This window comes from Diceros bicornis, chromosome 39 (genome assembly GCF_020826845.1).
Source record: "Diceros bicornis minor isolate mBicDic1 chromosome 39, mDicBic1.mat.cur, whole genome shotgun sequence".
NCBI classification, from domain to species: Eukaryota; Metazoa; Chordata; class Mammalia; order Perissodactyla; family Rhinocerotidae; genus Diceros; species Diceros bicornis.
The window spans coordinates 2,564,200-2,636,023 of record NC_080778.1 but is presented as its reverse complement, the minus strand read 5'-3'; the positions used below and the strand labels follow the sequence as shown (position 1 = coordinate 2,636,023).

The window sequence follows — 71,824 nt, the reverse complement described above, 5'->3', positions numbered from 1 at the left end:
GCCTGGGGGTGGACATTTCAATGAGAGCTAACCTTTTTCACCTTTCCACGAGGACCTGCAGTGTGACGCTACAGCGGTCACCGTGGTGTGTGGATGAGGCGCGAGGGGACCCCTTCCATGGCTCCTAGTGAAGACATCTAGAAAGGACAGTATTGATCTTATCTGATATCCCATCAGAATAAAATTCACAAATACTAAATGTAACGCAGATGGGTAATCAGTAACTTCCTACAAAACAATCATATAATTGACTTGAAAGAACCCATCTTGGGAAACGCTGTTGATGACATTTTCTTTCATTTAAACCAATTTTTAATTTCTCCTAATGCTAAACCTTTTAAATCATGGTATAGTCACCTTGCAATGAACAAAGCCTAGAATTTATGATCTCCTGTATTCATTATCTTTTACCTTAGCCTCCCTACTAACTCTAGGCAAATCAATTTAGGTTCTGGAAGGTCTTCCTTAATTAAATAAAGATCATTTGTTGAAAATGGAGCCTGTCTTTCCTTCCACCTTGATGCCTTTCTTTTTGTTTCACACCATGTTTCTGAAGCACGTGCCTGGGGCAATAAGCTTCTCTCTAGGCTTCATGAATATCTACTTATGGATTAATTTATGCATATATCTTATGTATTAATTTTATTTTCCCAGGAAAGTTTACAGATTCACAGCAAAATTTTGAGGGAAAATTTCATACAGAATCACAGAAAAGTTGAAATATCCCATTGATTCCGTTCTCTGTCCTTCCTCTTGCAAGCTATAAAATGTGATTTTGGGGCCGGCCCCGTGGCTTAGCAGTTAAGTGCACGCACTCCGCTACGGGCAGCCCGAGTTCCGATCCCGGGCGCGCACCGACGCACCGTTTCTCCGCCCATGCTGAGGCCACGTCCCACATACAGCAACTAGAAGGATGTGCAACTGTGACATACAACTATCTACTGGGGCTTTGGGGAAAAAAAAAAAAGGAGGAGGTTTGGCAATAGATTTAGCTCAGAGCCTGTCTTCCTCAGCAAAAAGAGGAGGATTAGCATGGATGTTAGCTCAGGGCTGATCTTCCTCACAAAAAAAAAAAAATGTGATTTTGATACCGAACCAAGTGGGCTTGCCTCCTGGTGAATTAAATAAGACTCTACACCAGTGGAAGTTGTCTCACAAAGTAAAGTGTATTTGCAGCAAATAGGAGGCCATGAGGAATCATTTCCAAAGTCATGGCATCCTTGAATAAAGGAAAGCAGGAACTTTTATTTGGTTGGGGAATGAATATTCAAAAGAGAGAGGCGGGTATTTGCTTGCACAGGCTCAGTTGGAGAACATGCTTCCACATAATGAGGCGTAAGCTCCTCCTGGAGAGATCTTTGCATTACAGATAAGGCAAAGGTCATGGGCATAGCTCTTGTGGTGAGGCTTGGACAGTTTCAAGATGGCTGCTGGTTACATCTCCTTAACACACAAAATGAAAAGAAACAACCTGGAAAAACAGTTAATTGCTTCCAAACCCACCTTTGAGTTTCTCAAGGCACCTAGTCGGTGACAATTTCTTCTCAGCAAATACCACCTAAAACGCAAATACTCCTTGGTAACAGGGTGGAATCACGTGTAAATGTGGCCCAGATTCTTCCTGTGGATATAAGCCCTTAATATTATTCTGAAGACATTCCTTAAGTGGTTTTCAAGCTCTCAGAATTAATAGTTCTGGGATATCATTCAACAGAAACAGCTTCTTATGGAGGATCAGGATACCAAGCTCCTGCCAAGAACTGGAGCCTTGCAAGTAGAGTCTTTCCAACTTTCTTCAGGGAAATGAGAGATGGAAAATCCAACCCTCACAGATCACTCAGCCAATCGCCTGACCACTTTTAATTTCCCTTTGTTCCCTTTGTCAAATATCAGGGTAAATATTCCATTAACAATGGTCAACAAGTGTTTGTAAGGGTCAACCCCTTTCTAATTATCTTCTGCTGCACGTTGTTCTCACTAATTCTCCGCTCTGTTATCAGAACAAATAGTTCCCTGATGCTATCCACGGTGGTTCTCCCGTCTGTTACTCTGGACACCTCTCAAGCACTCCTTAGTCATTTTGTCCTGCCAGATCAATCAGAAAAACTCACCGCTCTCCTTGCTATTGTTTTCTCTTTTCCCAAACTCTTACTAATTGGCTCGCATCTGACCACCTGCCCTGTGGATGGTGGTGAGGGGCTCCGGGAGGGAGTGAGAGCTGTTCAAAGTGCAGTCAAGGATGCGCTCAGGGGGACAGGAGGTGACCACCTGGTGGAGACCCACGGCAGACAGGACAAACAGGACTCTACCGCTGGTCCTGTGGGCCCAGGTGGGCCGGGTCATTCCAGTGTGGCTCCTGTTCTCTCCATTGCAGATGCCAGAGACTGCTTCAATGTATAGGAAAGTAGGGAGGGGACAATTTGAGATGAAGAGGGTACGGAGGGTTGTCACTTCAGCAGGACAGAGACATGGCCACTCCCAACCAGAATCTCAGCGTCCATCACTACGTGGAGTGGCAATTTCAGAACGGCTTCCATTGCAGAGCTTCATAACTGGCGAGTGGCCCCAGCACTTGATTCCCATTTCAACTAGGCCAACTCTTGGCTGATTTAGATGTCGTGATTTTGGTACCGGGACTGTAGGAAACACGTTCTGCTTCGCCAGCTGGAGCCCTGTTGGGCCTGGCCTGAGGGGCTCTAGAGGGAGACCCAGGCTCGAGGGAGAGGGACCCTGTTTCTCCCTGGTTCTCTGGCGGGCTTCTCTCCCATGAGTGGATCTCACCCCAACACCCCAAGAGCAGCAGCTCCTTTTGCAGATCCAGTTCCATCACATGTCCCTCTGGGACACCAGTTAAACAAAGCCCCCACCCCTCCCACCCGGCCAGAGGTGCCAGTGTTAATGGATCTGTCCTTCCTTTTCAAGGAGGTTGTAGCAACTCCAACCTCCTCCTGCTTCTTCGGCACTTCCTCCCACTCTTGTGACTACAATGATACCTTCAAGTTCTCCCCTTCTGGTGATCTACTTAGAACTTGACACATAGCTGCTCATTCTTGATGTTACATTCTCTCTTTTCCAACAACTAGTGATGGTTCTGTCTCTTGCCTGGACTCCCGGTGGCCTAGCCGCTGCCGATTAGATTTTCTCTGGATTTAGGATACCACACTCTGTTTCTGGATATGGTCACATAAATGTGAGACCTCTGGGTGCTGTGGCCACATTACAGTAATACAGGAAGTCAGCCCACAGTGATGGCTGCAAGACGGAGGGACAAGTAATGACACTGGGGAGCTAGTAATCCTCCTCCTTCCAGTGACAAGATCAGCTACATCCCCAGTGTCATGGAAGCCAGTTTGATTCAGATACTCTTTGACAAGCACCAGGAAAGGTCCCAAGTACTGTGATCTTCCACCTGTGCTGTGTCCCTCAGAGCTCCCAGCCCTTGCCCTCCTCCCCTCTGAGCTCTGACACCACGTGGAGTCTGGAGCGCACACTGACATCCTATCCTGATTGGTATGTGCTGCTTCCTGTGTTTATCTCGGTCTGTCCAGCTAGACATCAAGCTTATTAGAGCAGAGATTCAGCTTTTTCTTCTTATACACCAGTAACGTCTGGCATAAAACTAAAATTATGTGGTACTCAACAAACAATGATGGATTAAATGAGCATCTTCCCTTCACCCTGGGTGCAGTAATTTCCTGTACCATGTTCTTTTGATATTTCTTTGTATATTGCAATATAATCAGAAAAGATATTTAATAATTGTTACCCAAAAGTCTTAGGAGAAAACTGTGTTTAGGAAGACACCTGTATAAGCAGCTCAAGGATGAAGGTGACCCACAAGGCAAGAACTGGCCAGGGATGAGGAAGCAAAGAGACAGCCAAGCTGTTCAGAATTGAAGTAGAAGGAACAGGAAGAAGAACAAGTGAGAGAGGAGAGGAAAGACAGGCTGGGACGTCTGATGGATGGTCAGAGGGCTCAGGAACAGGAACCTCTGATGCTGAACTTGAGTTTGCTCTTTATCACCATATATGTCCCTCATCCCACATCTCCAGTGTGGCCTGCTACTTTCAGGAAAGTGTCCTTGCTGATTTCGTGTTTGTTTGTTTCTGTGTGTGTGTCTGATGATTGACTGTTCTCCAGTGGGGTGGGGCTGGGTTGGACGGGGTGTGGAGATTATGGGACAAGGCAATTCCTTACCTGGATCAGCATGCACAGAACATGACAAGGTGGGAGCATCAGATGACACAAACTCTGAGCTAAGTCAGACAAGGACGAATTGTGGAGAAGCCTGAGATGGTGAGAACTTGCAGATATCAACTGCCCAGGATAGAATTTATAGCCTCTGCCAAAGATAGACAAACAAACTCCATCATCTCTCTATCTATATCTATCTATGTCTATCTATCTATCTTTCATCTATTTATAATTTATTGTGCCACCTTTTGAAGGTAAATAAAGGCATTTGTCTTAGTCCATTTGCTATAACAAAATACCACAGACTATGAGCAACAGACATTTATTTCTCAATAAAGACTGGAAGTTCTGATATCAGGGTGCCAGCATGGTCAGCTTCTGATGACAGCCTGGATTGCAGGCTGCTGTCTTCTCACTGTGTCCTCACATGGTAGAAGGGACGAGGGAGCTCTCTGGGGTCTCTTTCATAAGGGCACTAATCTCATTCATGGGGGCTCCACCCTCACAACCTAATCCCCTCCCACAGGCCCCACCTCCCACTATCATCACACTGGGTGGTAGAATTTCAACATAGGAATTTGGGAAGTACAAACATTTAGTCCATAATAGCAATGGAAGCAAAGACACGAGGCCCCCAGCACCATTGGATGTAAAGAGAACACTCAGCACTCTCCAGGTAGAAGGTTATACCTCTGGAGACAGGTCTTCAGTTCACCCACGTCACGGCCCAACAGTGCCTGGCATCAACGGGGCCCTAAACAGCTTTTGTTCCGTGACATCAACAGATATTTATCACCCATTCATTTTGTTCCAGATGCTTCATTAGACATTAGCTACATAGCAGAAGAAAAAACAAGTAATTTCTTAAATCACTGTTGAACTGAAATATTAACTACAGGTCGTGAAGGAAAATAAAATACAGATGACCACCAGAGCATGTAGCAGGAGCTAACCTTGCCTGGGGGGCATGAAGCCTCCATGTGGGTCTGGTGGGCTAACCGCAGGGCGAGCTGTTCCCCTAACAGTGTGCAGGAAGAGGATCCAACTGTCAGGTGAGCACCTCACCAGCCTCTGCCATGATTCCCTGACATCCTCACAAGACTAAAGGGCAAGAGCCACCCAGGAGGAGAGGGATGCTCAGGGAAGGAGGGATGAAGGCGGAAGTCTCTGAACCTGTTCAAGATGAGAGAAGGCCGGGGAGGTCAGGCTGCAGGGAGCAGGGGAGAGGGAGGCAAATGGGAAAACAAAGTTGGGGGGATGTTGGGGGCTCTCGGTCGTCTCTGAGTCACACAAACTATGGTTTGGAACTTGAACTGAAGATCAATAGAAAGTCATCAAAGGGTTTTAAGCCAGTAAAAAACCAACTCAGAGTTCTAGTTCCAAAACATCACTCCAGCTATTAGATGGAGGATGGAGGGAAGCCAGCTGGAAAGTAGGGAAGTCAGGACAGCAGGGTGGACCCCAGGCACAGGGGAAGGAATGGACACGGCTTTACCAAGAGGCAGAACTGACTGGCACGGTGATGGGCACAAGGTGACATGAGGGAAAAGGGGCTGGTTTTCCATCTCAGGATGATGGGCGTTGGGTCCCTCAGGCTGCAAATAGTGGGCGATGAGAAGATTTCTCAAAGGCCACAACAGTGTTACCCGCAGGTGTCCTAGATTAGCAAGGCCTGGTGCCAAGGAAGATGCCCTTTGAGACTTTTCCGTATAAAAAGTGCCGTCACATGGAGTTTGGTGATGACACATTTCACAATAAACCTTGGGATTTAAACAAGAGGCTTGGATGACCAGGTATAAGTTATTTATTCACACTTAGCAATTAGATGTTAAATTAACAAAAGGCAAAGAAGGAAGAAATCCATCTTTACTGAGCACTTAGCACAGGTCTTCTTACTGGGAGATACCAACTCCCAACAGACTGGAGAAAGTTCAAGGTTTCCCGATGGTTTCTGACCCTTGGAAGTGTTACACTAACCACACATCACCACAATTAAGGAGACATAAAAATTCTGCAATGTTCTGGAACAATGATCTTTTTTCCATTCTAGATCTTCAGGAACAGAAATTTATGGGGTTTTATACATTTACCTCTCCAAGAAAATCTCATATTTGTGCTTTAGTGTAGTTTGTACAGAAAGGCAGACACTCTGTTTTTATCATTGAGGACAAAAAGACATTAATGATGAAAGATTAACAGCCGGGCTCTGATGTGTGGAGCAAAAGCATGCCAGTCCCAGAACTGCTTGAACCTGAACCGCCTGCAAGTGATTATCGGCGTGCTAGCCAAGAGGACCCGTGGCGGTAGCTGAGGGTAAGATACCGCTCTGTGCTTGTTGACTCCTTTTGCAGAGCTCTGTCTATTTTATTGCTCTGGTTTTGCAGCTGTCTTACTCAGCAGAGTGTATGTTACATGACCCGCTGCAGTGGAGTTGGGTTTGCTGGTGTTCCAGAAGCTAGAGCTAATGTCAGCGTATCTGCGCTACTCTGCACTAATTAGACAGTGCCTGGTCTTCCATGACTAGAGCTTCTCTGTGTTCAACCCAGCCTTGACGCCTTCCAAATGCAGGACACGAGTATGGTGACAGCCTCTTCACACCCTCTCAAGTCCTGCATTAAACTCAAACATCTTTGCCGTTGGATAGAAAACTTACAGAATTTGATAAATTTGTTGCTAACCCTTGATGCCTTCCTTTATCCAACGTGTCTGCATCACGATGCTATTGATGACACGGCACTGAGCATAGTTGACTGTCAAAATACTTTACTCTTTGTAACCAGATTTCTTCTGTGCAGTTGCTGGAGAAAATCTAGATTTCTTGTTCAGTTCAAGAGGCCAAGTCAGTCAGCGTGTTGAGCATATCTGCCAGGCACTGAGAGTGACCCGAGAGAGGCCCATGACTTCCTCCAGTCCATTGCAGCTTCTTAGAAAAGCGTTCTGACCACAAGCCATAAAGGACAGGCCTGTGTCCCCTACTGCCCTGTCCTTTAGCCAAAGCAGTGGACCAGGACAGGGCAGCAGACGCATGAGAGGATGAGTTCCCATGCTCTCTTGGTCCCTCCTCCTCCATCTGCTTATCTCTCAGGGAAGTTTTGGACTTCATATTCAAAAAAAAAAATTCATTATATGCAGAGTTTGCATTTCAACTCAACAATTTCCATCATGTCTCTAATAATGTGAATCAAAAACCAAGAGAAGTTAGTCTTTCCTCTTGCTTTACAGAAAACGTTGGCACATGAGGCATGGTGACAGTCTGTTATAGCCTCTTGTAGGAAGGACGGTCTCTGTCTTAAGAATTTTAAGTTAAGTGACTCATCGCCTTCTGTTCTCGGCAGCTGGGGCCCCAGAAGACCTGACCCCCCCTGGGTTTCCCTCCCAGGACCTCTGCTGTCTAGCATGGCCTAAAACCCAATGGCACGTGGATCTTTACAACCAAACCTGTTTTCTTAAGGTGCCTGGAGCAGTTTTCACTCCTGACATCTGTACATGCATAAATATGTGAGATGCGGTCCTTGCTCCTGATGAATTTCCATCTAGTGAAGGAAAGGAATCACAAACAGATACTTTCAAGGCAGTGTAGTAAATATTTCCTTGCATTTGTTGAAGCAAAATAGGCTTGAAATTATACCACAAGTTTTGCTTGTAGAAAACTAAACTGAAAACTATACGCCCATCTCAGTGGGCTCTGTACTAATATAATCCATTTTAGTGACAGTCTTTTTACTCCAATCTATCTATAGAATAGTAAGTGATGTGAGTGGGCAAATTACATATGCGATTTTTCCTACCAGTGACATCTGGAATCATTAGTGCTTTATCAATCACAAGTCTAGGAGCACAGTCCATGACCTTGGGTAAGAGACCACCCAAGTCAGAGGCAGAGTCAGTCTTCAGACAATGGACTGACATTCGGGGCAGGGCTCAGCTCTCAACGAGAAGCTGGAAGGGAAGTAATAACCGACTGTTGGCCTCAGGAAAACCCTGCTGGTTACCAGACGGGGCACAAGGGTGGGGTTCGAGGGAGACGGTACCTTCCCAGGCTCTGGAGGGCCCTTTAGGCACACGCCGTGAGACACATCACTGACGTCAGGCCCTGGGTCTGGGTAGGGTGGACCTGCGGGAGCCCGTGCTAGTAACACCAAATTGTCCAGGCTGAAGAGAGGCCGGTGCAGGGCTTGTTTTGGGAATCAAGTAACTTGATGTGAAATTCCCGGTAAACTGCGAAGTGTAGTTATTTCTCAGTGGAACCAGTTGACTCCTTTTTCTTTCTGCTCATTAGTATCCAGCACGTCAGACAAGGCTCTGGTGGTCACAGACAAACACACATGCACTAACACGTCTGCTGTTAACGACAAGTTTGCAGGACAGCTCGTGCATATCAAAGCCCTTCCAAAGCATCATCTCCTGGCTTTTCCTTGTAGTTAACAAACGTGGTCATTTGTCAGATGTTGGGATACATTTATACAGGCGTCTCTGCAGCAAGTCCGCAGTCATGAATCCTGAAGCTGTCTCTGCTCTGCTGCGTCCTCTTCTCTCCCTGGTCCTGGGAGTGTAAGGTCCATGAGGGCAGAGCCTTTGTCTGCGTCATCACTGCTGTGTCCCCAGTACTGGGAGAGGGTCTGAAGCATAGTAGGATTTAGTGCAACATTGTCGAACAGGCGAGTGAGTGAATTAATACCTTTCAGTTATTATTTGAGATCAGGAGATTTTCTGAGACCACACGTGGTGGCTCGTCCTCTGTTGGATCCCTTTACCTCCGTAATTCCATGTTCCCCATGCTCACGTGCACAGAGTCAGGCTTCCTCGAGACAAGGGAGGTCAAATCTTGGGTCAGCTCATCTTCAGTTTCCCGGCCCTGGAGTGCAGACACACGTTTTTGGGGAGTTTGGCAATTCTTGTCCTGCCCCGTCTCATCAGGCCCCTGAGTGTGCTGGCCCTGACCACAGTCCTGAACGTCTCCCAGCCTGTCCCCGATGGGGCAGCTCTCGCTCCCACGTCACTAGACTCGGGAAAGGCCAGTGTCTGGTACGCTGTGGGGAGCTACGCGTGCAGCCGGAGCCGATCAGCCCCAGGAATCCGGGTTCTCCCTGTCTTGGGTCATCGTAATTTCACTCTTCTGGGCAACTTGGAATCTTGGTGTCTGACGAAGTTCATGATACTCATTTAAGGTAAATGTTGAAACTTTCCATTTCATAATCAAGTGAAAGCTAGATATATTCTCACTGGCCATAAAGAGAACCACAAATGATGTGCTGATTTTTTTTCATAGAAATATTTTTTAAGTCATGTTTTGGCAAGCAATGTAATGGCTATTTCTGGGTTTTGAGCTTTTCTTGAATAAGAATTCTGTATTTAAAATGTTGAAGACGACTTCCATTTGAAAACTAAGAAAATATACAAACACTTTGAAAAGATTAATACTGCATAACTTAGTGTTATTAAAATATGCAAAACTTGCAGTTCATTAAACTACAGGGAAATCCAGACACAAAATAAGCTCAAAAAAGTGGTGGCAGTCCCTGCAGTGGATCTCAGGAAGCAAAATAGAGAAAAGCTTAAAGCTTACAAATCCTGGTGGTAGAAAATGCAGGTGGGGTCTCTGAAACCCTGATATGGCCCCAATAACAGTCAGTGGATGTGGAGTTTGAGTACATGAAGAGAGACTCAGCAAGGAAAGGAGAGAGAAGCAGTGTGCTGAGCACCCACCATGGGTCCCATGCAACGCTGTGTCTCTGCCAACCTGCAGACAGTCTTCTCCGTTTTACAGAGGAAAAAAAGTGAATTGTGGGTGGCTGAGCGATTTAGCCAGAGTCACACAGCTACCAAAAGACAGACCTAGAATTTGTGTCCAAAACCTCTGCTTCTTATTACAAAACAGGGCCTGTCTTTTACAAGAGTTAACTTTTGTTCATGCACGGAGGATTTTTTCAAGAAAAAAATTATAAAATAATAGCCCGATGAAAATTAGGGATCCTGGTTCCCTCACGTGTTTGCTCTACAATCCTACATAGCTCACTTATCGCATCCTTTTAGAGTCTTCATTTGCAGAAAAGGGTAATTCCACCTACAGGGACCAGCTCATTTGTTATTAGAATTAAGTGAGGAAATAAAGTATAAAAATCTCTAGTTTTTTCTTTTTGTAATAGAATCATGTTTTACATGTAATTTTACTCCATCTGGAAAGCATTTGGGTAGCAATATCCTTTTAGTCATTTTACTGCTAAACACAGGGAGTAACAGGAAAGTGGAGGGCCAGCGAGAACAGGAGGCAGAGAAGTTACGAGGTCTCAAACCTGCCGCCTGATGCTCTCTGACACCCAACTTCTTATTCCTTTTGAAAACACAACTAGAGCCTCCTTCTGCCTCTGATTTTATTTTAAGGGTAGATTTACCAGCCCTCCAGCCTTCTTACCTAATTCCAAGACGAGATCATGAAGACTCTGCATCATGATGCCCGTCCCAGCTGGAGGATGCTTCAGGATGGACTGTGTCTGTGTTGGCTGGTGATTCCGGTGTCTGGGAAAGCCCTTGCATCGTCTTCCCTAGTTGCAACAGGTTTTCTCTGCCCATGGCCTCTGGCTGTCTTCTCATCTCCAGGCTCAAAAGAACACCCTCATTTTTCCCAAAACATAACCCCACGACTGACTCTTGATCACGCGTTCTGAGTCAGAGGAGTGTGTCTCCTCCTCTTCCCATTTGCTACTTCTTCACACCCTCCTCTGTCCAATTCCGTCACATTGCCCCATCTTCACAGATCACTGGTTTGATACTTTTGCTTCCCAAGAAATCATCCTATTTTCCTTCTTCCTTTCATGACTGGACTTATTGAGGTCAGGTGGTGCACCGCAACTACCCCACTTCTCCTCTACCCTTGTCCCTCAGCTCCTAGCCATGGGCTTCTGCTCTTGGCACTCCACTGGAAATGCTCTCTCCTAGGATGCCAGTGACATTCCCATCTCCAGATCTGTGGGGTCCTCTGCTAGTCTCATTGCTTTGGCATTTCTTTTTTCCTGGGTCTAACCCAGGACATTTTTTTAAAAGATTCAAGTGTTCTTAGACTCTTCAGCATCTCAATCAGAGATTACTGCTGGGGGAGGTCACCGTCTGTGATGGCTGACCTCACTTGTCCCAGGCTGGCTTATCCTGCCTTCCTTCCCTAGGGTCCCACCTTACGTTCATGCTCTGAGGCTTCCCACAGCCAGTCTGCAAGTCTCACACCTCCCAGGGTCTGGCAGAGCAGGGGCGGATGGGGTCTGTGATACTCATGGCGTGGGAAAGTGCTCCGAGCACCGCTGAGTCCTGAAATACACCGCCTTATCCTCTGCAGGCCTCCTTGGCCTCCTTTCACTCCTGCTAAAATTTTTATGGAAGTTCTTCTTATAAAGAAGTTAAGGGGGTAGACGGCTCTTTGTGAAGTCCATTTGTTAACAAGTGGCACCAAGGAACAACTCCCCAATGCACGTGATGTGAAGTTACGTGTCACAAGAACACGGAGGACCTCGAGAGCCATCTTCAAACTGCTTGCTTGTTTTCAATTCTTTTAGGAATTTCATCCAAAGTTGTTTTTAATTTGAGTTTATAGTTTTCTCATAAGACCATGACAACGTGATGCTTAAGACAAAAATGACAGTGTGGTCTCTGCTATTGAATTGCTTTCCTTTGGGACAGACTAATGTGCTTTTCCTCTGGCAGGTGGTTCGTTTGTGCCCAGGTCAACTCAGATGCTGGAAGCCTGTGAGCAAGCGCCTCCTGCCGTGAATCTTCAGTCGTCTCTGTGGATGTGACCCTTTCCTTCTGAAGACACAATTCATGGCCAGGCAAACGTTCCTGTGATGCTCTTCTGGGCAAGAGTCACAACCAAGTGTTTCCTTCCACTCCACATCAGAAATATATCCTCGGCTTTCTCCTCTCCCCCTGAGCGTGCACGTGGTGGAGCACAGCATTCTTAATTGAGACAGTCTTCCCTTCAGATCTCACAGCAGAGGAGTATGATCAGTTCTCCAAACCCCAGTGTTCTGAAAATGTAAGATGGCTTTGCCTGCTGGCCACGCATGGGAGCTCTGGACCCAAAAGGGCCCACCTTGAGGTTTTGGTCAAGGCCCTTTATCTCTCTGCTCCTCAGTGTCCCCCGAGTAGAGACGTCACTGAGCAGGCTCACAGCGCTGACAAGGAGGATTAGACCTCGGGCCACGGGCACCAAGGGCAGAACCCACAGCCCCTGCAGTGCTGCCACCACGCCTCCCCTCCTGTCTCCTGACGAAGCATTTGCATCCCCTCGGTATTTGCCCCTTCAGACCCAAACTCCAGACTCCCCGCCTCGCTGACGCTTTCCCATCAGTTTACGAGGAGAGTGTGGACCAGCTGCGGTTCCCTCTTGGCTTTCTCTCCACTGATAAGCCTCGGTCTCCTTTTCCTTTTGTACTCCCTCCCCCTCTCAAAAATCCTGTGAGGAGCAGTGTTTTTCCAAATTTCCAGTCAACTCCAACTCGAGCTCTCAATCCCAGCCCTTTCTCCCTCTTCCCACACTTTTCTCTTCCAATTATTCTTTCTCCAGAATCTTCCACCACTTTCTTTCAAATAGCCCCTTCGCTCTGCCTACAGTGTATGTCTTAACTCACTTCTCTGGACCTTCCTGCTCCTTCAACCGCCATCTTATTGCTCATCTTTTAACTACTCCAAAACAGCTCAAATTTGTAGCTTCATTTATTGTTATTGCTATTCATTTAATTCCTATACATATAAGGAATATGTTATTTCTGCAGTATAATAGATGAGGAAACTGAAGCTCAGAATAAAGTGACTTTCCCAAAGACACACAGCGAGTAAGCGGCTGAGCCACACGAGGAGCACCGAGCCCTGTGCTGCCTGCCTTAACGTGGCACACTCCTCCCAACTGTCCATACTTCTTCATCCTGCAGTAAGAAAAGGCATGGTTGTTTTGGCAGAAAGCAAGAGCTTTCCAAAATCCAGGCTGACTGAAAGATGGAATTCCGTGTACGGACATTTCAGATGGCCGTGAGCCTTGCTCTCAGCCTGCTGTTTCCAGGACAGCCCTGGTCTGTTCTGTCGGATGAAACGCACAGCACAGCACCCACAGCAGGGTCAGGAATTCCTGTGCTACTCCACGTGCATGAGCTGCGTGACCTCAGAGAAGCTACTCTGTATGCTGAGCCTCAGTTTCCTCATATGCAGGATGAAAACAAATATTGAACACGAGCATGACTGAAAATGCAATGTATATACAATGTCTATCCCAGCCTTCCCTCACCGCACACTCGCATAGGGGCACACATGTGCACACGCTTGCTAAAGCCTATGGCATCTCCAGAAACATCTTAATGCAATAGTTTTTCCAGATCAGGGAGCCCTTTGAGAAACAGGGAAAGCAGTAGACACCCAAGTGGTGCCCTCATGCCTCATCCATTACGTGCAGGTTCAGGGAGTCCTGACATCTCGGGTCTAGAGTCTCTTCTGGAGAAAGACTAATGACACAACTACTCACACAGCACAGGCACAAGGAATTGGACCGGGCTGCTGGCAAAGGCAAGGCCGTCCTGCAGAGATGTGATGGGCCAGATCCCAGAAGACTTACCAAAGACCGCATCAAAGGTGAGGATCCTGAATCTAGGCCTTTCCTCTACCTCCCTCCCCAGCAATCCTTCAGAGGTAGAGGCAGGCCTGGGGGACATCTTAACCTCAGGCTCCACCATCCCTCACACCCTAGACTTGTTTCCACACATGTAGCAGAGCGAGGGGAAGACCACACACACTGAGAAACTCTGTGCATCACACAAATTGTCTCACTGCATCTCAGGGAAACTTGGGGAGGCAGATGTTACTGTCTCATGCTACAGACGATGAAAGTGAGACTCAGAGAATATAGATTACTTCCATGGTTGGTAGCAGCAGAGCTAAAATTAGAACGTAGATGCCGTGACTGCAGTTTTCAACTCCGAAGACTTTTTTCTTTACTCCCATTCAGGGACGCCACCAGGGATTAGCAGGAATGAGACACCGGGAGGCCTGGGAGGAGCAGAGACCAGAGACAGAGCAAAACCAGGGAAGAACAGAAGGAGGCCCAGAGACGACTTTATGGGTCTGCTCGTCATGATCTACATGTTCACCTTAAGCCTTCGCTACTAAACAACACATCCTAAGGTCCGTTTAAGTTATTAGCCTGACTGCCCCATTTCCTGAGTGTGCACCATGACCGTGGGTTTGATAATGTCCTTTGATACACAAATGTTTTTCATTTTGTCCAATTTATATACTACATTTATTTTGTTGCTCGTACTTTTTGTGTCATATTTAAGAATCCATTGCCAGATCCAATGTCATGAAGGTTTACCTGTGTTTTTATCTGAGAGTTTTGTAGTTTCAGCTCTTACATTTAGGTTGCTGATTCATTTTATGTTAATTTTTGTGTATAGTGTGTGAGGCAGGGGTCAACAGTATTCTTTTGCATGTGGAAATCCAGTTATCCTTCATCATTTGTTGAAGAAATTGTTCCTTCCTCATGGAACGGTCTTGGGACCCTTGTGGAAAATCGATCAGCCATAAGAGTGTGGGTTTATTTCTGGACCCTCTATCCTAGTCCATTGGTCTGTAGGTCTGTCCTTATGCCAGCACCACACTGTTTTGAATACTGTAGCTTTGTAGTGAGTTTTGAAATCAGCAAGTGTGCGTCCTCCAACTGTGTTCTTATTTTTCAATATTGTTTGGCTATTCAGAGCAGTTGTAATCCCATATGAATTTGCGGATCATCTTTTCCATTTCTGCCACAAGGGCTGTTGGAATTTTGATAAGAATCACACTGAACCTGTAGATTGCGTAGAGTAGTATCATTATCCTAACTATATTAAATCTTCCAATTTATAAACATGAGATGTCTGTCCATTTATTTAGGTTTTTATTCATGTATTTGAACAATGTTTTGCATTTTTTATTTTATAAGTCCTGCACCTCTTTGGTTGAATTTGTTTCTAGGTATTTTGCTGTTTTGGATGTTATTATAAATGGAATTGTTTTCTTGGAATTGCCTAGAAAGATAGGGCATTAGAAAAGAAAGGGCTTGGAAATTAAAAAAAGAAATTACCTATAAAGCCCTTTGAATGAGATATTTTGGCACTCTAGCAATGGATCTTAGAATAGTCAGATATTATATTCTTTGTCAAGCAACATGCAATAGCAGAAAAAGATAATCAGCTATTTGAACGTGCTCTAAAGAATTGCCAGGCTGGACCATTTGGGTGTGTCTTCTTGTACATTTATTTAGGACCTGAGTCTAAATAAGTCTAAATAAGTCTGGGGTTGTCAGTCTTATTCTGGAACTGGTGGTGGGTTCACCAAGGCATGGGGAAGGTTAATCCTCCCCAAACACAGCAAGAAACTCAAAAATCTGATAGACTCCTCCTGATGCTAATCTTCCTCATCCTTCTAGAGTAGCTAAAAATCTTTACCTGAATTGCGATGATTCTTATCTGCAAGATACTAATTTCTAGAGAAATTACTCCTTATGGAGAGGTTGTATCTTCATGAGGCACACATTGTGTGTGTGTGTGTGTGTGTGTGTGTGTGTGTGTAATCTTAAATATATATCATTAAATATCCCATAGTAAATATATATGAATATATCTAATATATGTGTCTTGTTTAACAATGTAATTTGTTTCTGAAACTGTATTAAAAAGAAAAATAATTCCATTTTTTTTAAATGGGAAAAATCATATGCAGTCTGTCCCAACCCAGGTTAACTAAACAATTTTCACAGATAGAAAAATAAATCCACTGGACAACAAACCACATTTACATAAATCATAAACAACAATTTGAAAGTAAATAAATGGCACATAAAACGAAGCGCAAGCCAGTTTCATTGCACTAACACTTTTTCCCTCTCTCTACACTATTTTCTTCAAAATCAACCCTTGGATGCTCACAGCTACCTTACAGTCAGACTGTCCCTCTACCGTAAAATTATAGCACAGAAAAAACCCCTTCCAGCAAAATGAAGGCTGGCCCCCCACGTGCGAGGGATGGTGACCCTGGGGGTGAGGAGGCGCCGCCGTCCGAGCGCGGCTCCCACCCCACAGTTCTGCGTCCGTCCGCATGCAGGCACTCGCTTTAAATGTGCTGTTCCAGGGGTGCCCTCTGACGCACGCTGTGTCAAGGTGTGTGGCGAGTGTCTGTGCTGGAAGCTCTGACGTCAAAACACCACTTCTTATAATGCATTTGGCGTGTTTGGGGATGAAAAAGTCATTCTATGGAAAGAGCGACGTCTGAAAAGGGGTAACAGTTTTCAGGCGTCGTTACGGCTAAGAGACCTGAACTGAAAGCCACTTCTCCGAGGCAAGCCCATAAATAACGAGGTCCCCCGCTTCAGCCGCCAGGACCTCGTGATCGCCCAAGACTCAGGGCCCGCCACCCTCAGGCGGGCCCCGGGGGGAGGGCTCCTCGGAGGGCGGGGCCGCCCCACGTCGCGCAAGGACAGCGAGGGTCGACCGGCGGCTGTGGGGCTGGCGGTTGGCTGTCAGGCCGGTCTTCTTGGCAGGAAGGCCCCCGGGCTTCCCCGAGCTGACGTCGCTGCGCTGCGCTGGCGGTAAGCTGCTCTCTTCTCTGCACCTGGCGCCCTCCGCGGGGTCGCTCCCCGGGGAGCAGAAGCCCAGGCTTCGCCAGGCTTGGGACTGTCCCCGAGAAGTCCCCAGCTTGCTCCCTACTCCTCCACTGGGATTCCAGGGCAGTGGTTCAGTCAGATCTGTACAAGGATCTTTCAGTCTCTAGCAGAACCTTCTGCTGCGGGTATTCCTGTTCCTAATGTGCTGGTAGGTCACTTGACCAGGCCACGGAGGTGTTAGGTGGCAGCACCTAGATTTTCCTCCCAGCCCACACACCACTCTGCTCCCATGGCCAAAAACACCACTTTGTGAAACTCAGTCTAACTGAGCAAAACCTGCCTGAGATGTTGAAACTGACAGACACAGTGAGAGAGAGACCCCCATTTAACCTCCAGTGGGAGATGCAGGCAGCCAGCAGTGAGGAGGGGACGTGACTCCATTCTGGAACCCTTCTCCCTCCTGGCCGTTTCAGACCTCCATTCTGCACACCTGTGAATGAGGATGTTCTATTATTTCATCAACTGACTCATGCCACCTGACACAGGTGCGTGCACCGCATGAGGATGAGTTGGCTTATTGATCCCTGATTCTTTCATAGTCTAGTTCTCATGCATCCTCTGGCTGAATTCACCCCCTGCATTAGTACAATCTCCAGCTTCTTCTAGAACAAACCACTGACAAAAGGTGTATGGCTTACACTGCGTGTTAGAACCTTTATCAGAAGACAGAGCGAGAACCACAGAGCAGTTTCCCTCACATAAAGCCTCGAAGTCCAGGGACGTCTCATTCCTGTGTTGGGTCACAAGATACCACAGTTAATCCTGAAAGACAATGGTTCTGAGACTCTGAGGGCCTGGAAAGGGCACAGAGCAGTCTGTCAGAAAACTTACGTTTTTCAGTAGATTACAAAAAGAGTCTGAATATAGGAGAAATGATCTTGTTTTGATGCCTGACTTCTTAGCATCGTTATTAAACATATTATATTTTTTGTTTTGTGAGTGAAATGGACATGAAGCTTCCTCCACTAGTTACCTGCAGTTCAGTCAAAATCACTTTCCTTGGGGCCGGCCCCGTGGCTTAGCGGTTAAGTGTGAGTGCTCAGATGCTGGCGGCCCGGGTTCGGAACCCTGGGCGCACACTGACGCACAGCTCCTCCGGCCAAGCCGAGGCCACGTCCCACAGCAATTAGATGGTTGTGCAACTATGACATACAACTATCTGCTGGGGCTTTGGGGAAAAAAAGGAGGAGGATTGGCAATAGATGTTAGCTTAGAGCCGGTCTTCCTCAACAAAAAGAGGAGGATTAGCATGGATGTTAGCTCAGGGCTGATCTTCCTCACAAAAAAAAAAAAAAAATCACTTTCCTTGTTGTTTCTAAACTTCTCAAAGGCTTCTTGATCCACATATGGAGAGCTAGTCTTTTCCTCCACGTTCATGTCACAAAATCCACCATTCTACAGCCCAAATCCGAGCCAAGGCCTCCTGTTCCCATCCTGTCACCTCAGACGGCCTTTCCTATATCTTATTACTTCACTGCCTGACTCACTCCAGCTGATTTCAGCCAAATATGCTTGTTTTTTTTTCTCAATCTCCTTCTCTCCCTCTCCCTGTCTCCTGCTGCATTCCTCTCCCTCATATTTTTTCCCTATATTCGACTCCACTATAATACTCAGAATCCCACAAAACTTTTAGGAAGGGCCGGAGAAACCCCGAAGCTACTGTGTTGTGCTTTGTCCTCCTCCTCCTGCGACGCTGTGATTTGAAATGTGCACTCAGCTCTGCTACTGGCAGCCCGGGTTCAGATCTGGGCGCGCACCGATGCACAGCTTCTCCGCCCATGCTGAGGCCACGTCCCACATACAGCAACTAGAAGGATGTGCAACTATGACATACAACTATCTACCGGGGCTTTGGAGGAAAAAAAAAAAAAGGAGGAGGACTGGCAATAGATGTTAGCTCAGAGCCGGTCTTCCTCAGCAAAAAGAGGAGGATTAGCACGTATGTTAGCTCAGGGCTGATCTTCCTCACACACAAAAAATAAAAAATAAAAAAAATAAAAGAATAAATGAAATGCACACTCACTAGTCCTCTGCTCCTTTGTCTCTGGTTTGGGATGAGAATGGGTCAAGAGAAGCACAGCTTGTATTAATGAGCGGGGTCCCTTGGGTCGTTACATTTTTTCTGCATCATTTTGATGATGCTTGCCTAAATTCACGGCACAGTTCTGCTCTCTTGTTTGACAACGAGAAGCAGCAGCAGAGTGGATTGCTATGATTGTGTCATGGGTAACTCTGGGCAGCTTAGGATTGAGTGAGACCTGCCTTAATAGAGCTGCTTTCTCCAGGAGGACCCGTCCTACATCCTCACCTATAGCTGGTAAAGAGGAAAACTTGTAACCCAGCGGGCTTGTTCCTGTTAGAGAAAGCAAAATGTCAACTCTACCCTGTTGGGGTTTTTCTCCCTTCCCCCCAAGACAAACCTTGCTAATTCTTTTTAAAAAAGGGAGAGAGATTCATGTATAGAAAACCTTTTTACAATTTATTTCCTGTTATTAATCTTGAAAGTATAAAAATTAGGCTCTATCTAAATGCAGGGTTTCAGTGGTGAAATTTTGACCATGTGAACAAATAAATAAATATTTACAGTCTTTGGCAAAACAAATGAACTTCCATCCATCTGTACGAGAAGTTTGCTTTTTAAAAAAACATAAATAATTTACAAAAAAATATGGTACATTCTAAATATTCACATCATCATCCCACACCACTGTATCGTTTGGCCAAACACCACCAACACAGAAGACCTACAAGCTCTTCACGATCGCTACATTTAATGAAGGCTCTCAACCTTTGCTGTCTTGGGAATACAGTTCCACAAAAAAAGTAAAAAGTGCAGCAAAACAAAAAGAAAATCAACCTCAAACGAAGTAAGAAACATAACTTTATCAAAATGAAATGTGTAAGTTAAGACAAAAGTGATGGACCCCCTCTATTTAACATAGAAATGAGATCGCTATTAATAGAAAGAGGAGGGAGATTGGCCCCAAGTCAGACAGACAAGAGAAACTTCTCAGACAAGAGAAACTTCTCTTATTAAACCCCTTATGTGGAGTGAGACTAATATTTCCTGCACAAAAAGCATGCAACTTAAGCAAAAATAAATCAAACTTGTGTATATCACTATGACTGGTTAATGGGTGTGTCTGGCAATACTTAACGCTGATTTTTCCCTAGCATTAAAAGTTTTTAAAATTCTATATACAGCAGATAGATAACAGTAAAAAATATTGAATTAAAGTCACTGGCAACAGTATATATTAAGGTTCCATTATAAACTCTTCATTATTATTTATTTATTCTATTACATTTTATAGCATGCTTTATCATGACAACATAATATTATAAAGCCTTGTATTTTGACGGGAAGATATTTTGCTGCAACTGTATCTTTATATTATTATATATTTGTTATATGTTTATTTCTAGAAATTATGCTACATATGGGTTACTTGGCATATTTAAAATAAGTTATTGGTGAATGGAACTGCAGTCTATATCCATTTAATAAATATTAACAAAACATTTATAACTGGAACCTTAATGCAATGTGTTACCAAATTAGATACAAGCAACTTTTCCATAGTTTCAAAGCCTAGAATAGGAATTTGATGGCAAAGTGCATTGGCTGATGTATTTGTCTGCTTGTCTGTTCTCCAGGAGCTCAGACTGGGAAAGACGCTCAGGCGAAAATTCTGGCAATCAGAATGCATAGTTAAGTGACGACTGGCCAGGAGTTCCCTCAAGTCCACAACGGTACAAGAGGCCAACTCCAATGACAGCAAATTGCTCCGTTAACCTTTCACACAGAGGAGACTTTGCCAGCCCCACATCTGGACTCACGCTAGAGCCACTTTGCAGGAATATTCTTTCTTGGATAAAACCATGTCTCTGCCGGGTATGAGGGCTTTCATTGCAGGACAAGAGAATGGGAGAAGGGGTATTCATTTATTCTTGTAATTATTTTTAATGTTCCAATTAGTTAATTGACATCCTGCATCACGTGACTATCTCCAGAACTCTTCTTTACTGTGGCCTTACTTCAGACTTGAGTCGGACCTTCTTTATAATTGACCCAATTTGTGTGATACTGTAGAACAGCTCTAACCCAAAAACTGGAACAACTTTAAGCACTGAAAGTAGTGTAGCAATATTTTTCCTGCTTAATTTATGATAATGGCTTACACACAACATTCCCTTCCACTCCATATACACATAAATACAATAAGTAATTACATTTTATATGTAAACGTCATTCTTTTTAAACAAACAAGAAAAAACAATGTCACGTCATATTCAATTTCCACTCCACATAAAGTCTTGCAGATCATCAAACTGTTTTTCCCGTAGCGTAGAGGGTTGGATGTTCATCTTCAGGTTCCGTTGATGTTTATCCTCTGAAGGCACTTGGGCTTGGGATTGAGGATAGGAGGTGAAGAACCACTCAAGGTTAAAGTCAGGGACAGGAGGTACTGCTAAAGAGAGAGAAGCTGGAAGTACCAGGATGGACTGAGGTGTCTAGGTAACAGCATCTACAGTACGTTGCTGGAATCGCAGCAAATTGTTTAGACATCTACAAGAAAACGGGACACAGAATTAGGAAGATTGGACCATGAGTTTAGTTTTGCTTTATTTTGTTTTACCTACACCCTAAAGTATCATTATCTTAATTTTTAAAAAGGATCCACAAAATAGATGGATGTACGAATGGTTGGAAGAATGGATGGATGCATGCACGCATGGAAGGATGGATGGCAGGAAGGAAGGAAGCATGAGCGATCTCGAAAGGCAACCTGACACAGAGAAAAGAAATCATCACTAGAAGCAAGAAAATAAAGCAACATTCTTGCATTCCCTTCATCTCTTTACTTTATGTGTCATTTTCAATGAGTGATTTTTGAGAAGCATCTTACCTCATCTGTAGAAGGGGGATATTTTCATTTTCCCTTACAAGGGAGCTAAGTTCCCTCCAGGTCTGTAATATTTTGATTTAAATTTACTCCTAGAGAGATGACTAAAGAGAACCAACCCTTACTTCCCACCTTCCTTCCTTCCTTCCTTTCTCTCTCTTTCTTTCTTTCATTTTTAGCTAGGGTAGAAACCTAAAATGGCTTTAGGGGCCCAGAAGGTGTAGAAAATGCAGAAAGCTATAGGAGAGAGGACAGTGGGGATGAGTGGAGCCTGTGAAGAACTGGAAAGTGTTTGTCTTACTAAAGGCATTCACATTCAATTTAAAACAAACAAATAAACAAACAAAAAACAACCCAAGTGACCAAACAAAACATCTGCAGGGAACGGGCCACCCGCTCATCGCGCTCAGGTGCAACTCCCGTAAAACCAAAGTCAGATGCATGTCCTCCTCACTCTCTGTTCCGCAAGCTGTCCCCTGGACGGTGCTCCCACACCCACCTCTGCATTCGTATTTCAGGTCCGAGAAATAGACCATTTCTTGAGAGAAGACAAACAGACCCAGCCGCCCGCCAGCATAGGTTTGGTCATAGATGGGTCCTGAGTCCGCCATGACCTGTTTTCCTTCATGCACTAGGACTCTGAAAACAGGGGAAAAAGGAGAAAGAAAGAGAATGTGAACTCTGTGAAGCACATTCACAGGGGGCGAGGGGTCATCTTTCTCGTCACAATGCAGGGGTTCACAAGAGCCTTGCCCTTGAGAGCCAAAGAGCAGTCCTGTAGAGTGAGGGGCATGTCCCAGTCTCTGGGGGGTCAGGCGGCTCTTCCCCCTGCCTGGGCACCGGGTTCTCCCCTTTGTGTTGTGGATCGCATGGCCTTCATACTGAGTTAAAACCGCTGCTCACTTGCTTCCTTCCTACTACCCGTGAGCCATGTGAGAGCAAGCGCAGGGCTCTATTCTACATTCCTAGAGCAGGGCTGGATGCACTGACGCTTCCTCACCAGGAGGGGGAGCACATGAGTGAACCTCCAGAGGCTCTCCATGAAAATCACTCCAGTGCAGCCAGCAGCACATCCCCTACTCAGATCTGCTCATCATTACCAGGGACACATACACTCCTGACATCTGTGAAGAATCCAACCAGATCGTGCTATTATTAGCTAAGTTTAACTTTGCAAAAGAACTTAAATCATCCATAATTTGTTTTAATCAAAATCGATTACAGGGGGCTGACCCTGTGGCGTAGTGGTTAAGTTCAGTGTGCTCAACTTCAGGGCCTAGGTTTGCAGGTTCAGGTCCTGGGCACAGACCTACACCACTCACCAGCCATGCTGTGGCAGCGACCCACATGCAAAGTAGAGGAACATTGACACGAATGTTAGCTCAGGGACAACTTCCCCAGGTAAAAAAGAAAAAAAAAAAGGAAGACTGGCAATAGATGTTAACTCAGGGCAAATCTTCCTCAGCAAAATATATATATATATCTCTCAATTACAAATGCTGTGATGCCGAGATAACAAAATTCTGTTGGACAGATATTTGTGAAAGTTTTATTGGAAGATGTGGTTTAAATTCAACCATTCACAATACCAGGAATAAATATGAATCTGTTCTCCAGATGAAGCACCGCCTAACTTTGCAAAGATGCAGACATTTTAATTGCACTTTCCCTCCCATGCCTAGAGTATTCATCAGGAAGAGAGATGCTCATCATCCTCTAAGTTATTTTAACAAGACAAATGTGATTTTTCTCCTCTTCAAAAGTTTTGTTTTTGTTTTTTTAAAAGTAAGTGATGTGTAGTAGAGGATGCAGGGTAGAAAAAAGAAGGTGTTTAAAGTGGATAAATCCAGGAACAACATACAAGTTAGAATTCACTTTGGCTTATTTGTCTGTCAACATTCAAATTTGCCATTCAGCGAAACGGGAAATCACTTGGGAGAAACGTGGCTGGCGCCGAGCAACCCTCACCTTATATAACCAGTCTTAGGTCTGTGGGTCAGATGCCACCTGTAGGCGGTGTAGTCTTTCCAGCCAATATTTTTGGGGTCATGCCATAAAGTACGAACCTGAGGGAAAAATATTAATCTTGAGTACAATTGGCACCCTGAGTCTTAACCACAGTTGTACAACACCAAATGGAAACAAAAATGTCACTCTGTAAATTAATCCCTAATGTTGCCCCACTTCCCTCTGATATACTTCCTGGTGTAAATCTCTCATGTGGATCAAAATCCACTGACTGGCAACCACGTAGCTCAGTGCTAGGAGCACAGGCACTCCAGCCAGAGTCCCGGATTCAAATTCTGCGTCCTCCACTTCCTCACCATGGGACCTTGGGCAAAATATTTAAACCTTTGAACCCAGTTCTCCTATCGCTAGATGAGGGGAGAAACATGTTTAATTTGCAAGAGGATTACCAATCGTGTTTATAAAAATACCAGGCATGGTGCATTTAATAAGGTAGGAACTCAATAAAAGATTATTTAAATTATAGTGACGAGTTAAAATGGACAAAAAACGAAGGTAGGGTTGGGAGCCTCTCTTTCTCACCTGTCCTTCCGTGTTCCCCGTGTGCCACAAGGCATTCCTCAGGTGCTCGCCTGTCCCCGTGGTGGAGTTGACCACCTTGAGGGACACGCCTGAGTAGCCATAGGCCCGGGTGGGCTGGTCTTCCCAGTAGGTCTGAGTGACCTGCTTCCACATCACCACGTAGAAGCGGCTGCTGGACTGGTAGCCGAAGACAAAGCCAGCGTAGTCATCGTCCCGGTCCGTGTTGACGTAAAACGTGCCGCTGAAGTCCACAGACCCAAACTCGTCAAAACCTGGGTGCCAGAGGGAACACTCAGTAGTGAGACTGAGTTGGACTCAGCCCTTGAGGAAATGCCTGGATTAGCCCCGGGACCACCGAATGCAGATAGAAGGAGTTTGGGTTGGGCTCTCCTCTTCTATCCCACTCAGGTTCTGTTACTGCGAGATTAATGAAATCTATGGGATTTTATTCTTTTAGGTCCCACTTACAGAGTTACGGCAGAGATTTACTGTATTACGTAATATTTTATAGATCAAGTCCATGAAATGCAGTAGATTACTGAACTTGAAACTTCAGAGACTCCGGAGAGGAAAATTCCTGCTTCCCGAAGTTGTTCTGCCAAGAATATTTAGGCAGAGAGTTTTACAAATGATGGAAGGATGGGGGCTACCATAAAGACGCACTAATCCCTCCATTTTGTTCTAAAGAGCAGCCCACAATCTCCGAGGACACCTTGCACCCAGAAACTACGAATGATGACGTAGTTTTGAAGGCTCACCGACTGCGATGCCAGGGTCAGAGTTAGCTGTCTGCACCAGCTCCTTGCCTTGATGGCGAATGACCCAATTGGGATCGATCTGAGTGGTGCCCTTGGGGTCCAAGTGGACCATCTGGAAGTTCCTGAAGTCAGTCTCACTGATGGCGTTGTTTTCAGGACACACATCATCAATATCCGGGATGCTGTCATTGTCAAAGTCGTCTTTGCAAGCATCGCCCCGCCCATCACCTGTCACCAAGGACAAGCAGAAAAACCAGAAAAGAAAGTCAATCGTCTGCCACATGCCTTTCTGTGTCTGAGAAAACCTAGCAAAATTCAAGCTTCAGCTCTTATATAGTGTCTCATGGATTCATGCCCATAATCTCTAAGACACTTAGAGTGAATTCTATGAGGAGTCTTGATGTTCTTTTCAAAAAATATGTGATAAATACTGCAGCAGAGCATGCCATAATCATATTCTCACGTGAGTCATTTCTCACTTCGTTCTGAACTCAAAACTGTGGGTACGAAACCTAAATGGCTGTCAAGTCACATCAAGCTGAACTTTCAGCTTTTTGTTGTTCTGATCATTTTCAGAACTTCCATTATCGCCTCTCTTAATCATCCCTTCCTGGAATCTGCTTGGCATTTGGAGCAGAACTCTTACTCTGAGAACGATTTTCCCTTGAGAGATGTGGGCTTCCCTCGTATGGAAGCATCTTGTCAAATTTTCCAGTGAGGTGGTGGGAGGGGTGGCGGGGTTGGGTGGGCCATGGGCCCTGGTGTATGTAGAGGGATGAAGGCGGCAGCCCTCCCTGCTCTGGGGTCCATGGGAATGATGACAGTCCCACAGGCAGATCTCAGTTTACTAACCTAGCCCATCTAAAGTGCTTATTGCTTTAGAGGGAGAAAAGGGTATCAAGGTCAACTGTGTTTCCTGTTGCATTCTTCAAACTATCTTTCAGTTCTGTTCAATCATACATGCTCCACCTACGGTGTGGCAGGCACGTACTCATAGGAAGCTTTCCTCCATCCCAGCTTCCTTCCTGGGAAAAAGGCCCAGAGTCTCTCCCCTGGGGGGTCAGCCCCCTCCCCAAGCAGAGCGACTGTGGGAACTGAACATGTCCTTTCTCATGTCAAGAATGAGCTTTGGGTTCTCTGCTGAAATCCCTTCATGCTGCCCTCAAGGGGGATCCTGGGAGCTGCCCTGCAGACCAATGGGTCTCTTCACGTGCTTCTTAGTCATGCTGGCTCAACGCCCAAATATCCTTTATCTTGGTTTACGAAGGATGTATGTCCTCCACGCAGCGCCTGGAGTCGGCCAGGGTCCTGCCCGAGAAGCTGCCTTCTCACAGCCTTTATCAGAGGCTGCTGAGCACAGCTGTGCTCCTCTTCTGTGACTTGAGACTCCCATGGGTAAGACCACAGCCCATCCGGGCGGTTTTACTTCCTCAAGATCCTACCCTGCTAGAGACCACGTATTCGTATGCACTGCCAGGCAAAAATAGGTCTTTTTCCTGATATTTCACAGTCGTCATTTTTGTTTGCTTTGCTCTTAAAAAATAAACTCTCCCCGTCCCCTCACTGTCATATCATACCGAAGCACTGCTTCATCCTGCTTGTAACTAGCATTTCTTCACAGATATGGTCAAAAGTTGAAAATTACGTGGACACAGAGACTTTTGCCCATACCGACATGCACAAACACACATTTACTTGTTTCATCTGTTGGATAATCACACGGCCAGAAGCCGAGAGCATGCAGAGCAAGTCGGGCAGAGGAAACCACTATCTAATGGGCCCAGCACCTTCAGACCACGAGGCGCATGGGTTTTCCCACCAGGAGTTTCAGATGACCTCGTGGCCTTGCAGGGTCGCTCACGCACGACCTGGGTGGCACCTACCATCTGAGTCCTCCTGCTCAGGGTTGAATACGAGCCGGCAGTTGTCCCTGTCATCGGGAATCCCGTCGTTGTCATCATCTGAGTCACAGGCGTCTCCCTGGCCATCGTGGTCGTGGTCGGCCTGGTTGGCGTTCGAGATATAGGGGCAGTTGTCCTGGTTGTTCTGGTGGCCGTCCTCATCAATGTCTTCATTGTTGTCACACTGGTCTCCCACGAGGTCATTGTCCACATCGGTCTGGGAGACAGAGCACAGGGAACATGCATCCAGTGACACAGACGCCAGACTGAAAGTCACCTGGGGATGTTTAGGCTGGACCACAGCATCCACCACGTGAGCAGCTGAGCCCGTGGAGAGGTCACACTGCTATCTACATCAGATCCAGGACCAAAATCTGGGAATCTCTCCATCCTTTGCTACCTCTCTACAGGGGTTCACTTTACTTAGGGAGACTGGGAAGAGTTAATAGCCCCAGAATCGCATCCATCTTTGACATCATCTGCTACAACATATCCCATGAACTGTACCCATATATTATGTTCTCACTGTGTCTTCCAAAGAAAAATCTGGAAGAGAAGCCAATTCCCATGTTTGCATCAGGGAAGTACAGAGATAAGTAAATGGAGGCACACTCTCCCTTCAGACAGTGAGACGAAGGCATCTACTCATTTGGCCTCTGGCCACCGAGATACGAGAATTGTGCTTAGATTCAAGTTCCATAAATGTTTTCAATTAAAATTATTGAAGAGTCTATGTTGTCATGTCTTGGCAGAGCTGATGGAAAACCACAAAGGCATATGTATCTCTGACTGATCAGGTCCTCGACCCCTCCTTCTGCTCACAGACACACTTGAGCAATCACCTAATCAATTACCTGGTCGGGGTTGTGCACCAGGGGGCAGTTGTCACAGTGGTCACCCACGCCATCACCATCAGTGTCTCTCTGGTCAGTGTTGTAGACGTAGGGACAGTTGTCTCGCTCATTGAACACATCTGCAGGTATCCACAGGAATAAAAAGAAAACAGAAGCCTGATGAGTTTAGAAAGGGCATGTTGCTTTTCCTATCTCATTAAATAATTTATAGCCAAACCTTTATTTAATAAAAAAAATGATCTAAGGATATGGTAAAATGTAAAGATTATTAGAATCATGCAAGAACATATGTCAGATTTCCCATTAAAATTCGAATTTCCTTAGTTTAAAATAGAACCAACTCTTGGAGGTTTCTGGATAATGCCACACAGTGAGGCGTTGCTAAGTGTGTTGTCAGGATGTAAATCTCTGAGCTCGCTACATTGATCATCCATTCGGGAAATACGCATTGAGATCCTAGGAACTGATCAGCTCCCTGGGTTATGTTGCCTTCTCATCCATTTCCTACATTAGTAGGAAAATATTGGCAGGGATTGATGGGTTTTTAGGTGTAATACTTTATCTCAAGAAATCTGAAAATAGATAATGAATTCCATAAATATTAAAGTTACGGAAAAATACGAATTAGCAGTGGACTGTAATGATACTGTCAGTAAGGAGGCACAACAGCAGCAAAGCCTCAAATCTGTGGGTCAAAAGGAAAAACGCAGAGTCAAGGCCCAGGCGTCTATCTTGCCCTGGCAGGAGGAGGGAGTCACCCTGAAGTCCCAGCTGCTAGAGAGCACTAGAGAGCAGCACGGCCCGGAGGCTGTCCTGGCACAGGTGGAGGGCCAAGTCAGCGTTTTACCAAATTACTCTGAGAAAATACGCTAGGAGTCCAAATTCAGGGAAGGGCGGGGAGGGCAAGCCGGTGGGGCTGGGAGCTGACTGAGGGCTGAGGCTGGTGCCGGCCTGTGGAATGGAGCAGAAGGAGCGTGGGTGTGAGTCCCCTGATCTGCTGCAGGCGTGCAGACACCCAGGGGCGAGGCTGTGCTGCAAGGTACAGGGCTTCTTCCCCAGGGCACTGGGACCTGGTGGTGTAGGAGGTCACCAACGTCTGTGGGTACCTGGAACCCCTGGCGGAGCTTTGCAGTGAATGATTCAATGATGGCAAGATATCAGGGTGAGGAGGGAAATGTCCCAGGAGAGGGAACACAGGAGGGGCAGACCCCATCATCAGACCCCTCCCAGAAGCACAGTTTGGCGAGGGGAGAGGACTGGGCTCCTGGAGCTCTGAGCAGGGGTGTGCATTACAGAAGACACTGTGAAGGGCACAAGCACACAGGACTAGGAGCCTGGGGTCAGAAAAAGGAAGATGCCAAAGTTTTGGTTTTCCAAAGGGTGGTCCTGAGGCTGGCAGCCCCTTCCGCTGACCCATGGGGAAAGAGAGAGGCTCCTATGAGAACAGCTTAATGAATTAATCTTGTATTAGGATATGGATGAAGTTGAGCCAGTCCAATAAATACAGAATGAACCATGAGTTTGCAAACACTTCTCACCGTGAAGTGCATAAGCAGAACTCACCATCTCCATCAATGTCCACGGAACAGGCGTCTCCCTCGCCGTTGTTGTCGGTGTCGATCTGGGCGGGGTTGTGCACATAAGGGCAGTTGTCACAGCGATCCCCAACCTCGTCTTTGTCATAGTCAGATTGACGGGGATTGAAGAGAAGCTGGCAGTTGTCCTAGAAAAAGAACAAAGGAAGAGTTTAAGAAATAGCACAGGAATGTTTGTTGGATTGCTTATCAAATGGCTTAGCTCCTATAAGTCATGTTCTCAGAGCAGACCCAAATAATCCATGTAGAGATGAAGAAAACGGAGCCAGAGAGCCTGAGCCAACACGTTCTTGATATCAAATCATCTTATAATTATTTACGCATCTGTCTGCTATTAAAAATTTTAAGATTTTATATAGCAAAAATGATATACCATATACTTCATGGTGAGAATATGTACTTAAATGTCAAATGAATGAATGAATGAAGTCAATGAATCAATGAAAGTCAGACATAGTAAAGCTGCAAATAAAAATTTAGGTAATCTACCCCTGCTAGTGCCCATTATGTACTACATATAAATGTTAAATCATTTATGTTTTGCAACAATTTTCTCAGAAAATGGTAATATCCAAGTATTGCCATAATTAGGTAAGTCTATCACTTATTGCAGTGACAGCCTGGCTCATCACTGGCACCCCACCAGAAAGAGGGGAAATAACTCCTTCTGTTTGCAATTAAAAGTAAATTAAACTGTTAAAAACATTTCTAGCAGAACACCCCAGATGGCTCCATGCTCTGATTGGTTGATTTGTTTGTAGACGACCAATATTCTCTCTTAGTAACTTTTGGGAATGACTTATGTAGAAATACCAGTCAAGACGATGGCATCCACAGAACTATTTAGTATAAATCACTCCTCTCCTCCGATCCCTCTACTCCTGAAATGGAGAAACAACACAGCCCCATTTGACCTTCTCATCGTCGACGCCATCATTGTCATCATCATCATCGCAGGCATCGCCAATGCCGTCCTTGTCGAAATCTTCTTGCCCAGAATTAGGCAGGAGGGGACAGTTGTCCTGCATCGAGAGGGAGTACACTAGTTACAACCACATTCTGAAGAGCCCCCGCTCTCAGGAAGGCAGGCCAAGTAAAACCGTGAGGATACATCTGATGATGCCCAGCCAGGCATCTGTCCTCATTCAAGAGCAAGAGATTAGAGACCGTCCAGTGAGGCCAGAGGCACACGCATTTCTTTTCAAGTGCTGCCCTGGAAATTATGTCATCACCACTCGTGAGTCGAGATGAAAGGAGCTGTGTCCTAAGCCCAGGATCCCTGCACAGCTGCCAAAAACTGCAGAAGCAGATGAGAGTGAGGGACCACTGCTCCATGAGAATGTGGAGGACAGAGCCTCCAGCGCTCCCTGTGCTCCTCACAAACTCCAACGCATCCATCAAAAAGCTGAGCTCATGCATCTTTAACCCTCATTAGCCAGGGTCTCTGAAGGTGCAGTGATCTGTTCAGAAACCAAGGCCTAGGATCCCAAATTATCTCCCCTCATTCAGCTCTTCACAGTAAGTGGACAACTCACATAATTAGAAAAAAATCATTTTGTTTCAGTCCAACTATATTATAACTGAAACCTGAGCCATGCAGACACTAACTTGAGGGAAATGGAAACCCCAGAAAAGGGCAGAAAGTGTGTGTTCCAGTAACATTAATGCACACATCACAGAAGCCCCAGGGGGGCCCCTGAATGGTTCAACATGGACCCTGGTCTGCACAGAAGCTCAATTCTCGAGGCCACGTCCAGAGCCGAATTTCGACACCAGCCAGTGAAGAGAGAGAGAGCTCACTCTTCTTGTGGGGGTACACAGGTCAGGGGGCCCCCCGCAGAGCAAGATTCAGCACCTGTGCAGCAGATAAATACAGGAGCCTCTCAGAGGAGGCGTGCGTTTCTTAACAGTCTGACGCCAGCATCTATTTGTCCTCGTAAATTATAGTTATATTTGGGAATTGTGATGTGCCATTTTTAAAGTTATTAAATTCCTGTCTGAAATTCCACAAAGATGAAAAAACATGTAGGATGTCCTTACAGCAGCACAGTCTTAGCTTCATGGACACCTTCCATTGTGTCTGCCCTGGTGCCTTGGGTACTGTTGATTCCTAATGGAAATCTTTATCAATAATCATATCCAATAAGCACCCACTGCCCCTAGGGACTCCCAGGCTCGACACCCGAGCTCCCCATGTCAGGGATGGTGGGGTAGGGTGGGCTGTGGTCGGGGAGAACATGGCCTCGGTTAGCTCAAAGCAGACTCATTTTTTGTTCCAGTCAACATCTGCCATCTTGAATCAAGAGAGACGGAAAGAAAATTTCAATTAAAACTTTGTTACTCAAAATTCACAAGAACAAATAAATATTGAAAAGGTGAATATATTTATACTTTCAAATGATGTTCTTTGCAAATCTGTAGCGTTTACATTTCTGAAGCTATTGAGGCATAAAACTGCTCTGAAACGTTTTGGGACACCTTGTATAGTAGACTGAACGATGGTTCCCAAAATATACGGCATGCCCTAATTGCTGGAACCTGTGAATATTACCTTGTATGACGAAAGGGAGAATATAATTTTATATGGTAAAAGTGAATATGACCTTACATGATGAAAGGGTGAATATAACCTTATATGGTAAAAGATGTGACTGAGTTAAGCGTCTTCAAAGGTTGCGTTTATCCTGGAGTCTGCATGTGGGCCCTACGTACAACCAAAAGTGTCCTTCTAAGAGCGACGCAGAGGGAGTTTTGGGACAGACACAGAGGAGAAAGTGAGATGAAGACAGAAGCAGAGATTGGAGTGATGTGGCCACAAGCCAAGGGACACCTGGAGCCACCAGAAGCTGGAAGAGGCAGGAAGGATCCTCCCTGGAAGCTCCAGAGTGACCGTGGCGACACTGTGATTTCAGACTCCTGGCTGCAGACTGTGAGATGATAAATTTCTGCTGTTTTCAGCCACCCGGTTTGTGGTCATTTGCTACAGCAGCCCCAGGAAAGCAATGCACCTGTTAGATCCTCAGGAAGTTCCATTTTTCCAGGTGGCCTGATCTCTTCCTCTACTGCAGCACAGTGGGGTCTTCGCCAAGAAAAACATTTACTAGATCTGACTGTGTGACTGTCTACAGACTCCTTGGGCTCTCCACAGCCTTGGAACAGTGTGGGGTCTGCTTACGTCCCCACACAAGGGGGACCCCCTACTCCGCCCTCACTGACTTCAAGCCTCGCTTTGTATTCAGTCAACAAACGTGTATTAGACACAGTGTCCGCTCCCAGCTCTCAACAACGAGCAATGTGACCATATGGCTCCTTTTTCATAGTGATCCCTGGAATGTACTGGAACGAAATTAATGCAGAAAGGGCTCAACCCGATGATGGAAACCCATTAGGCAGATGCCTTGGAGACACTGGCTGATGGCCCTGGTGACGTGACACCCAGGCTCCCCTCAGCCCCACAAAATGCACACTCTCTCTAGTATGTCATTGTCTCAAGAAAAGAAACCCACAGGGAGTGTAGGAGGCGACTGGGAGATTCGGCGTCTCCGATTGTTTAAACCAATAAATTACCTCCCAATGGGCCACAACCCCCCAAACTGGAATTCCTGGAGCAGGAGGGAGGCTGAAGCGCCCAACCTCACCTTGATGCAGTGGTAGGTGGCATTGGTGGCACAGACCAGATTCTTGTTGGGCCAGCCGTCCAGGTCCGAGTCCTCCCCACAGATGAGCCCGTCGCCCGCGTAGCCCGTCTGGCACTCGCATTTGTACATGGGGTCGCTGAAGTGGCCCAGGTAGACGCACTCCGCATGCCTGTGGCAGCTGTGTGTCTTGTCCTTGCACGGGTTTTCCGGCTCACACATCTGTGGGACAAAGGGCTTAGAACACACGCCGAGACCCCAACCCCAAGACCCCAACCCTGATGCAAGGGGTCTGAGGGCACACTCAGGGCCAAGTCCAGGGGTGCAGGTCCCTTCCCAGGGGACGCTGCAGAGACGGCAGCTGCTTCAAAAGAGTCCAGAAACTCGGAACTTTATTCTTTCCAGAAGGGGCCTTGAGGCACTCTTCAAGAGTTCCACTGAGCCACGCTAAGGTCATGTCTGAGCCCACAGATGACCATGTGGTGGTACGATACACGAAAAGTGGTCACCCGAGCTCTCATGGATTTTTTGCATGAAAACTCCTCTCTGAGCTCTGCAGTCTAAACCCCAGTGCATGAAAACCCAGCTCTGGATTTTACATTGTAAATCCCCGATTGCATGAAAACTCCTCTCTGAGCCCTGCATTCTAAACGCCGGTGCATGAAAACCCAGCTCTGCATCCCATGCTGGTCGGTCGACAGCAGGCAGAGGCTCAGGCGGCCCCCGGCTGCCCTGAGAGTAAGTACCATCTGTATCTTTCCGACAACGCCACCCTTTTTCTTCCCTATCCCACCCTCCGTTTTTTGGGACTCTTGCCTGACTTTTTAAAGCCTTTAACAATAACACAAAGCCGGCGTTGCTCACTTGCTTTTCGGTCCTGGCCGCCTCCAGCCCGACGCCGAAGGGCTGGCTGCCTTTGTAGCGAGGGGGGCACGGCAGGCAGTGGAAGCCAGGGTTGGTGTTGACGCAGCGGTGCACCTTGCTCATGGAGAAGCAGACATCTGTGACCACAGCACACTGTGGGGACAAGCAGACGTGAGCCCACCGCTCCCTCATCTCCGAGGGGTGCCCCTCTCCCCGGGACGGGAGCACCCACCTCGTCCAGGTCCTCGCAGTGGGTGCCGTTGCCCAGGAAGCCCACTGGGCAGGAGCCACAGGACCAGGACCCGTCGGGGAAGCTGCTGCACTCGGCTCCCGGGAAGCAGGGGTTGGACAAACAGCCATCTGAGTGGGAGGAAGCAGAGCAGGGTTAGCGCCGGGTCCCGGCAGCGCCATGATTAACTCAGCACCAGAGTCACTCACAGAGGGACAGAGACACTGTGCCCGAGAGACGCAGGGCTGCCCTGTCAACCTCTCTGTAGTCTAGGTGTAGTGTAATGGAGCTAATTAGGAATATGCTGGTGCATAACACGGGACAGCCACCCAAAGTTATCACCTCCAGGGATATATCCTTAAATGGTAAAACCAGGGTGGGTTCCAGGAGCACGTGTACACTAGGACCGTTATCATGTACAAGGTTCCGTGCTGCATTGCGTATTTTCTGTTTTTATCTAAAAATGCTGGAGGAACATAACACAGATGTTAACAGCAGTGATCTTTATGTGCATAGAATTAATCTTTCTTTCTGTTTCTAGAGATTTGCCAAAAACGTTTATACTTTTAATCAGAATAGAAACCCAGTGATTTCCTCAAAGACCCCTCTGGCTGAAGCACGCAGACCCCAGGGACAGAAGCGCGTGGGCCGGGGGGGGGCGGCCCAGGCAGGCCGCGTGCGCACACCCACCTACGGGGCAGCTCCTCTTATTGCACATCTGCTGCTCCTTGACGTCCCCCACGCAGGCCTTCCCTCCGTGCTGGGGTTCGGGGCTGTTACAGACGCGTGTCCGCTCCCGGATCCCTCCGGCACAGGTGACCGTGCAGGCTGACCATGGAGACCAGGGGCTCCACCGACCGTCGACTGAAGTGAGAGAGCACAGAAGGATCAAGAGGGGGGAATGCCACCTGAGCTGCAGGCTCGAGGGGGACGAGCCTGGTGATGCGGCGGCTCCACACGTGGCGGGAAATATTGGTAAGAAAGTCCTTTCATGACCCTCAGATCAGGGGGTGATGTACATCTGAAATTCCAGTTGGTTTTGTTTTTACCTCTGAGAAGAGAAATCACACAAGCTCTGTGTCCAGAAGCTGCCACCGGGGCTGCTGGCTGCAGGTGCACCTCGCTCACCCCAGAGGTGCTCGCGTCTGAAACGTCGTGTGACGTTGAAGTTCACGTGAAATGGTCGTCGTTCATCATGGGTACCAATGGGCAACTTTGTAGTGAAAGGAATCGCCCTGCACTCTCCTTTTCTCTGAGTTTCAACACACTGCATGAACCGGGCTTCCCAAAGAAGGGCCTTGTTCTAGACCCACGTGTTTCCTGTAAACTCAGACTCTGGCTCACCCCAGACTGCAGGCAAGGCCGTCTCCCGAGACACATCATTCTGTGCCATCCGTCTTCCCCCAGTCCAAGTGCACTCAGTAACAGTTCCCACGGTTCTGGCTTCTTTCTCCCTTAATTGTAGTTGAATTGTAATTTAATTGAGCTAGCTCAGACAAGGTCAGAGCCGAGCACAGGCAATCAGCATTAATCCCAAGGGTCAGCTTGCCCCTTGTGTTGCTCAGGCCCTGCGCTGGGCCTCTGTGGGATTGAAGCTGGGCTGGCGGGCCTGGCCCTGGAGCCCTGGTCCCAGAGGTCTGCATGTGCCCACTCCCGGCCCCGACCTTCGCCCTACTTACTTGGGCACGGGGGGCCCTGGCAGCCCTTCGTCTCTCGGCCACCCCCTTTGCAGTTCTTGCCCCCCATCTGGGGGACTGGCGAGTTGCAGAGACGGATACGCGTGATGTTGCCGACCCCACAGGTCACAGAGCAGGAGGACCAAGGTGACCAGTGGCTCCAGCCACCATCCTGCCGGACTAGCACATGGAGAAGCACAAAGACATCAGCGGTTGAGGCCATTTAGCAAATGGCCAGGGGTTTATCAACCAGCTGGAGAGGAGGGGACACAGCCGAGACAGACCTCAGCTGGCAGGGGTCCTCCAACAAGGCCCAGCGCCTCCCAGAAATGGCAGTGGGCAGCCCATCCTCACAAACCCCAAAACCCAAAGATCTGGGCCATGCTGACCCCACCTCCCCGGCGGCTGGGGTCCCCTGACACTCACTGCGGTTGTCGCACTTGCCCAGGCTGCACGCCCGAGTCTGGATGGAGGGCCCCAGGCAGGTGTTGCTGGTGACATCACACGACCGCCCCCTCTGCTGGGTGCCAGACCCACAGGTGGTGGAGCACTCAGTCCACTCCGCCCACGGGGACCAGCCCTCCTCGCCGTCTGCTGCTGGGTGGGAAGCACAAGGGCCGGTCAAGCCTCCGCCCAGTGACTGGCTGCAGGACGGACAGGCATACACACTGGGCCACGCGGCAGAACCACGTGCCGGGGAGAGTGGCTGTGTGACTTCCTACGGAGGGAGGGGCGCTGCCCCGGGGCAAACACCCCGAGTCACCCAATGTCCATCCCTGGGCCGGAGATCATGGAGGCCTCCCCAGAAGGGCGGAAGGGCAGTTTGGTGGATGCACCAGGAGAGTGTCTACCATCTGAGGGACCTTAACCATGTGTGTCCAGGCAGGTGTCTATGGGTTTCTTAAATGGCTTACAAAAGAGGGTGTTGAATCTCATCCACACAAAGTTTTATTGGAGTTATTAAGATTTAATTTACTTCCATTTGCTGATTATATATGGTTATATATGGTAACAAAACTTTTCATTTTTTGGTTGAAATTACAGGTCACTAAATTTAGTTCCAAATAATTTAAATTGGGGCAAATTAAAAAGGTAATTTCCTGCAAAGACATTCTTCACAGGAAATTACAATCCTTAAATAAGAGAAAAGACAGTAACTTAAAACAGAGATCTTTCTGGTAAATAGTAAAAGATACTATTTATCCTACCGTCATATTCAGGTGGTAAAGAACTCTATGAATGTGCAATGATTAAATGTCCCAGAAAGCAGGAAAAAAGAGAAGAATGGTCAGGAGGCCTTTTTCTGTGCTATTATTCTCTCAATAACACAAATATCTCCCTCTAATCTAATGTGGATCTTAGGTTTTCATAGTTATATTTTTATGCTCTCCAGTACCATCTGATTTGGTGAATGTCTATTTAGCATGTAATACATGTCAGGCACATTCACACATATTGTATTGTTCATTTTAATCATAAACCAACCCTGTGTAGTGGGCATAACCCTTCTACATTTTAAAGATAACGAACCTGAAACCCAGAAGAGTTACATGATTTGCTCAAAACCATGGACTGGCAGAGCCTGAGCCTGTCTCCGAATCCATTCTGCATCCACATCCAGAGGATGACACACAAGTTCTGGGCCACCAGCAGAAGGAAGGTCTTTATCCAGTCCTGTGCCCCGCCAAGCCAGCCCCCCAGCCAAGGTGAATCTGGAGGCAGGGCTCACCCTGGAAATGAGGGCATATGGGAAGCAGATGGGGCCTGGAGGGGAGAGAGGCTATGAGAAGGCTCCCAATGGCCCAGGGAGGCAGTGTGTCCTCAACCTTGAGGCCCCCACACCAGGAATGTAGGATGGAAAATAGCGAAACACGAACCGGGCATTTTAGAGCAAATCTCCTAGGAACCAACAGTTCAATGAACACTGCCAGACGCAGAAGGAAAGGGAAGGTGAGTGAGACATGTGCCGTGAAAGAAGTACAGGCACCACACAGTCCAGCAAAGAGAGGTGGGGACCGGGGCTCGCAGCAGAGCTGGTGGCTGTGCAACTGGTGTGGATGGATGGCTGTGGTTTTGGACAAGTGCAGAAGGAAAGACGGAAAGCTTGAGCGAAGGCTCAGAGATAAGAGACTGCTGAACGTGTCTGAGGAACCATGACCGGTTTTGCATGAGACGAGCATCGCAGGGTTTAGCGCAGCAGGGTCTCGGGTGTGGACCTGGGGCATCAATCAAATGACGTGGCAACAGGGAGCTACTGACAGACCAGGTGCACTGACACCACCTCAGGGGAGCTGACCTTGGAAGACAGAGGCAGCGGCGGGCGTGGGATCCATTGGGGAGTCCCCGAGGAAGGCTTTCAGACGCGTGGAGTTTCCACAGGGCGTGGAGACCTAAGGACGGACGCGTCCTCCCTTCCCTCCCCCTGGGAGTCTGATCCTTGGAATACGTTTTTATGATTTAGGATTTATCTCTTGGGTCATGGTCTCTGGCATCCTTTCTCCACCTGGTGTATTTACAAGCACTACGCATTGTCCTAACACCCCAGAGCGCCGAGTTGTGGTGTCTGACTCGCTCGTGGGTATTTACTTAGGGCTGAAAGTCAGGGTTCTCTTTGCAGGTGTGGTCACTGGGGCTCGGCTTCCTCGTGGAGAGGTGACAGGCCAAGACAGAGGCCCACAGGTCCCTGAATTCCGAGGACTCTCAGACCCTTTCTGGTCACTGTGAGTAAGGAGAGTGAACAGCCTCAGAGTGAAGCGTCCTCGGCTGCCTTCTCACTGTTTGGACTCTAGTCTAAGCCTTAGCTCACCCTTCTCTGCTGAAGCAACAAACACAAACAAACAAGCAGTTAAATCAACAGCCTCCCTGAAAGCAGAGACATGTCCCCTCCTGGCCGCACTTACAGTGGAAGCAGGATGGACAGCATTCACCTTCCACGAAGGATGGGTTGGCGCAGGTCGCCGGGGGGCAGGTGATTTGGTGGCAAACGGTTTTAAATTTCTGCAAGAAAAAAAAACATATTCCTGTAACACTCATTTAAAAAATAAACACTGGTACAAGAGCTGGATTGAAAAAGGTCCATAGAATGGCTGTAATGTTTTCTACCCCATGGATCCTACACATTGCAAACAGAGCCTCGAAAATGTAGTCATCTCTCTCTGTTAGTGCCCAGAGCCGGCTCTTCACGTCCGCTTTCTTCTTCCTACAATCACTGAGCAAGAAGAACACAACAGAGATCCCCTTGCACTGCGGGCAGGAGGGGAGAAAGGATGGGCAAGGTCAGTGTGTATCGTCTGACGTCCGAGGCCATCACCAGTGGACACTGAGTGACGTGAAACAAGGAGAGGGAAGTAAGTGACCTGTCTTTCCTCCATTGGTGGAGACTGCATTTCCCAAGATGTTTCTGTGGAGCCTCAAGGCCCTCACAGAACAGAATGGAATTAAGCACAGACTAGAGGGATATCTGGCCAGCTCCGTCCCAGCATCTCTGACCACCTGGAGACAATGGCCGAGTCACTTCACCTCTTTGGGTTTTGGTTTCTTTATGTGCAAAACAATGCAGTTTGTTCAAGCCTTATGTTCACTCTGCTCCACTTCCATGGCTGTTCTTCTCAGCTTTCCCACCTTCCTTACATGCCTTACAGTTAGCCAGGGAACACAGCTGGTCTCCAGGCCATCGTGACAGGCTGAGAGTTAAGTGGCGGCTGAGGTGTAACTGCCACCTGCACGTTGCCCCCCTGCCCCCCGAGAGGAGAATAGTGGTCCTGGGTCTCACCTTGCAGGTGCACTTGGTGCAGCTGTCCACTACCCAGGTTTCATTTTCTGCAAAGAACCGGCCATCCTGCCAGCAAGCCGACATGTTCCTCATCTTAGGAGGGCCCCCGATGAGCTCCCAGAGAAACTGGTTATCATTCGACTGGAAAATGGGGGGAAGATATAAGTATAGACAAGAAAACACCGTATCCAGTCATCATGCTTGTGGATGAGAATGATTGCTCCTCCCTAATTAGAGAGATCACACATTCAAGAGTGGAAATCGCCAGGTGTGTGGTGCAACTCTGCCAAGACGGCACAGCCCCATAAAGGGAGACGATATTCAAACCTAAGTAGACTCTCATTACAGAGGTCTCAGCCAAACAGCCCCCGTCTGCGTGGTTTACATTGCTTTTCTACTGCTGCCCCCTCACCTGTAAGCACCGAGTTGACACATATTCTAAATGCTCACTTCCCTTCACGTCTTCAGCGGGTTCCATCATTGAGGCCGTCCCACCTCCACGGATGAAGCAGCCTACTAGTGCTGGACAGGAGAAGGAGGCCCCTCTCTGCCAACCACAGCTGAAAACTAGTGTTCAGTTCTTGAATTTGCCCATTCTTCCAAATATGACAGACATGCTCTGATAATACGATGGCAGGGAAAACAGATATGATGATGTGGGCACATTTTGCCTAAGTGGAGACTTCTAATTTGGGGGTAATAGGCCTTTTGAGAATCAGATGAAAGATGTGAATTCTCTCTTGCACAAAACACACAGAAGCACACCCTTCCTGATTTTTTTTGTGCAATTTCTGGGAGTTCAAAAATTTCCTTAATCCCTGATTCCAAGTTAAGTAAACTTGCCCAAAACTCTCACTCTGAGAGTGAGAAGCTGCCAGGCGCAGGCTCATCCTCTCCTGCCCCATCCTCTCCTTTCTGGCTCCCTCCAGGATGACCAGGATGACCCTGTGAGCTGCCATCAGCATTTCAGCCAGGCTGAAGCACAGTGTCCTGACGCATGGCAGACCTAAAGGCAATGCCGCCTAGTGCAACTCTCAGGAAGAAACTCTCATCGTTTGTTAAGATTGCCCGCAGAGCAGAACATGCTGCTAACACATCTTAGTATTCATAATTTCTCCCCTGCACATGGTGGGGATTCTATGGGAAGTCAGGGAGCACTGGGTGGGGGTCTATTGTAACACCTGCTCCCCATTTCTGCCCCAATGCCATTACGTGGTGGAAGATTCCAGAAGGGGCCCTCCATCTTGGGTGCTTCCTGAGCCAGTGCCCTGGCCTTTGCCAGGAGCTGCCTTTGCTGCACCCACTCCTTCTACCTCCCCACCCCATCCTGGACCAGAATCAGAACAAGACTCAGGGCCCCGTTGCTGTGGAGCAGAGGGTGGGGGCTCGGTGACAGGTGCCAGGAGCTCCCCACCCCAAGCATCTCTCTGCAGCACCTTGAGGACAGGAGGAGCCCCCCGACTACAGACCTCCTTCCCTCTGCTGCCGTGTCCCCCTGCCTCTGCGGCATCGCTTCCTTTACATCCCTGGGGCACAAGCAACGGCCACTTCTGACTGGGCGTGTGCTCAGCATGGGGACATCACAGGATAACGTGGCCGAGAGAACCTGGTCACGGTCGGCAGCCTTTTCTAAGCTTTAAGTCACACATTCTATGGCCCCGGGACACCTCTTCCTCTCCCTTGACATGATGTGAAGATGAAAACAAATACAGCTGTGATTACATCACCTCTCTAGGGACACACTTCTTGAACCTCTGCGGCTGTTCACCACTCTCCATCCTTTAAATGAGTGTCTCCCTCTGTCCTGTGTGTTTCACTCACGGGGAGATGATTTCCCCCAAACTAAGAATTCCTTTTGGAGAACGCGCAGCCCGTGACCATATTTTCATTTGGAATCCTCACGTCCACCCAACCGCCCTCTAACTACACTATACTTAGCCAGTGCTGTGGACCCGGCGTCCAGGCAGGCACCCACCACTTTCCGCAGGTTCTCGTGGAGCTGGTTCACGACGACGTGCAGCCCCGACAGCTCGTTGATCATGCTGCCCAGCTCCTCGCAGGAGCGCTCGCATACCTCGGGCCTCTTCTCCATGCTCTGGCCCACATATTCGGTGGTGACCTGGGGGCTCAGGCGCAGCGTGTCTGTGTTTTCGCTGATGGCGTTGGCTTCAGCTAAGGTGGGGGACACAGAGAACAGTGAGCAGGGCTGGCGCCGACACAGCGCGGCCGGCATCGTCAGTCGCACCAGGGTAAGGCTGTCTTGTTTGTTCCTGCAGTGGCTGGATACCAGATCGCGCACGAGAACAATGAGAAGAGGCCATGGCGGCTGTTCCCTATTACCGCCACGCTTTTAAAAAAGGACTCTGCACCACTTCATATGCATGCCGTACTAACTTAGTACTTACAAACTGCCAGAACAGAAAGGTAGCTTAGGAATAGAAAATGCAAAAGCATTAGAGACCTACACGTTCCTCAGTGCACATGCTGGAGTTTTGCATCTTGCAGTTTATTCAAACTGATTAGATGTAACAGTTTCCTTTTTCTGACAATTCCTTATTTTTATCCCCTGCCCTAAATCTGTTTTTCAACCCTGTATTCTCCGTAAATCTGGACGACTCCTCTCAACTCTCCATTTATCCCATTTTTCTATCCCAAACACCTTTCCTTTAGGCTACTTGTTCTACATTAAGGTGAATTCAGTTGTCGTCACGCTAAATCAGCAATTACTTAGAGGCTTCACCTTCCTTTTCCCTATGCTTGGCATCATTTCTCTGCCGGTCTCGCGGGAGCTCCTCTGGGAAACGGCAGCCTCTCACGGAATCCTGACCTGGGAATTCTCCTTTCCCTGCCCCAGGAACCATACAAGCCCTCTGCAGTCCTCGTCCATGGGACATTCATGGCTATGACACACTACCAAGCTGATCTGGGAAGTCCGGAAACAGGCGCCACCCCTGGACGGAGCTGGGCGGCTCTGACTGGCGGTGCCCAGGGCTCCGGGCAGGACGCGTCTCATTCACCCACAGCCCAGCCCAGCTTCCTGTGTGGGGACTGTCACATGGTTAAAATGCCTTGTTTCTCTCAGACATTCCATTATTGAGTTATGACCTGTAAATGTTATAATTCTGTCAGGCATTCTGTTATTGAGTGTTTATTACTTAGTCATAAATCCGTGTTGTAATTCACATTGATCTTTGGAGCTTCCCTCACACACTCTAGGCCTGTAGCCAGATATAGCCATACAAAGTGATTAATAAACATATAACTCACTCTAGGTAGATATCAGATTGAGAATAAGTCTGCGACAACAGAAGGTGCCCAGAGGTCCACGGCCACCTGAGTTAAGCACTCACTCGGGACAAGTGCCCTCATTCACGGCATTGGTCCTGCTTCTGAGGAAAGGCACAGTGGGGCACCGTGGGATTCGAGTTAGGGCAGGACTGGGACTCGACTTAAGGAACTTTCAGTCTCCTTCTGTCGAGGGTAAAGTGTCTCCCTTTCCTTTTCTCTGTCATAGCTATGGGCCCGCCCGGTGGAGCGACCACCAGAAGGATGCTCGGCTTTTATTTAAGAATGAGCAAGGTTCTCCTCTAGCACCACGCAAGTCACTTTCTTTCTCTGTGTCCTGCTGAACCCTCCTGGCAAGGTTACTGCAGATGGCAGTTTACTGTCTGAGCCTTTTCAGAAATGTTTGCTTCTTTAATGACAGCACCTCCCAAAAAGACCACGACAACTCAAAGGAACCTACAGCTGGCATTTCAGCCGGAGCTGGAGATGCGGGACAAGATGCCACCCTGAGCTACAGTAGCTACAGCAAACAAGGGGTTTGGAATTGAGAGTACGGTGACAGGAGGCACAAAATATCTCTCCTCATGCCACAGGCTGGCTAGAAATCACTGTCTTAATGCCTGTTCCTACCTTGTACTTCCACTGACCAACAGTCGAAAGACCTACAGATTGAAAGGTGGACGGCCTTAGTGTGCAAGATTCAGGCTGTCAGTAGCTCCAGGCAGAGTGGAAGTTGAGGCAGAGCAGTTGCCCGGTGCCCGGGACGCCACAAGTCAGGGTCCCAGCGCATCTGAGCAGTCAGACCGCAGCTCCTGGCTCTGGGCTCGAGTGCTGGATTGCATTACAGACACCAAACCCTACGTATTCTTAACACGTGGATCCATAAACGGACAATTTGTATTAGTTGTAATTTACGGCTGACGTGAAGAAGTGGTCTGAATGAAAGCAAATCACAAAACAGAATCATGTGACAGATGAGAGCCTTTTTTTGGAGACCCTCAGACTAGGTGGGCAGCCAGCTTCCCCGCTCACAGGTCGTTACACCTGACAGTTAATGGGACCTCCTCATGCCTCAGCTTCATTTGTGAAATAAGGAAGGTGAACGTGCTCATCCCAAAGGTGTTTCGAAGATTTAATGACAGATTGCATTTAAAAAGCCGGGCATAATGACCTTCATAAATTAAGTACTCAAGGAAATGTTGGCACATTATGGTTGGACACAAATTCAAAATGCAATTAACAGACAATGTAGGATAGTCTGTTAATTATTCAAACAGTGTAGACGCTCATAATAGGGCTGTGTCAACCGCTATGAATAGTAGAAGAAAATTTCCATAAACCAAGTTTGACAAACATCTGTAGTGTTAACTTATTAAGATCACCTGCACACATTAATAGACTGGAAATTTGCATATATTTAAAATCATGATTAGGCATATGTGTGTGGTGATGGATTGTAATTAGTACTTGAGTGGTGAACATGACGTAATCTATGCAGAAATAGAAGTATAATGATGTACACCTGAAATTTATACAATGTTACAAACCAATGTGACTGCAATAAAATAAAATTTAAAAAAATTAATCCTTCAAGCAATTTATCATTTTCAGATGTCAACATGTTTATGTTGACCAGCCATCTCACTCAAAGGCAATCATAAAATTTTACTCAAATATTTTTACTTAAATCCCCACTAGCCCACATTCACACACACACACACGGACACACACACACACTCACATCATAGCAGAAATTCATTCGAGATAGGAAATAAAATATGAAATACATCTTTCAAAACACACCTACCTCCCTGATTTTGCTGACAACCTTTCTTGCTTAGAATATCTTCCACGGAATTTTCAAAAACTAAATGGACATTCTGCAGCAAACCCTGTAAATATACACAAGAGAGAAATAGAGCAATGGATGAACATCAAACATTTAATGCCAAGCGAAATGACATATTAAAAATACAAGATGTAATCTTAAAATAGTGAGAATATTTTCTTCGATGCTTTTTTACTCAGCAGGTTTGAAATCTCTTTATAGTGGGTAATCCTGACTATGTTACTTTTGAAACTTCGTTCTTAGGCATGACATAGACAATGGGAGTTAAGGTAAGAAGAAGAAAGTGTTCCATAGAGAAGAATGACAGTGGGCCCAAGACACAGATGGTAAATTTTGTCTTCTGCACATGCTCAAATGGATATTCTAGGCTATTCTCTCTTTGCAGGGGACTCTGATGGTTACCAGTATTCTTGCTTGCATTTGCCTAAAAGTCTCAGAAATGTCTACTGGTCCAATCCCAGATGTAGACAATAAGTCTGTAAGATAAGACTGCCTTCCACACCATGCGTTGTGAATGACTCCTTACACTGGGGGCCAGGTTAACCACATAGGGCCACAGAAGCTTCCTGGTGACCCCAAGAGATTAATTCAGTAACTAGTAAAGGATCTCTAGGCCTTGTACTCAAATAACTGAGTTTAAACATACATTTATTTCCAAAGAATACACACACATATGGAAGATAGCTATGTAGTAACCTGCCACTGTAGGTTCTAAATGCTGCAGTTTTAGAAAAATCCTCTTCCAAAAAATATTTTAACTGAGATGAATATGGAACTATTCCCTCATAAATCAATACCCTTTCCTTAGAAAACATAGTTGCTAATTTGTTCTCCTACCATTTCAGTACTAAAACTGGAATTTGGGCATGGGTTTGGCAAACTAAAGTGAGTCTGGGGTTACCAGAAACATTTAAATGTGGTTGATTCTTTGATCGGTAAATCAATCTTCAGTCTGGAAATCAATGACCATTTGTGCAGGTAAGAAACTCACCTGCCACAACTTACTCTGCTTATTCCTGGTTTAGAAAGGTGTGTGTGTTGTGTGCATCTCATGTGCATGTGCATGTGTGGTGTTGTGTATTTGAGTGTGTGCACACATGTGTGTAGTGTTTGTGCATGCATATGTGTGAGTGTGATTGTGTGTGCAAGCATGTGAGCATGACTGTGCATCTGCATGCATTGTGTAAATGTGTGCACACATGTGGGTGGCATTTACCTGCGGGTGTATGTGCACATGCATGTATGCATGTGCACGCATGGCATTTGTGTGTGGGTGTTGTGTGCATATGTGTGAGTGCATTGTGTGTGCGCCCACACAGGTGTGAATGTGCATGTGTGGTGTGTGTGTTCACATGTGTGTGCATATCTGTATGTGCCTGTGTGGTGCTCTTTTCCAAGGCCGACCTGACCTACTCCAACGCAGGCACTGCATTAAGAGATGCCCGGGTAGGTCACTTCTCAGCAAAGCCTCTTGCACTCGGCCAGGATGCTGCTGTACGTACCCTGAAGTGACTCTCTCGAACAGAGCCTTTGGCGACGTACATCCTGCTCTTCTCCGTCTTCAGCTGCTCATAGAAGGGCTCGTCCAGAGTGAAGCTATCGATCAGGTCGCAGCCTACGTACAAGCTGTAGGTCTCACCTGTAACCTGCACGGTGATGTTCTTCCACTGGGAGTCAGCCAGGCCCACATCCTCCAGGGAGATGACATGCTGGGCACCGTCTATCCAGTAGGTGAGGTCCAGGGTGTCTGCAGGGCCATTGGAGACAATCTCAAATTGCCTCTGAGAGATGCCAGGGCCCTCCAGAGCCAGGAGCGTGCCCCTGGACTTGCGGTCCTGCTTTAGGGTGGCCGTGAGGAAGAACCCCTCGTTTTGCCGCATGATCTTGGCTATCTTGCTGAGATAATCTGCGTTCACTGGTGGGATGTAGTCAAACCGCACAAAACGATAAGCTGGCACACTGGGGTCAGGTCCCCGGAACTGCTTGGCCCCAATGGTCTTCCGGTTTATGTTGCTGACGCTGAAAAGGTCGAAGTCAGAGTCCTCGTCCTGGTCACCAGCTGCCCAAGGCAACAGAGCACGAAGGTTACCAGCAAGCAGGGCACACAAACCAGGGGAGACAATCTTATACTCTGGGAGGCAAACTGTGATTTTATGTGCAAGCAAATCAGTGCGGCCGCCCAATATTCCATTATTTCCTTCCTCTTTCACAGGGGGGCTAATGCTGTATTTTATGTAAAACCACTACCCTCTCTTCCCATGCTGCTACTCAAAGTGTAGTCCCCGAAATAGCTGCTGATCCGTAGGCTAGCTTCCATCCTTGACGGGTCAGGGAGCGTGCGCCAGAAGGTAGACCAACCACGTCACCGAGCACTTTATTCAGCCCAGCTGACACTTTTCACAGCAAGAGGTTCTCAAGGAAGGAAGCGTGCCCAGAATTACGCTCTGGCACACACTCCACATCTTGTCCCAGACCAGGACTCTGAGTCTCCCTGCTTTCTCCTGTTCTTCCATCCAGATCTGAGGCTTAAGTGCAACCCTCTCTCTACCATTCGATTGCCCAGAAAAAAAAAATCCTACAAAAGAAACAGATCTTTAGCCTTGCTGTTAATGCATTTTCAGGAAGCAACTGAATTATTTGTTGCTTTTTTATTGAGATCAACTGATTTAAACAAATGACATTGGTATCTCTGTATTGTATAGAAATACATTCTCCCACTTGTAATGCTCACTGCAGACAAGGATCTGAGACAATGGTGGGTCTCAAGTCTATACATGAATGGTTTTGAGTCACCATCTAAACTACTGGAAAGAAAAGTTATCAGACCTCACCAAATTACAACAGTTTAAATAATTCAAAACAATTCACTGAACAGAAAGTTTAAACTAACTATAACTTTTCATCTAATAGTGACAAATTAAAACATTATAATACACAACGTTGGCAATGGAAGTATGAATTGTACCACTCACAATAGAGCTGTTTGGCAATATATCAAAAATCCTTAAAATAATTAAAACATTTGACTGAGCAATTTTACTTTTAGAACTTATCCTAAGGATGTAATTACTAATACTGGTAAATATTTATTCACAACAATGTTCCTTGGGGGATCGTGTATACCAGCAGAAATAAAGTAAAAATGTAAATGGGAATTGGTCTGAAAAAATTAGTGTTTGTCTTCTGATGGAATATTATACAGTTATTAAAAATCATGCTGTAAGAAAATAAACATGTGGGAAAATATTTATGATATATTTTTAAGTAGGAAAAAAGTAGGAAGAAAAGAAGTTATAAAACACCAGATACTTCCAGTGCTATAAACATAGCACACAGAAAAATGGCTGGAATGTGCCCAGCAAAATGGTGGATCTCTAGGTGGAAAGGCACTTTTCTCTAATACCTGGATTTTCCATAAATAAATCATTTCATATTCTATGGACTCAAGAGTAAATAACTATTTATTTAAAATGAGGTTAAGAAGGTTCTAACAGGTTAGACATGCCAACCACAAGCTTTATTTTGTCTGCCCCTCATCCTTTACCCACATCGTAGAAGCTCAGATAACTGGAGGCGTTGCCCACACTCACCATGAGTGCTGGCGGAGGCCCACAGGGCCAGCAGGACCAGCGTCCAGAGCATCCTGCCTTTCTGCCGTCGATCCCCTGTGGGTAAATCAGACCCTTGTTAGTTATGAATACACAGCTGCAACTTTCAGTGTAGATTGGAAATTTTACTCACATGACCATTTAAAAACAGTTTGTATTTAAAAATCAGAAACAAATGGATTTATAGGAAGTAAAAACTAGATATGAAATTTGCTTTTCCAATGGGATTCTTCTAACTATGGCTAATATTCATTGGACTACTATTTCTTGACAAGCACTGTGCTAATCACATTGTAAATATTCATATTATTTAATTTTCATAATGACCTAGGAAGTAAGTACTATTATTATCACCTTCATTTTACAGATGGGTCAATAGAGGATCGGAAAAGTTGACTGCTCGCCCAGAGCGATGCTACTAAGGAGAGGTGTAGCCAGAACTTAACCCAGGAAGTGTGAATTTAGAAACATACCAGCATAGTAAAAATAATCCGTGGAGGCCTTTTACATAAATAGCCAAGAAAAAATAGCTGTGCATAACTTAAACAGAATAAATATTAACTATATATGAGGCTTAGAAATAAATTTAATTTGGTGTATCATGACTACAAAATCAAAGCATTTCACTTAGTAATCATTTTTGCTCTGCTTTTCTATTTTCCCGCAGGCCTATTTTTCCATTCTCGGGGATTTTCAATTGGCACAGCTCAGCAGATGCTGGACCAGAAGTCAGGAGACCTGGCTGGGTGCCCGCTCCACTTTTAACCCCTGCTCGACCTCGGTGAGTCCCCTCGGGTCTCAGCTTCCTCGTCCTCCAGAAGAGTGTGTGGGACACCAAGGCCCCTGCCAGCACCACGCCACATTCTGCTCTGAATCAAAAACAAAACCGAGACCCTAATCCCTCCCCTATTTAGGCTATCAGCGATCGCTAGCTTCTTGGTATGAAAGAAATCCAAGAAGTCTCTCTGCAGAAATATTTGGTAACTGGGAATCGTCATCTTCCTGGGGGGCAGACACTTTCCCCAGAGGAAGGCAGTGCCTTGCAGGACCCTCAGGTTCCCTCCAGAGTCCAGACTCCTGCTCCAACAATCTACCCACAAACAGGCCCAGGAGCTCAGTTGTTTTCAAGCAGCATTCATTGCAAAGGCAGCTGGGCACAGCAGACAAGCCCCAGACCGGCCGGACCCAAAGCTGCACTCTGTCACCAGCTGTGCAACCTAGGGCAGTTTATCTAACCTCTCTGTGGCTCAATTTCCTCATCTGTAGTATAAAAAATAGTCATTTAAAATATGTACCTCATAGGGTTATTATGAGAAATAAATTAAGCAGGTGAAGATTCTTAAGGGCTTACTTAGCGAGCACACGGTATTTATTAAACACACTGCACACGGCTGTGCATCAGGAATGTTTGCTCCATGACTCTCCTGTGCAGCAGTGATGGTAAGGATGCTGTTAATAGGGTTCTTAAGAGAACTACATTCCATGAGTAAACCCTTGTGACATGTTTAGAACAGTACCTGGCACTAGTAAGCACTCTGTAAGTGGCCTTAGATTAAATGGTGGGCCAGCACATCTGAGTGCTTTCCCTGTGTCTTTTCACTAGCCCCCAGATGTGGCCCATCTGTCCCCCACAGACTGCGGGTGACGGCTGGCTCTGGCAAAGGTGGGCTCTGCCCAAAATATTAATGTTCAAGTTCTGGTTGCTCAGCTTCCTAAGTATCAGCTTAAACAGAGTAAATTGAACGCTGTTGCTAACAAAATCAACTCCTCTGATTCCTAAAACAGTAGAATGTCACAGAGTATCAGTGCTCTGCCACTTGTCACGTGAACGTGAGGGTCCCATCTTATCTCACAGGATCGTGACAACAAAAAAGAAAACAGCAGGATCAAGAATCGCTGTTATGGTGGTACAGCCTTATGTCATCCAATATTATTAGACTGCAATATTTATTACATATCTCATCATACAATACACACTAAAGATACAATGTTATTAGACTGAAATACTTATTACATGTCACTTCATATAGTAAATACTACAGATATACAGACACACACACTCCCATTAACGTGTGCTCTACTTTCACACGTTCATGGTGTATTTTACGGTCATATATTTTTCCCACAGGAAAAATTTCCAAAGCCTTTCTCCAACAGAATGTCATTAGAACTTGCAAAGATCTTTTAGAACTCTTTTTATTTCAGCAATCAAAGCAGAAAATAACTTCACTGAGAGATATCTCCTTACCTCATCAAGAGTGACATGATTAAGTTCTGAGCACCTCAAACCGCCCACAGCCTCCCATCCTGCGGCTACAAACCCAACTTCCCGTTAGCAGAAGTCATGCTAATTACTGGCTCTCTTTTCATGTGCAAATTATCCCCAAACCTTTAAGGACAGCTGTATTCTACGGTAGTCACAACATTTTTCATAGATTTATTATATATTATTAGTTAATAATGTTCAAAACTCTTTTAGCTCTAAATCATGTTTGGAATTGGAGTCTCTATAATCTCTCTGATTATTTTTTCACATTCTCCAGAACATTTTTTTCCAATTCCTTTCTCATAGACCCTGCTCAATAGCAAACTTTAATGTGGAAACTTCTTATTCTGCAGCTTAGAACACAAGCCTTTGCCCCAGTTCCCAGGCAGGTACATTCATGAAAATAACCAGGACCCTGAGTAGTGTGAATGCTAGGGAGGTCCCAGTACAAGACCGCAATTAACACGCTGAGAACGGGTTTCCTTGCCGCGCTTCTGCAGTCAAGTAGGACAAATGCAGTGTGAAGACCTGCCGCTGTTTTGGTGTTCAGCACATACCCCCCACCTTAAATTATAAATCTATTTTGCACTTTTTCCTTCTCCCCTCTTAGAAATCTAAGCAGCCTTTTCTGAAAATTAAAGTACAATGAAATGATAGTAAATTTTAAAAAAAGTTCTTGCCTGGTATGTGGAAAAGCTGTAGCGATGGCTGATTTCAAGCTGGGAATGGAGTCCCGGGAGGACGAGGTCTCTGGTGCGGGGGAGACGCTGCCCCGCTCTGCAGAGGAGCACTGGCCTCCAGGCAGAGGCTGCTCCTTTATACTGCTGGGCCGTGCGGTGCTGTCAATCAGACACAGGAGGAAGCACGTTTAATTCATTCTCTCCAAGCAATGACACAATGCCTCCTCTGATCGCGCATTTGCTCTGAGCACCCGGCACAGGGGTCCACGTCCAGCCCCTTGTGCTGACCCCGCCCCGCTCCTTCTGCTTCTCGCCGGGGACCCACAGAGGAGGAGCCAGAAAAGAGGGAGGCAGGGACTCGCTTTTCCTGTCCTGTCTCAGAAAAGAAAACGCTATAAATAAAACCAGCAAGATTGGCTGGAACTCCTCTTTTTGCTTAAGAGAAAGAATGTGAGTTATATGCTTTAAATATGTTTCACATTATCCGAAGTGAGAGTGATCTTTCTAAACCAAATAAGTAACAACCAATAAGACACAAAAGAATAAGGAGGTGGAAATAATTAGTCTATATGTTGATGGAGTTATTATATGGATGAATTAACTTACCATGTGCAAAAAGCGTGATATTTAATGTAAAGGAAGCCAATACGTTTATTTCATGCAGTTGGATGTGGAGAAATAGGATGGAGAGATTTTATTTTCATCCAAATCCTACCTCATTTGCTCAGTCTGGGCCTCACAGGATGGCCTCTCCCTGTGGACATCCAGTACGAGGCCAAGTCCCTTTGGCACATATTTTCCCAATGGCATGAACAACCCATAATCAGCTCCATAGGCTCAATTAGTGGGGCAGCCTGACGTGTGGGTTGTGCAGAATAAAGACTCGAGAAGTAAAAATAGTGGCAACAGTCAGACTCCTTGCCACTCCCCAGAGCTCACACATCACTCAAGGCCAGGGTGGACTGTGGCCAGAAGGAGAGAGAGGTGGACAGAAGGAGGAGGTAGACAGAGGGAGGAGGAGGTGGATGAGGGGTGGACAAAGGGAGGAAGTGGACAGAGGAGGAAATGGATTTGGGGAGGAGGTGGATAGAGAGACAAGGTGGACATGCACTGAGGGAGGAGGAGGTGAGACATTGCCCGAGGCCAGGGTGGACAGTGGACAGAAGAGGAGGTGTGGGGTCAGCTGCACAGGCTGGTTCTGGGCAGACGGCACCTGGGACACCTGAGCTTTGACGTGCACAGCAGTAGACAGGTGGGTGTTCACTAAAGAATGGTAAGAGAGTTGCGTGGAGTTAGCTCTAAGCCACCTTGGAACCTGGCAGGGGAACATCACTGAGGGACTGGCATTCTACACCTGGTCCCCGTCAGCTTGAGGCCACTGAGGGGCAGAAGGACATCAGGCCCCATACAGAGCAAACCATGCTGCTGCCCAGTTCCAGGGCCTTCTGCAGGGGTCTGCAAGGATGGGGTGGGGGAGGGGATTATAAGCGGGAAGAGCGATGATCTTGGATCCACTGTTTACACTTTTTTTTTTGCTGAGGAAGATTGGCCCTGAGCTAACATCTGTGCCAATCTTCCTCTATTTTGTATGTGGGACACTGTCACAGCATGGCTCCATAAGCAGTGTATAGGTCCACACCAGGAATCCGAACCCGCAAACCCCAGGCCCCTGAAGCCGAGCATATGAACTTAACCACTATGTCACTGGGCCAGCCCATCACTGTTTACACTTTTGAAGGCCTTTCTTTATGGCAGCTCTTCATTTATCACCTCGTGGACAGTATCAATTTCTGATGTACAGAGAGAAAAGGAACTCGACTCAAAAAATGCATATGTCTTTTTTAAGGTAAGATACTTTGCTTTTGGTCAGCTAATTGGTGTAAAAGTCATCATTTGAATTAAAAAAAGTTGCATAAAATAATCTGGGCTCTATATAAGTAAATTGATGTTATCTCAAATTCCAAAAGAGAATGTATAACCCAGCTTCCCTTAAAGACATTTTAGTGGATAATTGTCAATTTCCAGTTCATCTTACTTTGCTTACAGCTTGGTTGTTCCTGTGGCCAGAAAGTGGAGGTGTGGACTTTTCCCTCCACGTGTCAGGAAAGGTGATTTGAAAGCATTTCTTCCTCTGTTCATCCATTTATCACATATTTACTATCAAAGCTTTACAAGACATTTCAGGAATACATGGGATGAAGAAGACAGTGATTCCACCTTCTTAGTTGTTTAGGAGAAGAGAATCATTAAGTAATGACATATGTTCTGAGGAGCATGTGGCCACAGGTTCATGAGAAGAGATTTCTTCCAAAGGGGAAAATCAGGGAGGGCTTCTTGAGGAGACAGAATATGAGCTGACTGGATCACACCGTGTGGGGAGAGCATCGTAGGTGGAGGAGATGTCCCAGGAAAGAAACCAGCATGGGGATTGCTGATGTGCAAGAGAAAAATGAGTGGGTGCAGCCAGAGCAGAGGCTGCTGGCAGGGTGGAGAATGTGTTCATAGGTGATGGAAGTCAGAGAGATGCTCAGGTGTGAGGAACTCCACGGGCCCGCCATACAGAGGGACTGAGGGAGGAGGCAGGGAGGGAGGGTCCTGGCCAGCTTCCTCAAGACAAAGGGGACGCGTGATGATAAACCACAGAGCAAAGTCAAGGGCACAGCAGGACAGTCTGGGGAATTCTTGGGAAGTCCATAGAGACTTGAGTAAATTATCAGTTTGTGGGGATGGGGAAAGTGTATGTCTAAAGGAGGATGGGGAGAAGGACGGAGCAGAGCCACGTGAGGCCGAGATGCTGGAGGTTGAACCACATCCCTTCAAAGTCATGTCCACCTGAACCTGTGAGCGTGACCTTATTTGGAAAACAGGGTCTTTGTAGATGTGGTCAAGCTAAGACAAGGTCATCCTAGAGGAAGGTAGGCTTCAATCCAATGACTGGTGTCCTTTAAGATGAGGACACCATGCGACAGCAGAGGCAGAGATGGGAGTGATGCAGCCACGGGCCAAGGAACAGAAGGATTTGCTGCAACATCAGGAGCTGGAAGAGGCAGGAAGATCCTCCCCCAGAACCTTTGGAGGGAGCACGGCCCTGCCCACACCTGGATCTCAGACTTCTGGCCTCCAGACTGTGAGACAGTGCGTTTCTGTTTTATTAATCCATCCTTCACTTTGTGGTTCATTATAGCGGCCCTGCAAAACTAATGGGGATATGTCGCCAGGTTCCAGAAACTTCCGTTATTGCAGTCATTATTTTTGAAGTGCTCGGTGCAGTCCCCTGGGTCCCCGTCCAGCGGACATTCCTGTAACAGATAACACCTCTGACCTGTGTGATCAGAGACGAGCTCTTAGGAGGCGAGCAGGCTGATGTCTGATGTCGAGGACACAGCAAGGAAAGTGAGCTGAGAACAGCTCTCTATGCGGCCCTAGCCTGTGAGCCTTTTCATCAGTGACCGACCCACACCCAGAGGGGACGGCAAGCTGACTCCGACTGCGGTGAAGCTGGGAGGGACAGTTAACACGTCCAGCACTGGAGCCAAGGTTCCAGCCTTGACAGGCTAAGAAACGGGTCTAATCTAATCATCAGATTGAAATCTTTTCAGAATAAGAAGCCGGCTTGCTCTCTGTGGACACCGTCCTGGGCCAGGCCAAAGTTTCTAGACCCTGGAAATCAAACACCCAAACTTGGTGGGAAATTGAGCTGTACGAAGCAGGAGACGCAGGGGAAGTGAAGCGAGGCAGGCTCAGTGTCGGGGACCACAGCGAGAGGCCTGGAGAAGCAGATGGCATGGAAGGAGCCATGAGGAGCAGGTGGGGGCTGAGTACCTAGACGAGGAGCCCAGGCAGGTCCTCAGAGCTGGGAGCACAGAAAAGTATCAAGAGGAGAGGCCCCAAGGAAGTGACCTTGCCTAGAAAGTAGCTGGATTCGGTTCAGAACTGTGGACTGAGCTCACTAAGAGAGGGGGCTGGCTAGGACCTGAGGACATGCACAATGCAGGCAGAGTTGGTTCCACCTCAGGGGCTCACAGAGAAGTGGAGGGCACCTGGCACCACAGGAGGAGCCCAGAGCCCGGCCCCCACCTGGTGCAGTGGACAAGCCCTCATCCGCCCTGCAAGTGAGTCAGGAGCCAGGATCGCAGTGCATCCTGGGTGGAAGGAGAGCACGGGCAGAGCCCAGATGGAGGAGGTGAAAAACCCAAACCGGCCAGGGCTGAGGGCCAAGGGAATGAGTGAGGGGCCAGGCAGAGGGCAGGCAGGAGCCACGCCAAGGAGGGAGGGTGGGGGATCCCCTGCCAGACCTCTGACAAGTGGTCGCTTGGCTGATGCTCAAGGGTTTCTTGTGACCAGAAGCTGCTGTATGGGCAGAGCTAGAATTTTCACCATCTGAACCGTGAGTGTCTGACTTGGGAACCGTCTGAATATGGATGGTCCTCAGGTCGTGGGAATGGAGCAGATTCTCATCGAGAGTGGCAACGAGAAGAGGAGAGGAGAAGTGGAGAGAAAGGGAGCTTAAGACAGAGCCTGGAACAGCTCCGAGTCCAGGTAGGGAGTGAGCTGGAGTCGGGACCCAGGCCAGAGTTGGCCAGCCTCAAGATTGCTGAGGAGTGGGGCTTCTGCGCTTCTGACGGGGCTGATTAACACCCTGACTGGGGGCAGGGTCAGTTTGGAGACTCCTCTGAATCTGAAGATCGGGGGCCACGGGGTCTTGCGATGGGGAGGACAAACAGGGGGTCCAGGCAGCTCTTTACAACAAGATAAAATGAAAACTCTTTCCTTGGGCTCAAAATTCAACTCTTTTAGGGTATCCCATGCAGAAGGAGAGGTGAGGGGTGCAGATCCCACCCCAGGTATGTGGGATGTGGCTGTACGTCCGCCGAAGTGCCCCTGGCTCCGTGCTGGTTCCAGGACCGGACAGATGTGGCCGGGCAGGATGGAGAGGGGACCGGAGCAGACATGGGAGGGCTTAGCCGTGGCCACTGACTTCAAACGCTTGAAGAACAGTTAGGAACAGGAGTCTGTGGCTTCTGGGGCAAATTTAGAACTTACACACAGAGGAAACAGGGTTAAGGTTCCTGCTCACTCCTGGCAGCTGCCTGCAGGGCAGCTTCCAGTCACAAGAAGTACTCGGACATCAACTGATGACCACCAGTCAGAGGCACGCAGCGGATGCACATGGCAGGTGGGCAGGACGAGACATGAACACGGAAAACCAGGGACGGGGCACTCATGGCTGTCGAGTGTCAGGAGCAGTAGATACTCAGTAAACATCACCAAGTGGGAGAACGAACACAAGGATTCATAGATGAGTAAACAAAATGACCTCTGTGTTCCTCTCCATGAGAAAACTCTGAAAAGGTGGAGTGTGGGGGAATGGAAGGAAGAGAGGGGTCAGTCCGGCGCTGGCGCCATTGGGGAGCTCCAGGCCAGCCCCCGGGAAGGGTCCCCATCCTGGTGGGAACTGGGAGGTCTAGAGGGGAGGGCCGGGCATGGGGACTATCTGGCCTTCACTGTTCTGTGCCTCGGGAGGCCAGGGGAGGAGCAGCAGAGAGCAACAGGCTGACACACCAGCCAGGTCTCTGTGACAGCCGAGCCGGAGCCGGGAGCAGCAGCGAGCGGAGAGCTGCTGGGGTGCGTGGTGTCACAGCTGCCTCATCTGTTTCCTCTTAGTCCCTCCTTGGCTGTGAGTCAGCAGGGCCTTCTCGCCCCTCCTCTAGGCGGGAGGGTTACGGGAACTCGCTCAGCCATAACCAACAACAGAGGAGAAACAGCAGCGTGTGGATTCCTGTGTGAGTGTGCCCAGGGCTGGTAGCAGCAGCAGAAAATTCCTGAAAAAAAGCTCATGAGGTTGGAGGCCTGGCAGGATGAGGTCACGGGTTATTTCCATCCTTGGTGTGAACTGAGCACTCACTCAACAATGCTAGAGCTGGCCCCTGGAGGGCGGACAGCCAGGCCCCCGCTGGCCAGCGTGAGGCAGGCAGATGTTGGGGGACCCCATTCCCAGAGGAGATATAATGTGGTGGTAGAGCAGAAGGCCCAGGTTCCAGCCCCAGCCCGGCTGTGTGATGCTGACAAGTCCTTCTCTGGGGTGTGGGTTTCTCCCCAATAAAATGGGCATAATAATACAACCTGTGGAGTCAGAACCTGCTTCGGAGCCAGGCCCAGGGGGTCTGCGTGCTGTGGTTGGAAGCCCTGCTCTGAAGGTCTCAAGACACTACCAACCTCTCAAGCGTCCCCAGCACATCTCAGAGGTGCTTAGGAAGCAGGTGACAGGGCTTTACACCTTAGGCCCGAGAGCAGAGCAGGCAGGCGTGACCTATAGAAACCCTGGTCCGAGGCACTGTGGGAGCAGAGCAGGGTCGCTGGTCTCCCGGCGCAGCGCTCCGTCCCCCAGATGGGCCGTTCCGGGTTGGGAAACGTAGGAGCACCAGACCTCCACGTGCTCTGCATTTGCTTCTTTTTAAACCCTCTGAGATGCTATAAAAAGACAAAGCCCCTCATCAGGGATTGCTGGCTCTCTGATTTACTCAATGACAATTGGAGTCGCGGAGACTGTGAGCCGGCAGCAGGCTGCCCAGGGGACGAGGGGGAAGCCACTGCTCATGGTCAAGTGGCCCCTCCAGGACGCTGGACTCCTTCCCTCTGCTGCGTGTGGCACTCCCCCACCTGATGTCAGCTCCCGGCCTCCCCGCCTCCGGGCTCATTCTGCCTGCGTGACCTCATCCTGTCCAGGCTTAAACCTCACCCTAGCCAGCCACCCCTTGTCAGCTCTAGACTCATCTATCCACCTTCCGTTCACATGCACCATCGGATGGAAACCCCGTGTCCACAAAAGAAGCCCTGGATGTGCAACTATGACATATAACTATCTACGGGGGCTTTGGAGGGAAAAAAAAAAGGAGGAGGATTGGCAATAGATGTTAGCTCAGAGCCGGTCTTCCTCAGCAAAAGGAGCAGGATTAGCACGGATGTTAGCTCAGGGCTACTCTTCTTCACCAAAAAAAAAAACAAAACAAAAAACAAACAAACAAAACAAAAGAAGCCCTGAAACCCTTGCCTTCCCCACACCCACGCACAGAAAACTGTCCCCCCTCCGGCCTTTCACAGATGAGCAAGTGTCACTGAGGATCCAGCTTCTGAAGCCAAGGCCCCTGAGTCATTCAAGTCTGATCTCTCCTGGAAATCCTGATCCAACCCATCTGCAAGGCTGTGAGGCAAGTCCACTTTGAGGCTCAGCCGTCATTCTGTCTGTCTGTCCCACCGCTATGACCCTGGCTGTGGCCACCTTCTCCCTCTGCGTGCTGCAGTGGGAGAGTCACTGGAATGCAACTCCCCTCCTTGAGGTGACAGCAACACAGGGAGACGCAGACACCTCCTTACAGGTGCTCTGGAAAAGCCGGCTGATGGCACATATCATAAATGTTAGCTGCCTCCTGCTGCAAGGGCACTGTCTTCCCACCCTCTCGCCCTGCAGCCGTTCCCCGAGTGACCAGAGGGACCCTGCGTGAATGACACTGTGGGAGTGCCCTGCTGACTGCCCCCGGTGGAGTCCATCATCCTGAGAATAAACTCCCTCCCAAAGTCTCCATGGTCGGCCCCTGACTACCTGCCATCTCCTCTGGGCTTTCTCTCCCCCCACCCGGCCCCATCACCTTTCTGTGCTTCAAACACTATATTCTGGGACCTTGAACCTGCTATTCCCTCCTCCTGAGACACTTCCCCGTCAGCTGCTCGGGCGGCTGCTTCTCTCTATTAATAGTTATTCGGGTCTCAGCTCCACAGTCCCCTCCAGGGTCAGCCAACCAGAGACCCCTCCCCACCCATCCCCAGCCCTCCCACTGTCGTCTCATCTCTCAGCGTCTCATTGATCTTAGCAGCCTCTGGAATCACCTCCCTCATTGCATCTTCCTTTATGATACACTCTCCTCGTGCTAGACCATGATCTGCATGGAACAGAAGGTCCAGGAGAGCAGGGTTCGCTGCCTCGCCCCTGCCATGGCCCCCGCTGGGAGGAAGTGCCAGGTGAGTACTGGCTGAGCTAATGAATCAGCGGGTGTCCAGGTCCCTGCACACAGCCCCACTCTTGGCCATGAGTGTGGGAGACAATTAGCTGGGGGAGATGGAAGCTCACCTAGTTGCTCCCTCCAGAATCCATTTATCGTCAACATACGCTATCAGAGGAGAATTGGTTATCCAGCAGAAATTAACTCCTTAATATCTTTGTTCATTTGCTAAGTCAATCAGCATAAAGTTAATAAACATCATGTGTCTGAGACCCCGCTAATCACTGAGTACATCCTAGATGTGAGGCTGAGAATCGAAAGGAATGATGGGGTCCAAATGGCTCCTTTTTATAGGAGTCCCTTGCCTGAGCCTGGTGGAGACATCGATTACATTCTGATACAAAGTCTAAGATGCGACTATCCAGAATCAGGGAGAGTCTAAAACGATGGAGGGCTCCCTCTGCTTCAGAAAACCCTCCGTCCACATCGTCTTCTCTGCGGAGCTCCCACAGGCACAGAATCCACGTCACACTTGGGGGTCAGTACCAGGAAGCCCCTGTCTCTGTGGCGGGTGGGTGCCAACCCGGCGGTGCACTCGAGCTTCTTCTAGAAAATTAACGACTGTGCTCAGAGAAGAGGAAAGCCATGGGAGGGCGAATCCAAGTTCCCTGGATGGAGGACGAGGCGCAGATCCAGTCTGGGATGACCGCCCGCTGGTGGGTCATTGATAGAAAAGGGAAGGTGGATATCGGGGACCCAAGCATGAGAGACCACTCTGTGCTAGTCCCCTTATCGGCCACTTAGATGTGCCATCTCTAATTCTCACAACAAAACTCTGCGGTGGTGCCATCAGCCACATTTTATAAAAATAAGGATCAAAAAGGTTCAATAATTTGCTTACATTGATGGTGGCAGAGCTGGCCTGCCTCAGGTCTGCTTGCACCAGAAGCTTCACCCTCCCTGCCCCTGCTCCGTGTCCCCAAATGCTCCCGGCTCACGGGGTGTACGGAGTTCGTGGTGGAATGTCCAGTGTGCCACAGAAAATGTGGCAGGGGACCCTCGCAGAAATATCAGGGCTGGGGATGAATGTTAAGTCTGTCTCTCAGATATGTCTGTGAGATCCTTGAGGGTAAGGATCTGTCTTTTTAATACTCTCTTCCCAGAATCTGGCACAAAGGAATTTAGGAAAGATTTTGGAATAACCGACTGACGGCCAGATAGAAACATGCAAAGAAACAAAGGTTGATGCTGTGTGAGCTTACAGAGTCGCTGAGGGAGAGAACCGGGAGCATAAACAGAAAACATTGGACATCCCCTGGGTGTTGAATGGCAGGATCAGAACCAGAACTGTGAGTCCAACACCAGCAAAGTCACGACTAAGCCTGCATCCCGGGGCCTTGCTCTCCTGGGCTTTGGGACAGGATGTGGGTCGGATTTGAGAGTATTCAGAGGAAGAGTTTTATGATCCAAAGAGATACCTTTGGTCCACTGTGGTGCCAGATGGTGAGGGATCCAGCAGGTCTCCTGAGGCAGACCACAGGCCCAGGAGTAATGGAACTGAGACGGGGGAGACCACAGGCTCACTTCCAACGAGGTCCATCTATGGGAAGGAAGGACAGCCGGTGCCCTTACTAAGGGTTAGGTGCGTGTCGGTGCTGGATGGATCTCCATCACCTTGGACCTCTCACTGCCCCCAGCAGCCCCACCTCTAGCAGGTCATCTGCAATGTCGAGTCATGCCGGGGTGGGCTCAACCCAGGCACACGCGAGGCCTCAACACCATAGGCCCTGGGAAGCGGAAGAGGCAGCCAGAGCCAAATGGCCTGAGGCTGGAGAAAGTGGCCTGGGGGAGGCTGGCCCCCACCCCCACTGTCTCACAGGCCAAGTTAATGCAGCCTCCTGTAGGCAGATACTGGTGCAGGGTGTGAATTCAGCAGGTGTAATGAACAGTGGGGGAAGTTAGGGCAGGAGCGAGAAGGTGAAGTCCCTGAGCCGCAGCAGCGATGTGCTGGGGGAGGCGAGAATCCGCGTCCTGTCCTGCAGGGTACCAGGCCCGTGAGGCCAGCAGGTTTAAAGAAGGGCCTCAGGCTTCATGAGGAATAGAAGTTCCAGAGAAAAACTGGGGTGCTGAGCTGACAGGTGGGCTCTAAGTGGAATTCTGGGGCACAGCAAGGCAGACCCCAAGAGCGGACACCTGGACACGGGGTGCTGCCGCTGGATGCCTTTGTCCTACCTGGTCAGGATGGCCTCAGGCACCAGGGGAGGGTGTGGCTCTGGGCAGCCCTGACTCTAGAAGGTTCTTGGAGTTGGGATAAAACAGAGAACACAGAGACAGAGAAAGAAAATGGAGCCAGAGAAGAAAGTTTGAACATTTCCTGTGACTACACCAGGAAGGACACCGGGCATAAATAAGAAGGCAGCCTCCTCTTCAGGAAAAATTGGAGTTCGTCCATCCCAAGGGCCATGGGGAGCACCTGCACTCATTGCACACAACCCCCAAGACAGCTGATGCGGAATCCTCCGGAAGGTGGCCACAGCCATCGCTGTTCTACACAAAACCTCGAACAAAAGCTGCCTCTGAATCCACCTGTAGGATCTTCGTAGTTCTTGAAACTGCAGAGCTGCCACATTCAGTAGAGCTGCGAGAACAAAGTATTCGCTCTGTTTCTGTTAATGAGGATTTTATTACACACATTTATGTCATTTTACTTGATATAGATGACCGGTACTTTTATTTTTCTCAAACCCTAATGACTGCCATGCTCTTACACACAATGTACAGAAAACCAGGATCTTCCAGAACAGCCAGAGCTCCAGGATGGATCCGACTGTTGCGGTCGCAGTCGGGCCTGTGGCTGTCAGCACACATTTAAATTAAGACGCGTGCTTGTCAATGTGGCGTTTCGGCGAGGTTTTGCCCACATTTGCTTAACTTTAGGAGGGTTTTGCTCAATATTGTCTTTCGGCAGGGACACCACTCAGCACTGAATCATGCTGCGTGGTGTCCTGGGAGAATGTACACACATGGCAGTGGGTTTTCACAAACAGATTCATGTGACTGACATTTACACGATATTTTTGTAATTAGGCAGGAATCTGAGCACAGAGACAAAATGGGAAGATGCTCTGGTCAACCGGCTTTGCGCTTACGGCTCACTTGGTGTGTGCATGTGTGTGCCGTGTTATTATGGAATTCATTATTTACTCAAAAAGAGCGGAAGAATTCCAGTGATTATAAAATATCCCAGCTAGCATGACAGATGTAAATATGACTCCCAATGTTGAGCAAGCTCAACCTTTCACAAAGTACAATTACAGAAAAGAGCTTAAAAGTATCTTCTTTCTTTTTGAGGTCATTGCAAGTTGGTGATAACGCCAGATTTTGCAAGATCTCCTAAGCTGCACGACCTCATATGAAGGGCTCGGGGCCTTCCTTTTCTACTCAATTTTGGATTGTTTTGAAGAATACTTGGCAAATCTTATGTATTATCCAGGGTTCTCCAGAGAAACAGAACCACTAGGATGTACATATATACAGAAAGATTCATTATAAGGAATTTGCTCAGGCAATTATGGAGGCTGACAAGTCTCAAGATCTGCAGCCGTCAAGCTGGAGATGTGGGGGTGCTAGTTGAGGTCCAGTCAGAGTCCAAAGGCCTGAGAACCAGGAGATCTCGTGATGTATTTCCAGTCTGAAAGCCAGCAAGCTCAAGATCCAGGAAGGGTCGGTGTTTCAGGTCAAGTCCGAAAGGGAGAAAAAAGTCGATGCTCCAGTTCAAAGATAGTCAGGCAAGAAGAGTTCCCTCTTATTCAGAGGAGGGTCAGCTTTATTGTTCTATTCAGGCCTTCAACTGATGGGATGAGGCCCACCTACATTAGGGAGGGCAATCTGCTTTACTCAATCTACAGATTCAAATGTTAATCTCGTGCAAAAATACCTTCACAGACACCCCCAGCATAATGTTCCACCAAATGTCTGGGCTTCCGATGGCCCAGTCAAGTTAACACATAAAATTAACCATCACAACTTATATAGGCAAAAATTAAAAACCAAAAGAAGAGAAAACAAAAAAATTCCTCTGATGACTTGAGTTTCTCAATGGGTGCAGGTCAATAATAAGATGTATAACTACTAGTCACATCTAGAATGAATTTTTTCTTTATTAATTCTTGAGATGTAGCAATGGCAGAACTTTAGACCAAGTGTGAGGCCTCTGACCACAGGGCCCTGTCTGACCACACAGGTTGTAGCCCATGAAGCTGGTCCTGCCTGATTCCGATCCTGCAGAGGAAACCAGGATATAAGTTATACAAGCTGGGTTTTCATAGCTCCACACCTGTCAGTCAGCAACTCAGGGCCATTCTAGGGAGACGGTGTGTTCATGCCCTCTCAGCTCTTAGCAGGCGGGTGGAACAGCTCCAGGAGACTGAGGGATCCTCTTCGACAGGGGAAACACGTGCTGGCCAGTGGCGGACAGCTCATCAGAGCCGGTGAAAGGGCACACAGAGACGGAGGACCGGGTTTGAGGGGCTCAGAGGGGTCTGGACAGAAAAACCACAGTGTCTACCTGCACAGCACAGCACATCCTGGAGACCTTCCCACATCAGCACAGAATGAGCTGCTGCATTATTTGCAACAACTGCATGCCATCTCATTGTTTGATGACTTGTTCGTTGAGCCAGTGTCCCTGTTGATGGACAGTCAGGATGTTTCCCGACTTTTGAAGATGGACACAGGGCCCCAATGACTGTCCTTATCTGTATGTCATTCCACACATATGACAATATCACCATGGGGTACGAGATCAAAGGGTGTGTGAGTTTTTAATTGTGAAAATTATAGCCAAATCCCCCTCCACAGAATGGGTGCCAGTTCACCCTTCCTCCAGTGAAGTATGAGAGTAGCCAATAGTTTTAAGCAGACACATCACAAGTTCTGCATTTTAGAAGATAATCCCAGCTACAATATGAGGATTGGCTGGTCAGGGGAGAAAACCAGGCGAGCCAGGGTAAAGGTCCAGGCCACTGTCTCAGCCCCTGCGAGAGAGTATGAAGACTTCCTATAAGACCGTACCGAGGAGGGCCGGGTCGTGAACGTGGAGGACTAGAACTGCTGTATCTGGGGACTGAAGAGATGGTCAGGGGTATGAATGGGAGAAGAATCAAGACTTGACCCTGGAGAGCAGGTGGAAGGGGAATGGTTCAGTCAAGAAAAGGCATGAAGACAGGGCGCTGGTTGAGGGGACAGCAGGAACGACAGTGGGCGTGGTGGGTCTGACCTTCCCCCGGAGAGGCGCAGGCAGTCAGACGCATGAGTGGGAACACGTCAGAGGAGGCCCGCACTGCGGATGCTGGGCTGGAAGATGCCAGCCTTCACCGGGGGCGCTGTTGCCTCACCCACGGAGGGATGGAGTTAGAAGAGGAGGGAAGACAAAAAATCGGGAGACCAGCAGTTGGGAGGTGAGAGGAGTTGGAACCAGGAAGGAAACCGAAAGAGAGCAGCCAGGAGAGCAGGCAGGGAAGGGGGGGCTGGTGAGAGAGAGCTGGACGGCCGATGACATCTCAAGTCCTTGAGCCACAGAAATGCAAAGTGACACAGAATTGTTCTCATGTGGGATCAAACGTCCCCTTTGGTATCTTGTTGGAATGGAAAGCACCCCTCGAGATTATCTTCAGAGGGCGTTGACAGGCATCATTTGAAAAAACCCATGACATAGGCTTCCTGACTTTCAGGAGTCACCTCATCCTGCCCCTTCAAGGAGCTTCGTCCGTGAGTCGTGAAGATTCCAGGAGCCACAGTAACAAGTCCACTCCACCCCTGAGCTCTGAGGACAGACTCCAGATCTTCTGGTGGATTTCACCCATAGTCACAGACAATCACCCCATGTGCACTCCGGGTGTCACTGCCACTCCCTGTGGGAGGAGAGTATGAGAGAATGTGGGGAGGATGTTAATTCCCATGTTTAGGGAAACACCACCAGCTGGGGTGGAGGCTAATTCCAGCAGGGACACGGGAACATCATCAATTCTGTGAGGGTGAGTGGACTAGGGTTGTTGAGGTTCATAGCAAGCATCGAAAAGGGAATTTTTGATTGAATGTACTATTCGGTGGAATTTAATAATGTACACCATAAGCAACAGTGTTTGTGAAAAACCTAATCTTGAAATAAATCTACACAATAAGCACCGGATCCTCCTGCCTCAGTGACTTTTCGTCTCTGTATCACCTCTGGGAGCATTGCTGTTGCTGTGTCCTGGCTCCCCGTCTTGCCTGTCCACTTTTGACCCCTACTCAGTTCTCTAGCCAGTTTGACCTAAAGCCTTCCTGGCTTCCACTCATTCGAGAGGCTGTAAGAGATTATGGTTTGATTTTTTTAATCTAAGTTTATTCTTGCCACTTCCTGCATGACCCTAAAATTGATGCTAAAGCAAACATAGTGACATGACATGACTCATTACTTTCACCAATTCTCAAGATCCAGAGATCTGAAAATAAGTTTACATCAAACACTTAAATCCCCTGCAATGGCATCACTGCTTTTGAATAATTATTTCCCCAAAGACATGTGTTGACATTGTCTATGTTGTGTATGCTAAGAATAAATTATTCATGCCAGAGAAATAGGAAAAGACCCAAACAACATTGTTCTTCTATTTCTTTGTTTCTTGATTAATAAGCAGTGAGAGGTGGTGTTGTGGAGCTTAAGATTTCTGCAGGCCTGGGACTCGGGATCCCCAGACCTCTGCACTAGCTGTGTGACCATGGGCACGTTACCCTGCCTGGCAGGTGTATTTAAATAAGTTGGTATATATAAAATAATCACTGTATCTAATAGATTCATTTTAAGAATTATATAATAATTTATATAAAACTTAAGACATCAGGCATATAGTAAGATTTCAATTAACGGTACTGCTGTGATTATGTTCAATTCCATGACATGACACGTGGTGCAGTGGTGGTGGAATCCCACATTCACAGGACTTGAACGTGAATTTAGCAGCCTCCATATAAGCACATGCAGACAGTGGGGTCTGTGTCACTCAGGTTGGATCCACCAACACACACTTCCCCGGACATGAATCTTCCGTGACCTCACCAACCATTAGAGTATCTCCTGTTAATACTTAGGCTGAGTTCTTTCCAATAAAATGAGTGATAGAAAAATGGACACTTTTGCTCTCCACTGCATGGTACACATCCACAAGAAAATCTTTGCTGTTAATTCCCATCGAATGAGCATCCTGGGAAGGGAGGTCCCTGCTAAAGAAGGAGAGGAAGGAAATTGACTAGCTCAGAGCTTTTATGAGTTTGGAATGTGAATAGGCAGAAGAGACGAATTGTCTTGTTTGTTTCTTTTAATTAACATGATAAAGACCTCCACCAGGTCCCCTAAAATCCAGGCAGAGGACTCACTTGTGTCAAGGAAGAAAGCCAGGGGCAGCTGTGTCCAGGCAGCTGAGGAGAGAGTCGGGTGCTCCCTTCTCAAGAGAACAACTGAAGCATGTCATGTGGGCACCGAGGGAGCAGTATCAATATGTGGGTACCGAGGAAATGATATTAATATGTGGTCACCATGGTAATGGTGTTAACATCATGTGGGCACTGAGACCATGGTATTATTTGGATCCCTCATATTTTAATTACTGTGAAGAATCGTATCTTGAAGAGCAGGTGATAATTGTTCTCCTAAAGTTCACAGTAAATGCTGGTCTCTGGGTTCAATACTTTGCCTTTACCTCGTCACTGACCCTTGATTTATGGAATCAAGACAGCCAACACCACTTTCCATCTTCTTTGACCCAAAGAGGTCTGGGACGAAGCAGCTTTGAGCCAGGCGAGAGAGAAGCAGGAAGTGCCATGTGGTTAGAAGTCACATCGTCTACTAACCCTCCAGTGGGGAAGGGAATGTCCTTCTCCTCAACGCTTTCCTTACTCCCCACTCAGAGGGGAAGGAGAATTCAACCATCAGGTGCATCAGATTCCAGGACTCACAATCCCCTGACTGTTGAGCAGGGCGCGATATTTGAGAGATTCACGTCCCTCTGTTGCTTTCTCTTTCAGTATGTGGAGTGCTTTCGTGACATTGGTCTCATTCTCGACACCCTTTCCACTTGTTTTCTCTCCTCCTCTAACATGCTTTAAGCATGTTTGTCACACTCTGGTCTCCTATGTAATGTATCCAGCTGGAAGTAGTAAAATCCTGAGTCTTGAGTGTGGAGTGTAGGGTCCACAGAGAGAGGAGGTCCTTACAGGCTTTTGGTCCAGGGAACAGGCTATGCCACCATGTCGACCAGAAAGCCCTGTGCTAGATGACACTTGACTGATACACTAAGGTGACATTTGCAACCCTCATTTGTCATCTCCTTGGGCTTACAGCCCCCTTGTCACACTTCTGAGCAGAAGAGGGAGTTCACGGTACAGGATTTGAGCCCTCCACCCCTGCGAAGGCTCTGCCCACCTGCCAAGATCCAGTTCAGAGGTGGCCTTGAACACTTGCTGGCTATCTCAAGTGAAATTTATCTTTTTCCTTTAAATTCTCACATTTGTACTTCCACGCCCCACCTAAGTGAGAACAGTTTATTCATTCATTTAGTGACATAAAAAAAAATGAAGTATTTTCTGCATTCTGACATCATGTGTTGGCATCTCAGATAGCACAAACTATTATTTCACTCAATTTATTAGCAGAGAGCACATTTGCGGTTTTGCAGGTGGAAGGCCACACCTTATGGATCCTTTTTCTGTATTTAAAATGGAAAAGGAAGACTCAGAACCATTGCAAAGTAAACACACATGTTTGACATACCTCAAGTTAGAAACTACATTTATTATTGTAAACTAAGTGTCCTTTGAAATGACACAATGCCACACTGCAGAAGTGTCACTGGTGCAATGGGATGCCAGGGAATTTCCCATCATTCTTTTGGGCCCATCATCAAGGGATTCAATGTAGAAGACATTATGAATCATGCTACTGTCATTTTTTGTCAATGACTCTGTATACAGTAATGAACCATTTAGTAACATAAATAAATCTTTCAGTCTCTATATGAATCCTCATTCCCTCCAGATCCCTGAAGAATAACATAGCTGCTGCTGCTGAGGAGAGACTGCACTGTGTGAGAACAACTCCTTCTTCCACAAAGAATAGATCTCCATTAACCCACACCTCCACAGCCACTTACCTCTTAATTACTTTTCCAATAGCAATGAGCTCTCTCTGTCATTGACCCAGAAACTTCCAGATGGTTCCCAGAAAATGGGTTATCCCAATAAAGCAATGCATGAAGGCCAAGGGGACAGACAGGCAGGCTTGTGGAAAGGAGTAGTGAGTCAGTGTAGACCCTCAGGCAGAAACTTCAGATCCTCACCCACTTCAGGGCATGGACACCAAGTTCATTATCAATTGTACACCCACACACATACCAACTGTTATGAGGTTTTTAAAAGCTTTTTAAAAGTTTTTAAAATTTTTAAAAATTTCTTAGCCTTTTGGTATTTACAATGAGAAGGCCATTGTTCAACACTCTACTTTTAAAACCCTGATTCCTCCTATTAAAATATCCAGTTTCCAAAGCATCTTTGGATTCCAGTTAATGTGTTTATATGCACAGTTCAGATGACAGACTCCCAACAATAGACCTTACACAATGTTTAAAGATACATTTAGTATTTCTTTCAAAGAAGCAAAATCTCACAGGAATAGTATTCATCTTAAAAATCTAAATAACTTCAATCCATGAAAATTCAAATATCAAATTTGACTAGAAAACATTGATGCTCTTCAATGTGTTTCTGAAAAGGTCATGATTGGTTGGCTCCTATGACTCCATTAACTTGGAAATGTTTCCTTGTGGGTGCTCCATGATGCTTTGAAGGGATAAAGATACAGTCATTCCCATACAGGCAGCCAATAAAACCTGTTGAAACCACGCTGATACAAAGATTTGAGTTGGATATTCATTTCCAAGTTCAAGCCAACCCATTGTGTAGTTTTAAACATACTGGCCTTTTTTTAATGGCTATTCTCAATCACCTCTCTCTGCACTTCTAGATTTTGGCTGGAACTGGAACAGATGTTGCCAAGATGCTGAGAAAAGGGAAAAAGACATGTCTTTTCCTGGCCTAGTTGAAGACAGGAAGGTACAAAACTAGGCAACAATTTCATAGGAGATTTCATAGGAGATTCAAGTGCTTTACTCAACATTTGATGATAAGCTATACAAAATCAAATGTTGCTTTCACTGTCAATGCGTTTCTCAGAAACTTTCCATAGCACCAACACTCAGGGGCCAACTTTAATCCTCTCTCACTCCAGCAAGAAGGACGTGTCTTGGGTCACTGGCCAGACGCCAGCGTTTGTAACTCCATCTCTATCGGCCTGGCAGAGAAAGAGGATTTGGAAACAAACTTACAAAAGTGAAGCTTTGTTCCATGAACAGAAGGAAAAATATGATTCAATGATGCTTAGATTTTATGAATCTTACTACTGTTTTGTTTTTAAGGTGCCCATCTGGAATTCCATAAAGAGAAAAAGCAGCTATTTCTAAAGAATCCATCTGGGGAGTTCTCCCAGATGGGTTCTGGGGAGAACCCATCCAGCCAATTCCCATAAAATAGTGCACTGAGAACAACATTAGGATGTTCAGAAATAGACCTAAATAGAAAACTCCTGTCTTCTGTGAGTCAGAGATAAATAAAACAAGAGTGAACATGAAAATTAAACAGCAATTACAAATACCTAAAAATAAAAAAAAAATAAAACCCAAATTCACGTGCAATTCCAAACAGTTCAACCATTGGTGAAACTTTAATGATGGAGAGTGACCGTGGGGGATGTATCCTCATTTCTTTCTCCTATTATTTTGTCCTGAAGCCTGAAATGTACAGTCAGGAGAGACATTTAATTAAAAATATACTTATTCTTCAAATGTAAACCATGAGAAGTTTCTTAGTCAACTACATCTTATTGTAAATTAATCTAATCAGACTGTTTTCTTCCTATTTATCAATTTAGGATCAATAGCATGCTAAAAATTTTAGTGAGCGGGAAAGAGAATCATGCATTCACCTGCAAGGCCCCTTGGAGAAGATGGAAAAGGAGATACATTGTCATGATTATGGTTAATTTCTCTTGGCTATGATTAGGTTCTGCTGATGGAAAGGCCTGAATAGCACTTACTGTTTAAGAACAGTCTATTTCTCCTTCACATAAAATATTGGGCAGGCAGCCCAGGTTGGTATGGCCCCCGGGGATCTGTTCCCAGGCTTACTCTTTCTTGTTGATCCACCAGGTGTGGACTTGATTCCCAAATTCATCTCATGGTCCAAGATGGCTGCTGGTACCCAGAGAACGTGTGGGCACTACCAGGCAGGAAGGAAGACAGAGAAAGAGAAGACAGACCCCTTTCTTTAAGAATACTTTCTGAAAGTTGATACCATATGTTCACATATGACCCATTGATCAGAACCTAGTTCCTTGACTACATGTAGCTGCAAAAGAGGCTGAGAAATGCAGTCTTCCTTCTCGGCAGACATTTGTCCTCTGTGTTAGCTTCCTGTGGCTGCAGTAACAAATGATCACACTTGGTGGCTTAAAACAACATGCCTTTATTCCTTTATAGTTCTGGAAGCCAGAAGTCTAAAATCAGCATCACTAGGTCAAAATCAACTCTTCCCTCTTGGACTTTGGGGAAGTCTGTCTCCTTGCCTCTTCCAAATTCTCTGCCTCCATGGCTCACAGCCCATCCTCCATCTCCATATCCAGCAGCAGAGTGTCTTCGCGTCACATCCTTCCTCTTCTGTGCTGTCAAATATCCCTCTGCCTCCATCCTATAAGGACACTGTATGGCATTTAGAGCCCACATAGATAACCCAGGATAATCTCCCCATCTCAAGACCCTTAATCCCATCACACCTGCAAAGTCTCTTTTGCCGTATAAGGTAACAGTTGCAGGATCCAGGGACTCAGATCTGCACATCTTTGGGGCCGTTATGTAGCCTCCCACATCCACTAAAATTATTCGGGAACTGTATTCCTGAAGGACAAGGAAAGAACGAACACTAGAGGACCAGGGACTTTTGCCACAGAGAGGAAGTAGGAGCTGGGGGGTCTTCTTTAAGGACAGAGACCCAGCACTGATGGGAAAGGAAGGGACACAGACTTCAGTGGGAACCCACCCTTCCTCAGACAGCCCTCTCTCTTACAAAATGAGTATTTACTTCCTTCTAGAGGGAAAGACTGCATGGTAGAAGGCCCTGGTGGATGAGTAAGGGAGATGGAAATGTACCAAGATAAACTTTGACTGATTCACTCTATTTTCTTGAGGGCAAGGCCGGGTCCTACCCATTTGCCATATCTTTGCAAAAAAGTCAAGTGATAACAATTGATGTTTCAAGGATGCCTTTGAAGCAGCCAGAATTCAAAGCGACTTCCCTGTCTGCCTGGGCCTTCCTCTGATGCTTCAAAGTGTGGTAAGAGAGAAGTTTCAGGCCATCAAGAAACAGGGTCCCACCAGCGGGGTTTT

General features: G+C 47.3%; 1 protein-coding gene across 2 annotated transcripts; it reads right to left on the bottom strand.

Moving 5' to 3' along the window:
• Nucleotides 1-19,885: 19,885 nt before the first annotated feature.
• THBS2 (thrombospondin 2) lies at nt 19,886-51,506 on the bottom strand. Of its 2 annotated transcripts, none has more exons than XM_058533976.1 (22): nt 51,298-51,506; nt 48,334-48,408; nt 46,246-46,802; nt 44,702-44,786; nt 41,585-41,781; nt 39,610-39,750; nt 38,738-38,834; nt 36,264-36,434; nt 35,841-36,017; nt 34,852-35,025; nt 34,165-34,292; nt 33,933-34,085; nt 33,072-33,290; nt 30,348-30,455; nt 29,402-29,561; nt 27,839-27,957; nt 26,967-27,201; nt 25,084-25,311; nt 24,326-24,597; nt 23,744-23,841; nt 22,275-22,414; nt 19,886-21,438 (listed from the first exon to the last, which is right to left on the bottom strand). In XM_058533976.1, the coding sequence occupies exons 2-22, from the start codon at nt 48,383-48,385 to the stop codon at nt 21,431-21,433; spliced, it is 3,519 nt and encodes a 1,172-aa protein (XP_058389959.1). In that variant the 5' UTR covers nt 48,386-48,408; nt 51,298-51,506; the 3' UTR covers nt 19,886-21,430. The 2 variants fall into 2 exon arrangements, with proteins under 2 accessions (XP_058389959.1, XP_058389960.1); XM_058533977.1 differs by having other exon boundaries at nt 36,264-36,431.
• Nucleotides 51,507-71,824: the final 20,318 nt, after the last annotated feature.

Coding starts and splice junctions, on each gene's coding strand:
- THBS2 (XM_058533976.1), bottom strand. CDS start 48,385: ATGCTCTGGACGCTGGTCCTGCTGGCCCTGTGGGCCTCCGCCAGCACT. Junction 36,435..38,737: donor CTGTCCATCCTGCTTCCACT/GTAAGTGCGGCC, acceptor CTTCCCACCCAG/CAGCAGACGGCGAGGAGGGC. Junction 24,598..25,083: donor TGACCCTGGCATCGCAGTCG/GTGAGCCTTCAA, acceptor TCTGGCACCCAG/GTTTTGACGAGTTTGGGTCT.